This window comes from Oncorhynchus masou, chromosome 33, assembly GCF_036934945.1.
Source record: "Oncorhynchus masou masou isolate Uvic2021 chromosome 33, UVic_Omas_1.1, whole genome shotgun sequence".
Classification (NCBI taxonomy): Eukaryota; Metazoa; Chordata; class Actinopteri; order Salmoniformes; family Salmonidae; genus Oncorhynchus; species Oncorhynchus masou.
The window spans coordinates 35,870,001-35,927,764 of record NC_088244.1 but is presented as its reverse complement, the minus strand read 5'-3'; the positions used below and the strand labels follow the sequence as shown (position 1 = coordinate 35,927,764).

The window sequence follows — 57,764 nt, the reverse complement described above, 5'->3', positions numbered from 1 at the left end:
AGTTCACTGTGGCGCCCAGTGGAGGAAGCTGAGGAATGGGACATACAGAGAGGCCAAGGTAAGCTTAGTGGACATAAGTTACCACAAACATGCAGGTCTATATCAGCCCTTACTCTCTTGCACACGCCTGTAGCTTGATTCCTAGGCTACATGATACAAAGATAGCTGACTAGATGCAATAGTGCCTTGTAACAGGATGCACCCAGAGTATATGGAACTCGTGGATGGATTACCATTCGCTCATATGGTTCATATATAGGCTAATGTAGTAGTGTATAGCTCTGGGAGGACTCACTTGCCACCATGTTCCTGTACATGAACTCCACCAATACATTTATGGTCTCTTGGGCACACTTTCAATTGCCAAATGTAACTCCTTTTCCACACTCTATAATGACTTTGTGAGGACCTATGTAGTTCTTGTTCATTTAAAGTGGGACTTCCAAGTATCTTTATACCCAATGGTGGTGCGCGTTGTCGAGAAGCAACTGATTCAGTGTTGACATTAGGGACGTGAGCAGCAGAGCTATCCATAGGAAAATCTGTGTACTATAAAGGGCATAATCAGGGATCTGGTTCCAGTTCTGACATGGGTTTAGAGGGGTGACTGAAAGAATTTGGGTGGTAGACCCAGACTATCGGGTGAACTAAGTGCCTGCAGTCAGTGACTGTGCTGTAAACCACACAATTCAGAGCATACATTTTGGGGGTAGCGTAACTCTTCGACCGTCCGAGTTAAATCCCTTGTCTACCAGATGTAAATTCCTCCACTGTTACGTGACTCTTATGTAACTCAAGTTATGAATGAGTAAATTAATAAGGCATATGTTTGAGAAGGGAAAACTGACTAAGCCTGTCCAGACGGCCGATTTTGCACTTCCGTTTTTTGCCATTAGAACCCACTTTTTCCAAGTTCATGCAGGATTTTCCATCACTGTAAACCAGCTCATTTAGGGAGCGTTGTCTGGGTTATAGCATTACCCCATTTAGTTTTCCTAGTGCAACATGTGTGTTTCAGTTTTTAAACTAGTGGAGCAGTGGAACTTTGATATGGAAATGGCTGTCACATTATAATCATGTCTCATGGAAAGCTTTCGAAGGAAATTCAGACGGCTAAAGGGATGTGTAGACATTTGACTCCATTTTAGTTTCTCCCTAAGAAATCCATAATGAAATTGTCTCATTAAAGGTAGACTCGCCAATATGACTTTGTCATCGACAAGACTTCTTGCTTACGAACATCAACAACAACAAAATTCCAATCTTCCAAGACTGCCAGCACCCCTTCCCCTCCAATATTGGCAGATTAGAATTGTGTTATTGATTTCTGTAAGCAGCGAGTCGCCCCAAATATGATGATGTCATATTGCTGAGTCTACCTTTAATGTGTTACTTATAGAATTAGGAATTAGAATACTAATAATTACTAGTCATTTAATAATATCTCTATGGTGGTACTGCTGTCTTGTCTTGAGCTTCGTTATTTACATAGTTGTAGTGTGTAGCACATTACAATTTACACTATATAGATGTTGTACGAACCAGTAGAGAAGGCTCTTGGCAAAAATCCACATTCCTAATTCATTTAGATTTCTGTTTGGACTTCCTGTTCCCTGTTACAGCCCGTGTTTAGAACTTCATTCCTTAAACATTCTAAAGTTCTCTAAAAAAAACAAAAAAACATTCCAAGTTATTCATGTTGCTGCTTTGACAGAACACTAGGTAATGGAACTGAATTAAAATGCTTGGATAGTAGAACCGGGCAGTATATTATGTCATGTATAATAAGGAATCCTGTTTCTGTTCTGCCACAGCTTGTCAACTCTGGAAAACATTTCCTTTTTCCAACTCAATGAACTAATACATTCCGTATCAGTATGGAAACTACATGTCCACATCAGATGAAACGATCCACTTGTGTAATAGGAGTTTGATCGATACTCTGTTTGTTTAACACATTTCTCTGCTTTAGTGCACTGGAAAATAAAGTTACATAGCTTTTTCCCCTCCTGAGTACAGGCAGCGTTATGAAATCCCATGAAACAATATCCCCCCAGAAGACACTATTCACTGCCGTAGTACCAAGTTTCCAATCCTAACTCATACTGTAACTCTGACATCCTTCTATCACCCATTCATTAGAAATGCAGAGGGATGACATGTTTCTCTGTTTGTTTCCATGGTAGCCAGGTGTGGAGTTCTTTGGATCAATGGTGAGACTTCTTTATTCAGTGGTACATGATCGAGAATAAGCAGCCAGAAACCAACCATTCAGTCACCTCTGTGCTGTGCCCTGTGCCACTCAGGCCCACGGGAGACACCTGGGACCTGGAACTGTCTATTCACCCAGCACCTTAATAACAATAACCTCCGACCCTTATAGGAACAGCTGCATCTCCTACTTGTAGTACAGTACTACTTCTACCAAAGATGGTGGATAAATGAAGATAGTTCCCTCAGGCTCTTCCATAAACACCAATGCGGTAGCAGTCTGCTAAGTTCATTGACTTCCATTGAAACAGGTGTTATAGAAGATTACAATAGGAGGGAAAATACAACAGCCCATCCTTCGCAGTAGTAGTAGGTGCTTAGACCAATCAAAGCATTCCAGTCCTCCCAGGCTATAAATAGCTGTTGAAAATGGTGTGTGAATGCTCAGCACACTTTCCTATGGTGTGTCATCACCAAAATCCTTTGTTTACACTAGGCGAAATAGAACATGTAGTAGATTGAAGTGCATTGACTGGTTTGTCAGAATCTGCCACTTTGGATTTATCCCCACAGTACAGCAAACAGGGTTTGACATATTACAAATGAGCTTGGTCGTCCTTCTAATAAAAAATGTTTATTTATTAATAAAATTCTTATTATGCAACTAGCTTCACATCATTGTTTACATGCATTGACTTAAGCCAAAGGAGTTCCTTAGCTTAATATAGTAATTAAAAAGACATTGAAATATAATTGACCATAACAAACTGTCTTTCTCTGTAGATGACTCCCTGATACCAGGAGTCATATTGGGGACTCGCCATCTCTCCTCTTTTGATTGAATTGTAGGTTTGGCAATGCTCCAACGCGTGGCGCTGTTGATTGCTTGAAGCTCAGATGAAATAGTTCTAGAGGGCATTGCTATTGATTCTGGGGTGAAATTTCAGTTTTCATGTGGCTGATTAACTTAAATTGTTTATTTTAAATGGTATAACCTACGCATGTGGGCCATGGAACAAGAAAAAGTTGGACGGAGGAGTAGGATTTTATTATGAACATACAGTAGTGTGGGGCTTGAATCCACGTTTTACTGGTTGGACTGAGGCTTGGTTCCAACAAACAATTTATTGAAATCTTGGGAGATTCAATACATTTTAGCTTGTGCATGTTCTAATTTGGTGTGAGATTCAAGTAATATTTTCTAAGACAGATTTTTCGTAAAAAAGAAACTAAAAAATATATTTTATACTTTATCATATTTAATAAATCCCATATAACTCCCTATCATGATACAATCCCCTTTGGACATTAGATGGTCAAAGAGACAGGGCATAGACTCACCCTTCCACACTGAAGGCTACAGGATGTGATTGTCAGAAAGTGTGGCTGACTGTATGAGGAGAGCAGCTTTTATTGAGTGTCAGGGACTCCCTCCTCTGGTGAAAATGAGACGCACGCTGATTTACATAAGGAAGATTTCCTCTACAATAAAGGAAAACAAAGGGAAAGGGGGATACCTAGTCAGTTGTACAGCTGAATGCCTTCAACTGAACTGTGTCATCTGCATTTACCCACAACCCCTCTGAATCAGAGTTACTGGCTCAACGCTCTAACATAGTACAACCTCAGTCCAGTCTGAGTATACTATAGGCCTAGTTTTACTGGAGGAAATGTTGTTCTTCTGTACCAAAACCAAGCACTTAAATGAACTCACACAAAGCTAAACATAATCAGAAAAAATGACTACAAAAAGGATTTTAGAGAAATGACAATGGTTCGGTAACTAGAAAGGAAAACACAAGATTTATTTTATCACCACCAATATTCACAATTCAACACGATCCTCCCTTTTTGTTCTGCTAACTAGAGTGCAATTATACCAACACAAAATGATCAAGGTTAATAAATTAAACAGGTTATTTACAATTATGCAAGACACAATACTTAAAAAAACAAAACAGTCAAATAATGTAGTGTCATTCTACCACAATTGATGGTATGAAACCTCCAAAGTCCACATAAGAAAAGAGTACAGCTGTCAGTTTTAACAAAATTCCTTGCAACAACAAAAAAAAGCATGTCAAATTCAAAGGCTTTGAATAATGTTTGAAACGTCAACTAAAATAAGGAAAGACGAAGAGTAGGTCACAAAATACAAAATGCCTGTAATTCCAACAGAACAAGAAAAACAATGAATGAATTAGTAGTTATGACACCCTGTATGTACTCTGACACAAATTATTCACTAATCCTAACAGTAACCCGTCATGATATTAGTTTACATCTTTATAATACATTAGCCGAAAATAATATAAAATGGGGACATTAGCCTACAACACAATGTAATTATTTACACCTTTTTGTACCAGTCGTCTCTCTTCCCTTTCTCCTCCTCTTCCCGAGGAATAGTATGTGAGGAATTCATTACATATTTTTCTTTAAAATGTGCACTAATACCTATTGAAAATCAACACATTCTACTGGGCCATTCACTCTGTGCAAGGTGAAAATTGTTATCTTCTATTCCAGACATGTCTGTGAGAAGAGAACTGGGAATTGTGGGGGCTCAGCTCTGGGTGAGGGGAGAGGGCAGACGGACAGTGGTCAGAGTATTTTCAGCTATGGCTTGAATTGGCTTCATGTCACAACTAAAGTGAATCATGCAATGATACAGGGTGGCAAGAACTGGCGTCAGGAGTGGGCAGTGACCACGTGACAGGGTAGCCTACAGACTCCCTGGCCTAGCGGACACACAGCTAGTCTGATGGCCAAAGTGGAACATATGGCTTGGCTACAAATAGCATCCAGTTAGTGGCTGAATATTGACCATGCTCTTCAGTTTAGACACAATCTCTTTTACCAAACGTACAAAATGACAAAGACACGGCTTTTGACATCTGAGACAGTGGGTCAGCATGCTATACTAAAAGAACCAAGCCACCTCCACTTGGCTGGGTTATAGTCGTTGGGTGACGCACAAACACATACACAAACAGAATTTGATCAGTGCACTGGTTCATCTCTAAGCCCCAGAACTGTTAACATAAAATTGCAACAAGTCCTTGAGAAACGCTACTTCAATAACAGTGTTCTCCATTAACAGAATGTGCCATAAAAAAAAACATTTGAATTTGTAATACAACTATTATGTTGATGTGTAAAAAAAGAAAGAAAAAAAGTGGATATTAAAATTTTTGATTCCAGTGTATTTCACACTATATTTCCAATATAACTACAATTACTCTTATAATGTACAATTTAAACATAAATTTAAACATAAATACCAATTCAATGCATTTCAGACTGACATGCTTGTGTTGTTCTTTTATGTACTGTATGTTAGTCAAATCCAATCAAGTGTTCCTTGTTAGTTCTCTATAGGTTCGATGTTTAGATACCAAACCTGATCTATATTGTTAATGAGTCCATGATTAAGAAGTACACAGCCCTCTGTTAGTTCATTATGGCACATACTTCCTGATGGTATTCACACATTTTGGACCTGTGACCATGATAAAGCACAGAATTCCAGTTACGGTAACCACCAAGCCAATCAGTCTAGAAACATACCTAGTCATACTTGTCAGTCTTTACATCTAAACAGGGGAAACTTACACAACAACCTTCTCTCTTCTCAAATCAAACTTGTTTTTTTCGTTCCCACACCAGCCCTTCCAATTGCACATGAACATTTAAGAATAAATTAAAGGGGAAGGGAACCCTTGAGGTTCTTATAAAGCGCAGGCTCTGTTAGATGAGAGGTAGGGAGGTGTGCGAGCAGAGATCTCTCTCCTCCCTATGCACAGAAGCAGGGCTCTCTAGGAGGTGAGCTTTGAGTAGTTGGGCGGTGAGAAGCGTCTGCGCAGATACTTGAGGATGTAGAGGGGCAGACAGCTCACCAGGGTGATGACCGTCACCTTCCACAGGAACGACAGTGTGGCGATGAAATATACATCTAGATACATCCAAGGAAACAGAGGGCAGGATGGTGGGTCATTTAAACAAATATGTTTTATATATGAGGAATTGAGTAAGTATGACTTAATGTAATCAGGTTAGTATGACTACTGTTTTTGATTCAGTTGCCACTACTCAGTTCATTTAGTGACTAGGGGGAGACCTAGCATCTAAATATATGGCAGATGAGGGAAATGGCTTGCCATGTAATTGACTTATATTCAAGCTGTTCCATTCAGGGAAACTATGTACCTTTGGTGTCACTTGTGACTTTAAAAAGTTAAAATGGCCTCTCTTTAACGAAAGAGGAAGACGAGAAGGGCACTTTCGACCATGTTCAAGTCATAATGCTCAGTGGTCTGAAACCGACCTTCACACCTCACATAAAGGCTTAAAATAGCGTTTGGTAAAAGCAAATAGATACTGTGGATTAAATGATCATAATCTACACAACTACTGCATTTGTACACAGCCAGCCTAAGAAACCAAATCTGATTTTCTTTCTACAGTTGAATTCGGATGTTTTACATACGCTTGGAGTCATTAAAAATCGTTTTTCAATCACCCCACAAATTTCTTGTTAACAAAATATCGTTTTGGCAAGTCGGTTAGGACATCTACTTTGTGCATGACAAGTAATCTTTCCAATAATTGTTTACAGAAAGATTATTTCACTTATAATTCACTGCATCACAATTCCAATGGGTCAGAACTTTACATACACTAAATTGACTGTGCCTTTAAACAGCTTGGAAAATTCCAGAAAATGATGTCATGGAAGCTTCTGATAGGCTATTTGACATCATTTGAGTCAATTGGAGGTGTACCTGTGGATGCATTTCAAGGCCTACCTTCAAACTTTGCTTGACATCTTGGGAAAATCCAAAGAAAACAGCCAAGACCTCAGAAAAAAAATTATAGACCTCCACAAGTCTTGTTCATCCTTGGGAGCAATTTCCAAACGCCTGAAGGTACCATGTTCATCTGAACAAACAATAGTACGAAGTACAATCACCATGGGACTACGCAGCCATCATATCGCTCAGGAAGTAGACGCGTTCTGTCTCCTAAAGATAAACGTACTTTGGTACGAAAAGTGCAAATCAATCCCAGAACAACAGCAAAGGACCTTGCGAAGATGGAGGAAACAGGTACAAAAGTATCTATATCCACAGTACAAGGAGTCCTTTATCAACATAACCTGAAAGGTCGCTCAGCAAGGAAGAAGCCACTGCTCCAAAACCACCATAAAAAAGCCAGACTACGGTTTGCAACTGCACACGGGGACAAAGATTGTACTTTTTGGAGAAATGTCCTCTGGTCTCATGAAACAAAAATAGAACTGTTTGGCCATAATGATCATTGTTATGTTTGGAGGAAAAAGGGGGAGGCTTGCAAGCCAAAGAACACCATCCCAACCGTGAAGCACAGGGGTGGCAGCATCATGTTGTGGGGGTGCTTTGCTGCAGGAGGGACTGGTGCACTTCACCAAGTAGATGGCATCATGAGGTAGGACAATTAGGAGGATATATTGAAGCAACATCTCAAGACATCAGTCAGAAAGTTTAAGCTTGTTCGCAAATGGGTCTTCCAAATGGACATTGACCCCAGCATACTTCCAAAGTTGTGGCAAAATGGCTTAAGGACAACAAAGTCAAGGTATTGGAGTGGGCATCAAAACCCTGACCTCAATCCTATAGAAAATTTGTGGGCAGAACTGAAAAAGTGTGTTCAAGCAAGGAGGCCTACAAACCTGACTCAGTTACACCTGCTCTGTCACGAGGAATGGGCCAAAACTCACCCAACTTATTGTGGGAAGCTTGTAGAAGGCTACCCGAAACATTTGACCTAAGTTAAACAATTTAAAGGCAATGCTACCAAATACTAACTGAGTGTATGTAAACTTCTGACCCACTGGGTATGTGATGAAAGAATTAAAAGCTGAAATAAATCATTCTCTATACTATTATTCTGACATTTCACATTCTTAAAATAAAGCGGTGACCCTAACTGACCTAAGACAGGGCATTTTTTACTAGGATTAAATGTCAGGAATGGTGAAAAACTGAGTTTAAATGTATTTGGCTAAGATGTATTTAAACATCCGACTTCAACTGTATACACAAATACTTTTTTTCTGACTGTCCACAGTTTTATATGTGACCCATTTAAGATTTGCTCATTCACACAGATGTAGCCTCTGAAGTAGCACACAAATGCAATGCTCATTTCCTGTCACTGTTCCTTTACATTTTGGGGCGGTTGTCATGGTAAAGGTCATGTCCAAAAAAAACAACATTTGAGCAAAAAGATCTTATCTGAGGGTTCCGTCAGAGGTCACATATGGAGGATCGAGTTTGCATCAGGATTCAGATCCACATATGGAGGTGGTGTAAATAGGAAGTTCAAAATATCAGATTCCATGTGGTTTTTCACTGTTCACACATTAGGGAAATTATAAGAAAGGTATCAACTAATAATCATGAATTAAGCTGACTATGTAAACAAAGCCTTATGCTTTTTAAGCGACAAACCAGCTTCTATTAAAAAAAAATGTAAAATGTGATGTTCGACATGTGGTACAGTAGTTTCTGAGATACAGCCTCTGTTTGGTCATAAACACAAAGACCTTGGCCAGTGTGTGTGTGGTAGCTGGAGCAGGAAACTAACATGGAGGCTAGCTGGCTGCACTCCTCTCGTACTATTTGTTACTTTATTCACCTTTAGCAGGACTTCCTACAGACAGTACATTCCAGGTCTCAGCCAGCCCAGGGCTAACTGGACACCAGAGGCTGTATGAATGGAGAAGAGCCTGTCATCGCTGAACACTGATGTACAAATGCAGCGGGGAAAGTCCATTACTATCAAATCTATCACTGTGTACTTGTAAATCAAATTGTAGCTGCATTATTTTTGCTTCTAACAAAACTCCTGACATAGGAATTATTTGGCCATTAAACGTATGTGTGTTTACCCACCTATGAACTTGTGCAGGAAGACGAGCGAGGCAATGACTAGGCTGAGAAATTTGTGTGTGAGGGCGTGTCTGTGTGCGTGTTTGAGTACAGTATGCATGTTTACGCACCTATGAACTCGTGCAGGAAGACGAGCGAGGCGATGTAGCAGGCCAGACTGAGCAGCTCGGCTACGATCATGAGCCAGTGCCATGTCTGGATGGTGAGCGCCACCATCAGCAGCTCTGTGAGGATCAGCGAGGTGAAGGAGATGGCTACGATGTGGACAAACTCGGACTCAAACAGCAGCAACGCCCCATACATAATGATACTGCCTTAGGAGCACAGAGAACAGGCATCACAACGTCAAGAGCACTGCCATTGCATTGGTGTGTAGCTGTGTTTTTTTGTTGTTGTTTATTGTTGGAAAAAAACGTAATTATTCAATTAATCACTAAATGAATTAAACCAACCCGGTAGACACTTTGGTGCCATTAAAAAGCATGATTGAGTGGCTACATACAGTGCCTTCGGAAACTATTCCGAATTTTCCCACATTTTCTTACGTTACAACCTTATTCTAAAATTGATTAAATAAAAGAAATCCTCACCAATCTACAAATACCCCATACTGACAAAGTGAAACAGGATTTTTGAATTTTTTGCAAACAAGCCATGAGGTCGAAGGAATTATCTATAGAGCTCCGAGACAGATCTGAAAAACAGATCTGGGGAAAGGTAAAAAAACAAACATTTCTGCAGCATTGAAGGTCCCCAAGAACACAGTGGACTCCATCATTCTTAAATGTTAGAAATTTTGAACCACCAATCTGGCGTTTATGGTAGTGGCCAGGCGATAGTCACTCCTCTGTAAAAGCCTTGACAGCCCGCTTGAAGTTTGCCAAAAGGCACCTAAAGGACTCAGACCATGAGAAACAAGATTTTCTGGTCTGATGAAACCAATATTGAACTCTTTGGCCTAAATTCCAAGCGTCACATCTGGAGGAAACCTGGCACCATCCCTACTGTGAAGCATGGTGGCGGCATGATGCCGTGGGGATGTTTTTCAGCGACAGGGACTGGGAGATGAGTCAGGATCGAGAGAAAGATGAACAGTGCAAAGTACAGAGAGATCCTTGATGAAAACCTGCTCCAGAGCACTCAGGACCTCAGACTAGGGAGAAGGTTCACCTTCCAACAGGACAATGACCCTAAGCAGGAGTGGCTTCGTGACAAGTCTTTGAATGTCCTTGAGGGGCCCAGCCAGAGCCCAGACTAGAGCCAGATCGAACATCTCTAGAGAGACCTGAAAATAGCTGTGCAGTGACACTCCCCATCCAACCTGACAGAGCTTGAGAAGATCTGCAGAGAAGAATGGGAGAAGATCCCCACATATAGGTGTGCCAAGCTTGTAGCGTCATACCCAAGAAGACTCAAGGCTGTAATCACTGCCAAAGGTGCTTAAACAAAGTACTGAGTAAATGGTCTGAATAGTTATGTATAAGTGATATTACCATTTTTTTTTTTAAATAGATTTTGCTTTGTCATTATGGGATATTGTGTGTAGATTGAGGGGGGGAAACTATTGAATACATTTTAGAATAAGACATTAACGTAACAAAATGTGGAAAGTCAAGGGGTCTGAATACTTCCCGATTGAACTATGTACAGAACCAGTCAAACGTTTGGACACACCTACTCATTCCAGGGTTTTTCTTTATTTTGTACTATTTTCTATGTTGTAGAATAATAGTGAAGACATCAAAACTATGAAAGAACACATATGGAATCATGTAGTAAACAAAAAAAAGTCAAAATATATATTTGAGATTCTCCAAAGTAACCACACTTCGCCTTGACAGCTTTGCACACTCTTGGCATTCTCTTAACCAGCTTCATGAGGTAGTCACTTGGAATGCATTTCAATTAGGTGTGTGCCTTGGTAAAAGTTAATTTCCTTCTTAATGTGTTTGAGCCAATCAGTTGCGTAGGGGTTGTATACAGAAGATAGCCCTATTTGGTAAAAGTCCATATTATGGCAAGAACAGCTCAAATAAGCAAAGAGAAATGACAGTCCATCATTACTTTAAGATATGAAGGTCAGTCATTTCGGAAAATGTCAAGAACTTTGAAAGTTTCTTCAAGTGCAGTCGCAAAAACCATCAAGCGCTATGATGAAACTGGCTCTCAAGAGGACCGCCACAGGAAAGGAAGACCCAGAGTTACCTCTGCTGCAGAGGATACGTTCATTAGATTTAACTGCACCTCAGACTGAAGCCCAAATAAAAGCTTCAGAGTTCAAGTAACAGACATCTCAACATCAACTGTTCAGAGGAGACTGCGTGAATCAGGCCTTCATGGTCGAATTGCTGAAAAGAAACCACTACCAAAGGACACCAATAAGAAGAGACTTGCTTGGGCCAAGAAACACGAGCAATAGACAGCTGTACTTTGCGATTTTTGGTTCCAACTGCCGTGTCTTTGTGAGACGTAGAGTAGGTGAGCGGACGATCGCCGCATGTGTGGTTCCCACAGTGAAGCATGGAGGTGTGATGGTGTGGGGGTACTTTGCTGGTGACACGGTCTGTGATTTATTTAGAATTCAAGGCACACTTTGGGCTCCCGAGTGGCGTAGCGATCTAAGGCACTGTAGTGGGGTGCTAGAGGCGTCACTAGAGACCCTGGTTCGATTCCAGGCTGTATCACAACCGGCAGTGATTGGGAATCCCATAGGGCAGCGTACAATTGGCCCAGCATCGTCTGGGTTAGGCCGGGGTAGGCCGTCATTGTAAATAAGAATTTGTTCTTAACTGACTTGCCTAGTTATATAAAAGGTTAAAAAAATATATATATAAATAAAACAGTATGGCTACCACAGCATTTTGCAGTGATATCCCATCTGGTTTACGCTTAATCGGACTATCATTTGTTTTTCAACAGGACAATGACCCCAAAACACACCTCCAGGCTGTGTAAGGGTTATTTGACCAAGGAGAGTGATGGGTGCTGCATCAGATGACCTGGCCTCCACAATCATTGGACCGTTGGACCGTCGAGTGAAGGAGAAGTATCCAAGTGCCCAGCATATGTGGGAACTCCTTCAAGAAGGTTGGAAAAGCGTGCCTCATGAAGCTGGTTGAGACAATGCCAAGAGTGTGCAAAGCTGTTATCAAGGCAAAGGGTGGCTACTTTGAAGAATATAAAATGTTTATAATTTGTTTAACACTTTTTTGGTTACTACATGATGCCATGTGTGTTATTTCATAGTTTTGATGTCTTCACTATTATTCTACAATGTAGAAAAACGTAAAAATAAAGAAAAACCCTGGAATGAGCAGGTGTGTCCAAACTTTTGACTGGTACTGTAAATCACAAGGGTCATTCCAATTCATGTGGCACAGGGAAACTCTCTGCAAAATTAAGACACAACACCTGTAACTGTAATGCTCAACCTGAACCTTGGCTCTGCTTGTTCTGTTAAACAACACTTTGCTATCATGAAGAGAAATGGACAATTGAAATACAACTAAGAAAGTTTTCAACACAGTACAACCAGATCTATATATTTTGCATTAAAAAAAAGGGAATCGATGTCAAGATTTCTCACAGTTTCCCATGTTAGGAAGAGGAAAAGGAACTTTTTCACTTTTCCATCTTTTTTTAAACGCTTCCATAACCTCTCTGATTGTTAATGTGACCTCTAAAAAGGGACGTAAAAACACACTTCCTGCGATTGAAAATGTAATTAATACCAACAGATCTAACATGGGATGTATCCTAGTTCTGTATCGAATACAACGACATTCTCATCACATTTGAGTAAAAATTGTGGAAGGGTCAGGGTCAGACAGAAGTCATTTTCCTGTTAGACATTCGTATACATTTGACAATAAAGTAACCTTCTTCTTCTTATTATTATTATTATTATTTTTAAAAGCATACAAAACACTGCCTCTGTGGAAAACTGTAACGGAAAATAAATACCAAACAATCCACCAAAGGCTTTAAACACAGAAACCAGGCCCACTCAATAGCAAAGAAGAAGGAAAAAAAGGATCATGGCTAAGGATCTTCCATCAACTGGGATATTCTGCTAAACAAACTATTTGGAGAGGGAAAGGTGGGAGGTAAGGATTGAGCACTGAGCGATAGACAAAAGGTTTAGGGGTGTAGTTTGGATGCTTCTGGCAACGCCTTTGCAACACAAATGGGCCGTGGTAAAACCCCCTTAGGTTATTTAGCATTTACAAAAAAGCACAGACATAAATAAACTCTACTACTAGCAATTAAAAAGAAAGTGTGTGGGCTGGTGGGGAGCATCATGGATCCTACAACCATAGGGCAGGGCAGTTTCTAAAGTAGTACCTGTGTGTGAAAGGCCTTCGGGATTAGTTGTTTTCCAACAACAAAACATAACATTCCTATCTATAGGAATGCATATCAATAGATACTCAAGCTACCGAATGTATCATTGTTTCCACAACCGACTTACCTTGATAAATACTTATTAGGACCCATATCAGAAATGTCTTAAAGGACAGAGGTCGACCCTGAAAAAAAAAGAGGAATATTCAGAACGATTTTAACAATGAATCCACGCACATTAAGTACTAAACATTTAATAGAAACAGATATGTGCAAATATCTGCGTGCAAAGTGTTATCGAGGGCGGAGAGAAGTCTATGCAGTACGTATTGAAACAATGCTTCCCTGTTGATAACACAATGCAAATCATATGGCCCAATAAAGACATGTTAATTACCTTCAGGAGATCCTTATATAACTCGGGATACAGCATGGCTACTTCCGACTTCACATCTTTATCCAACACCAGGGAGAACACAGGGAACATGGTGTAGATGGTGGAGTAGCTAAAACAAAGAACATTCACAAATATAATTAGCAGTTTGCAGACGGTAGTAAGAGAATACTATCATTTTAGTTACAAAAAAAAAAAACCCACGTCATTTCTCAGGCACGTCATTACCAGACATTAACTGCCAGAGAACATGTAGGATGTAAAAAAACGTTACTTTCGGATTGAAGCTTCACGTATGGTTATGTGGCTACTAATATTAATTCTCGCAGATTTCAGTACAGTTCTCTGACCTCCATTCGAAGGCTGGATAGAGGGGGTTTCGATGAGTCAGTCGGGTTCAAGTCATCTCATAGTAGTGTCTTAGCAACACTGCGTCAACACAATCTAAATATCAACAAAACATGGAGCTAACACATAGCTGAAATGCCATTGTGATAAGCCACCGCTATACAGAAAAGATCATCTCACCCAATAATGAGGAATCCTTGGTAGAGGGGGACAGAGGCAAAGTAGAAGACAGAGGAGAACACAGCCTGGGGGAGGAAGAAGAGATCACGGATGAGTCATCATTACCGGATGTAGAACTCGTGTGCTTAACGTTGCATTGACAACTGTAATACACAACGACAAAACACCATTGACACAATTTGCCAAAACTATCTACACGTTACATTCATCTAAAAGTGAGTCAATTGATTGAAGTAATAGCTCTAAGAATAGATAATAAACCTATTATTATCACAATGGCGAGGTACTACTTCACCTACGTAGTTTAGAAAAGTGACTAACACTGACTACTAGTATGATGCTACATGGTTTGAGCAGCAGCCAGACAGAGCTGGGCCAGCTCATGCCCTATACCAAACACTTAACATCTGTGGCTGTGGGCAGCGTTAATTTGAGACACATGGGGGCCTCCCTATCGAATGAGTCTATGGCCTGGTGACTCACATGGCTTTCCCTTTTTCCTTGGTCTGGGAGACTAGCAGGCTGAAGAGCTGGATGCATGGGCTGTGGTACTCACAAGGGCTGAGGCTTGGGGTTGACACTGAAAACTGTGGCCTCCAAGAAGAGCTCCTGGGGTCCCTTGCTCTGACTCACTCCCCACCCTGCTCCAACTCACTATGCCTATCCCTAGGTACCCTCACTACCCATTGGAACTGGGGCTCTGGGGCTGGTTCTGCAGACTCCCAAAGAGGCTTCTGGCACTCCCTTGTCCTGACTCACTCCACACCCCACTCCACCATTTGGTACCCTGGTCCTGCCTACCTGCATGGTGCTGATGCACAGGCTCCGGTGGATGACGAACTGGGAGAGGCCGGCAGACCTTTTGTAGCTGTTCCGCCCGTGGACCATGAGGAGTCGGCCCAAGTGCTTGAACTGAGTCACAGAGAAGTCGGCAGCCAGCGATGCCTGCTTCCCTTCCTGTCAACAAACAAAGTGGTGGTGGAAAATAAGAGAAATTTACAAAAAGGTTAGCAAAGGTCTTCTTTAACCAGAAAAACACTTTTTACGAGTGTATATAAAGAATTAGTAGGTCCAAAAGTTGAGGAAAAGTTGAAACTAAGTGATCAACTGAAAATTGGAAAGGCCAAACTGCCACTGAGTAAATACTGGATAGTTCCCCATTTCTACCAATAATTACCAACTATTGAGTTTATGTGGAGCTCTTGTCCATATTTGCTGAATGGGTCAGAAAGAGCAATCTGTCAATGAGGTAGGAACTCTGCATGGTTGACCCGTCAGCACTACAGTTCAAGCAGTCACAATCAGAACAGAAAGACAATACCACTCTGTCACATTCATTTCCTCTACACCCATGACATGCTTTCACACAGTCAAAAAGGAATCATCTGTGCATGATATGACATAAACAAGTGACAAATGTATGTTTAAAAAAGACGCTCTGGCCAGATGGAAGCCGACTCTCAGGAAACACACAACGCATACCGATGGCAGAGAGTGTGTGTGTTTGTGTGAAAGCAGAGCGTCAAGGCGACAGGGACAGAGAGATTCTTACTTTGCCCTCCACTCCCACGCCACAGTCGGCTTCCTGGATCATGCTGACATCGTTTCCTCCGTCCCCTAAGAGAAAACAAACAGATATCAGTGGAAGTGTCAGGAGAAACACGTCTATTAATGTGACTCACAAGAGAGAGGGCTGTGTGTGCGTTTGTGTGTGCGTGCGGGTGCGCGTGATCTGACCTCTGCAAACTGTTTATCAAGACCACATCATGAAAACAATACCATTCAACATCTTTAACATACAGATCAGTAACCCTGCAGTGAAATGCCATGCCATTGGAGAGTTTAAGTGAGCTGAATTGTTAACACTGTAATGTCCCAATAGAGAATAGCTTGGGGGCTGACACTGGGGAGACTCACCTACAGCACAGGTGAGTTTGCCTGTGCGCTCCTGCAGCAGCCGGACTATCTGGGCCTTCTGGGTTGGAGCGCAGCGGCAACACACCACAGCAGGACACTGACACGCCAGCTCCATAAACTCGTACTCATAGAACTTCAGACACACCTGCAGGAGAAGCAGAGTATGACAGACGAGGCATGAACAACAAGCCAGGGGCCAACGACCGACTGTGGTTTTCGTCTGTATTTCTATCAATGACGTAGACTCCTTCCTCAACGTTTGTTACATTCATCTAGGAAGTTGTCAATTGAGACCCAATACAATGCAGCAGTGTGATAGGATGAAACTCAAAATAAGCTGAGGGTTCTCAAGGTGTCTCAGACTTTTTCCCATGTTAGACTGACTCTTACCAATGCCACAGCCACCACTAAAGGCCTCTTCAGTAACATTGTTTTGGTTCGTCTTACACAGATAAGGTAAAGTGTTCAGCGTGAGGACGGTGCTCAGCTTACCTCCAGTGAGTCCCCTGATATGACCAGGGCACAGTCGTGTTTCCTCCGGAAAGCGTTAAGCTCCAGGTGGGCCTCTCCTCGCGTCGTCACCTAGGACCACAGACAGTATAGGGCTTACCATCATGGTCACAGACATACAGACACACAGATAGCTATCTAACCCACAGGAGTAGCTGCTCTCCTTACTGCAACTGTCATCCACACGCTAGATTAGCATCAGGGTGAACTGATCAACTGTCAACTGAGCTTGCAAACCAGAACCAGAACATGTGATTTGAAATGCCAAAGTAAGTTATAAAACCACAAGGAGGACCAGTATTTTGTAGGTTTCTATAGACTACTATTTATTATCAAATATGGAGGTTGATTGTAAACATCCCATAGTTTCTGCAACTCTATCAAACTCATGTAGACTCAACATTTTTGAAAATGTGGAACTGGAAATGACCGCAAGACATCAATCTGTCAACCAATGTTCTGCACTGGTATGGCTATATTCCTCTCCTATTGCCTGTTCATACGTCAAGTCGTCAACCCAGGTGCCATTTGTGTCGAACCAGGAAGCCCAGGAAGCCCTAGCAGATGCCCTGGCTATTGGTCCAATCAAAAGTCACAGCCCCAGTCCTGCTCTGCTGGGAGAAGCAAGGGGACTGTTTTCATGCTGTGCCAGCCATTGTTATCCTCTTCCAGTAACAACTGTTGTACACAACTCCTAACATTCCTATGGCAGGCAAGCTCTCCCTTTCTGCAACTGGAGATCAGCCAAAAGGGAACTCAAAGGACTATCAAAGCAGTAGTGCAGTTTGAGAGCTAAGCCTGCAAAACAAATTAGGAAGTTAGGTTCTCTGTCACTGTGTTACCCAAGGGAGTGGTTCAGTTGGTCCTTACCAGCCTGTTTCCAGACTTGGGTTCAAAAACTATTTGAAATCTTTCAAATACTTTGAGCGTTTTCTTTAGCCTGCCTGGAGTGTCGGGTTGGCAGGGTTTGTACTTTTGGGACTTATCTATTGGTTATATTGCAACAGTGAAGATCATTCAAACACATCTAAAGTATTTGAAATTATTTCAAATAGTATTTGAAACCAGATTTTGAGAGCTCAGGTCTGTTTTACACTGGCTTGGATGTTCATTCCTGTGTGAGGTATTTATTGTTGGGGTTGCTAGCTATCCAGCGGATCTTGGCTAGGCTGGGGGACTACATAACCATCGCTATGGGCCTTCACCACACAGAGGGTGGATGTCCCAATAAGGTCAGGGCAGACAGGAAACTGTGGATGCCCTGTGAACTAAGAATGACTCCTTATGCTATAAAGCTATTTATTCTAATTCACAATAAATATGATATTGAAATAGCAGTGGTAAAACAGAAAAATACCCTCTACTGCTTCTCCACTCACCGATCTAAAGATGTGGATGTCCTGGTTGCGGGTCACCAGATGGGCGTTCTTAGCTGTGCACGTGGCTGTTTCCAGCTTATCTCCAGTTAACATCCACACCTACACATGTAATAACAGTTTTAAAATGACATTTCTGTGTGATTAACTTAAAAAAAAAAAAAAAAAAAAAAAAAAAAAAAAATTCTTATCCACATTCAAACAATGACATAACAACAGTTACAGAGGGCACAAAGCCCAGGGATAAATAAAGTGTATTGAAGTGAACTGCTAAGTGTTGTTGTCTCCCTCTGCCCCGGTGACCCCTCCCCTGACCTTGATGCCTGCATTGCGTAGGATCTCCAGGGTGGGCCGTACATCAGCCTGAAGCTGGTCTTCTACCCCCGTCAGACACAGCAGCTCCATCTCCATCTCCAGGCTCTCGATCACCGTGGCAACCTTCAGAGACCGATCGTGCACACTCAGCTTGGCCTGAATGTATCGGGCCTGTGGGTGGAGAAAGTAGCAGAGGAGAAAAATAGGAAGAAAAGATTTCGATTGGATGCCTACAATATTGGAATATAGCATGTTGGAGTTGAACTAGATTGATTTATCAACTGTCAGACGTACAAATTCATCAAATGTAACACGTTCTGGATGGTCAAAGGAATAACAACATCGATCAGCAAGTAAACACCCAGTAGTTTCCAGCTCAGAGGGCAATTTTCAGTGTGAGATAAAGCAAAAACTGAGTGACTCACTCAGGAACACAAACTCTGTGAGTGAGTCACTAAGCGAGTGAGTCACCGCCGCCCACCAGCCAGCTCACAAAATTATACACTCCAGCAATGGGGCTGGGGCTGCAGGGGAGACACTGCCTGCCTCGCTCGCCCTGAGAATGGGTGTGTGTGTGATCTGAGCATCAAACAACAGCCTTTGACATTTAAAGAACAATGGTGAAAGTATCTGTGGAAACTATTTAGTTTTTGTATTTGTTGTTGTTGTTGGCAGGTACGAGGTTGATATACAGGACATACCAAAACCTGTACAGTGCGTGCTAATGTTGAGGAATATAAACAAATTAGTTACACATTAAGTGTACAAAACATTAGGAACACCTTCATAATATAGAGTTGCACCCCCTTTTGCCCTCAGAACAGCCTGAATGTGTTGGGGCATGGACTCTTCAAGGTGTTGAAGCGTTTCACAGGGATGCTGGCCCATGTTGACTCCAATGCTTCCCACAGTTGTGTCAAGCTGGCTGGATGTCCTTTGGGTGGTGGACCATTCTTGACACACACATGGGAAACTGTTGAGCATGAAAAACCCAACAGCGTTGCAGTTCTTGACACACTCAAACCAGTGCGCCTGGCACATACTGCCATACCCCGTTCAAAGGCACTTAAATATTTTGTCTTGCCCCTTCACCCTCTGAATGGCAGATATACACAAGGCATGTCTCAACTGTCTCAAGGCTTAAAAATCCTCCCCTTCATCTACACTGATTGAAGTGGATTTTAACAAGTGACATCAATAAGGGGTCATAGTTTCATCTGGATTCACCTGGCCAGTCTAATGTTTCGTATACTCAGTGTATATTGTCATCCTACAACAACAAACAATATTTCACTGAAATCTCCTTGGGATTGTGAGGAGTGGTAACCAACACAATGATTAACTGGGGCACAGCAACACAAGAAGAGGGAGGTGTGTCAACGAGTAAAAATGAACAACTAATGTTGTTGTAACTGCTATAACACACTCGGTATCATCTTTCATTCTCAGACATCAACATGAATTGGCTTTCTCTTTACGACGCCGTCATAACATTTCCTGCGTGGTGTTGGTTTGAACCTACTGAGTCTTTATGACCTGCTATGTGGATGTGCTCGCAGAAGCCAACTCAAACCAAGATGGATACTCTGGGCTTCAGTCGTCTCACTAATGAGTTTGCCAAATGGATATGAAACACTGAAATGTCAAGGTCACCGACGGCGGACTTGGTTGCTCAGGACAGTCAATTCATTCTCCATTAAACAACATCCTCCTCCTGTTGGCTTTGGTTATGGCACAGGCCCGACCGCTAAGTATCAACGTGATGACAGAAACATTTAAGCTCATTCAAAGACAGAGAGGGAATGCTACTAACCTCAAAGTCTTGGTACTGTTCCTCTGTTAGAGACTTCTTGGAAACGACCAAGACCCTCAGACCTTCCCTGGCCATATTCCCACACTGGAAGAAAGAGCAAAAGTAACACTAAAATATTAATATCAGAACAGAATGTTCAAACATTCACAATGACTCTGAACCCCCCCCCCCCCAACGGTTAAATTGACAGCAACCTCTAAAGGTAACCTCAACACGATATATTCAAATCAGGGTGGTCTTCTATTCAAACTAAAATGACTTGTTCTCGACTCGAGGAAGGAAAATCTACCTCTTCTTCCAGCCAGTCGTTATACTGGACGATGCCGGCCATCACCACATCTGCACCCTTCATGTAGAAGCTAATCTCTCCTGTAGACTCATCCTGCAAAACAGACCACTGTCACTACCTAAACTACATGCTGGACAAACAAAATAGAAGAAAAACATTCACATCAATCAATAAGGTATATTCTGGGTTTTCCCCCTGACTCTCAGCAGGGATGCACATAAAGATGCACATGTGTTGGGATGCACATACAAATAAAGAGTTTATTATTGGCAGTTGGTTGCGTAGAAAGGGAAACTTAAGTTTGGTCTCAAACATGCTTCAAAATATTTTCTTGAGGAACCCAAGTTCAACCCCGGGCTTCCTGAAGTAGAGTTATACCAGGTCTACCCAAGCCAACAACAATAGTTAGTCATGCAGACAGCACAGAGACTTAGTCATAGGGTTCATAGCCGGGTAAAGTCTTTTTCAGATCAGTCTCCATCTTGATGGATCACTGGACCAATGCTCCGGTTCAAAAGCCAGAAAATGTATCATTCAAAAGAGCAGTTGGCCCCACTGGTGTCAGCTATAGAATGTATCTTTCAAAAGAGCAGTTACATCCGAACACTAACAGTTGGCGGGCAATCAAGCAAAATACAAATCATCTTCCACAATACATTAGTTCAGCTCCGGAAGGCAAACACCGCTGGCAACTGTAAATGGATGACTGGAATTTGCATTTTCAAACCAGATTCATATCCCAGTCAGCTACACTTACTCGAACTATGATTCCCATCCGCTTGCTTTCATAGGTGAAGGGGAATATCTGCAGGATGGTGAAGTTCAGGATCTGTCCACTAGGAGTCCTCAGCTGCATGGAGTTGTGGTCCCGTCCGACCAGGGTCAGTCCAACACTCTCAGTCCACTGCACCAGCGACACCTAGCAAGGCAAGGCAGAGGAGACAGTTTGGTGAATGGTGGTTATCAAAATAGATCCGTTTGGTGAGGTAAATGGAGAATGGACCATTTTAACATGATGTACCTTTTCACAGGAAATAGCAATAAGCAGGAAATATCAAAGTGAGCAAAGAGCATAGTTCTACTTCAGCTCAAATCAATAATAAAAGCATTTCTGCACTCAAAGAAAATGGATTGACAAATTGATTGAACAAACTAGGAAGATAATCCTTTTAAAAGACGCATGCTGCATGTTTTTTCTGGTTTCTTTTGAATGGCACATGAGGATAAAGCCTGATTTTTATTTTTGATTTAACTAGTCAGTTAAGAACAAATTCTTATTTACAATGACGGCCTACCAAAAGGAAAAAGGCCTCCTGCGGGAACAGGGGCCTGGGATAATTTTTTTGTAAAACAATATAAATATAGGACAAAACACACATCACAACAGGAGAGACACAACACTACATAAAGAGAGACCTATAAGACAACAACATAACAAGGCAGCAACACATGACAACACAGCATGGTAGCAACACAACATGACAACAACATGGGAGCAGCACAAAAACATGGTATAAATTACATTTGGAATCATTGAAGGAATCATTTCTGGGGGGGTCAGAAGTTATTAATTTCTCAAAACTTCCAGCTATTAGCACAAGATCAAAAACACAATTCATCCCTCATGCCAACACTGACCGCTCTCTAATATACACCGAGTGTTCAAAACATGAAGAACACTGCTCCTTCTACTGACATAGACTGACCAGGTGAATGCTATGATCCCTTATTGATGTCACTTGTTAAATCCACTTCCAATCAGTGTAGATGAAGGGGAGGATTTTTTTAAGCATCGAGACAATTGAGACATGGATTGTGTATGTGTGCCGTTCAAAGGGCGAATGGGTAAGACAAAATATTGAAGTGCATTTGAACAGGGTATGGTAGTAGATGCCGGGCACACCGGTTTATGTCAAGAACTGCAATGCTGCTGGGTTTTTCACACTCAACAGTTTCCTGTGTGTATCAAGAATGGTCTACCACCTGGAAGACACCTAGCCTTGTAGGGCTGAAGGAGGGGGGGGGTTCAACTCAATATTAGGAAGGTGTTCCTAATGTTTGGTAGACTCAGTGTAGATCTCAGATGGATAGAATGAGGCATCGGTTGGACCCTAAACACCTAAAGTCCAGTCCTAAACCATGTCTCCTCTCCTCCAGCTAACAAACAATACTTATTCCATGCTAATATTTGGTCTGAGTCTATGCTTGGCTAAGGTTAGCCCTGAGCTGAACTCCATGAAGGTCAACACAGATCTGACTATCTTGTGTGTTGGTCATACAAGTTGGGGAGTATGAGGAACTTGACTTAGTCATGGTAGCATTAGTACGGCTACATTCACTGTGAAGGCATGCAGTGAATCGGCCTCCACCACAACAGCAGCAGCACTTGGTAATGGGAATGTCTCGAGTTTAATTGAGCTGGGTCTGCTACTGGCAAATGGCTGGAGTCAAAACCACAGCTTGGCAGAAGCGAAAGTTCTTATTGGTCCTGCTTGGAAATGGAACCGTCAAGAAATACTTGATACTCTTCCGGCGCTTTGTTAAAGGAACACACTTCTCGAGTAGATACCACAATCAATATTTTAGACATAATATATAAGATACACTAAATAAGCAGATGTAAAAGCATAAGCTGTGGAAAAATTACTCCACACTACAACCAGGACCCTTCATTTAGATTTTATTAACAACAAAAATGAGTTATGTCTGCCAAACAGGTATCACATCCAACAGAACAAAACAAGTTAGATAAATGGCTTGTGAATGGATTCCTACCAAAAACCACACATACAACTGTCACTGGCATTGTAACCACGACAACCGGCAGCCAAAACTATATATATCTATGGACTTCCTGAGAAGCCATTGGAAAGCAAACTGAATCTGAGCCCAGATCATATCAAGCGAATAAAATATACCTATAGTAACAACAGCAAAAAAAACATTCAATCAAGAAAGGAAATATCTACACATTGACTGATTATGTAATCTGTGAGAAATGTTGTTATCCCACAATTAATTTTCTGGAAAACAATGCATGAAGTTCAGCATACACTAAGCCACAACTCCCCACAAAGCAACTTCTGTGGGCCATATCAAAGTATCTACTATGAAGGTAGGAGACTCAAAGGGTGGATAGGCTAAGTCCAATGGACTGGGGAGCACATTAAGGAAATCCGTATTTACACCGCAGGAAAAGGATCAAGCTGAATTCCCCCTCAGCCTTCTTCCTGAAGTTCAAACGATTCACAGTGATCCAGGTCACAGCTAGGTACATGTGGAATGTAATTTGTCTCCTCAAGGTTTCCTTCAAGGGCAGCAGGTAGTCAACTGCAGGGACTGATAAGGGTTCAAGCTGCAAAACCATTTGAAGTGACTCTCTCCATATTTTAATCTGGATTCCATTCTTCTACTGTCACCATACTTACTGTAATTGGCGTAGTGACAATTCCCTTTTAACCTTTGAGGCTGTTGAGTAGACAACACATTTCTCACAGGCTATTTTGGTATATGTTGGTCTATTGTTAACGAAGGAGTATATTATAACTGCGCTGAGGCAAATACTAACATCCTTTATGGACAGCGATGTCTAGTATTGAGGGTGAGCCATTATGTACCTCGTCTGGGCTGGCGGCCTGGTAAACCCTACAGGTGTCCTCATAGTGCTGCTCTGCCTCGGCCTGGTCCGTCACGCCGTTGGCCTCGTACACGGGCGTCACACAGTGCACCAGGGCGATGGCCTTCACCGCCTCATGCACGCGGCTGCTGATGGTCTTACGAACCTTAGTAGCCGCCGGAGCTCTGGATGCTGGGGCGTCGTGAGAGGGCTGTGGGGAGGAAGGTGTACAATAGAAAAGTTAGCCCACTGAGTTGGATTATAAGCATCGGTCTACCTGCAAGGTTGTCAATGATTGGTAGAGCGTTTCTTTACACCTAACTTTTTTCTCAGCTATTCATTGACTGACAAACAATCAGTGGTGGAAAAAGTACCCAATTGAGTAAAAGGTACCTTAAAAGAAAATGACTCATGTAAAAGTGAAAGTCACCCAGTAAAATACAACTTGAGTAAGTCTCAAAGTATTTGGTTCTAAATATACTTAACCTAATTTACACCACTGCAGAGTCATCAGAAAAATACATTATTTGTGGGAAAAACATGGATCTACTTGTACCTGTGAGCCGCCTTATCACTATGTCAAAGTATAAGAAATATGTGTTGTGTAGTGCTAAAGAAATAACACTTCTCTGAACTGACTCAGTTCTAAAATGACTACCACACAAAGCCATTTGACTATTTAACCTTCATTTAACTAGGCAAGTCAGAGGAGGCAGGGTAGCCTAGTGGTTAGAGCGTTGAACTAGTAATCGAAAGGTTGCAAGTTCTAATCCCCGAGCTGACAAGATAAAAATCTGTCGTTCTGCCCCTGATCAAGGCAGTTAGGCCTAGGCCGTCAGCTTTACTATTCCTGGAATCAGGTCAAAGGTCAAATAAGAGTTAAGAACAAATTCTTATTTACAATGACGGCCAAACCCTCCCCTAACCTGGGACGACACTGGCCCTATTGGACTCCCGATCACGGCCGGTTGTGTGGTGACGCCTCTAAAATTGCAATGCAGTGCCTTAGACCGTTGCGCCACTCGGGAGGCCTAACCCTTCCTTACCATCCACAGAGACCCACGGCAAGTAAACACAACCAGATGTTTGAAGAAAGAAAAAAATGAACAATCAGCTTTACTATCTTGCTGCGGTTATTTTTAGGCCAGGCGTTGTATTTCCACAGGGGTCAATGATGGTGCCATTAAACTAGGGCCGGCCAGTGTTCGTGGGCTCTGGGGCTAGTGGCTAATCCGGTTTCCTGCTCCACTAACCTCTGGTGTCAAAGGGACAAAAAGTCATTATGGGTCGGAAAGCCTTAAGCCAAACAATAATCACACAGTTGATATGTTGCTAAAACAATAAGCTACAAAGACAAGGTTTTTGTTACTTGTTTTAACACAGAATTTCAAACATCGGCTGTCTCACCGATTGAACACAGCCCATATGGACTGATGCAGAGCCATAGTTCTACATAGAGAGTTTGGCTATTGCCGTTTCTGTCAATGACGCTCTATGTGCGCCACAGCTATCTCTATATTAGGGCTGACCCCAATTATTCGACTGGTTGATTGTTTGGTCGATAGGCTGTTGGTCGACCAAGATTTATTTAGTCGAGCAGTAGCAAATATAAATATATATACAGTACCAGTCAAATGGTTGGACAAACCTACTCATTCAAGGGTTTTTCTTTACTTTTACTATTTTCTACAATGTAGAATAATAGTGAAGACATCAAAACTGTGAAATAACACATATGGAATCATGTAGTAACCAAAAAAAGAGCTAAACAAAACAAAATATATTTTATATTTGAGATTCTTCAAAATAGCCACCCTTTGCCTTGATGACAGCTTTGCAAACTCTTCGCATTCTCTCAACCAGCTTCACCTGGAATGCTTTTCCAACAGTCTTGAAATAGTTCCCAAAAGTGCTGAGCACTTGTTGGCTGCTTTGTCTTCACTCTGCAGTCCAACTTATCCCAAACCATCTCAATTGGTTTGAGTTTGGGTGATTGTAGAGGCCAGCTCATCTGATGCAGCTAGCCTGTGTTCTTTTCCCCATCTTAATCTTTTATTTTTATCGGCCAGTCTGAGATATGGCTTTTTTTGCAACTCTGCCTAGAAGGCCAGCATCCCAGAGTCGCCTCTTCACTGTTGATGTTGAGACTGGTGTTTTGCTGAAATTTCTTGCATGGAATTGCCTTCATTTCTCAGAACAAGAATAAACTGACGAGTTTCAGAAGAAAGTTCTTTGTTTCTGGTCATTTTGAGCCTGTAATCGAACCCACAAATGCTGATGCTACAGATACTCAATTAGTCTAAAGAAGGCCAATTGTATTGCTTCTTTAAATCAGAACAACAGATTTCCGCTGTGCTAACATAATTGTAAAAGGGTTTTCTAATGATCAATTAGTGTTTTAAAATGATAAACCTGGATTAGCTAGCACAACGTGCCATTGGAACACAGGAGTGATGGTTGCTGATAATGGGCCTCTGTACACCTATGTAGATATTCCATTAAAAAAAGAAAATCTGCCGTTTCCAGCTACAATAGTCAGTCATTTACAACATGAACAATGTCTACACTGTATTTCTGATCAATTTGATGTTATTTTAATGGACAATTTTCTTTCAAAAACAAGAACATTTCTAAGTGACCCCAAACTTTTGAACGGTAGTGTATATATTTGCGCCCATCTCAGTGAATTAATCCATTGGGGAGGCCTAGACTAAAAGCCAATGCTTGATCTGAAAATGTGGTCGGAGGCTCCATATGGATGGTGTGACGCAATTCCGGAGCCTCCGGAGGCATGCAGAGGCCATATCAAGCTCTGTACCAAATCACCATCCGTCTCCAAAATGTTGTAACAATTCGGAGGGCTCTGTAAGGTTCCACATTGACACGATTGGTTGATGGTAGGTGGGGGCGGTACATCCTGTATAAACACATACTCACTTCCTTGACAACTTCCTTCACAACAGCTCTGCACTGCTCCGCAAAGCACAACAAGTATGAATGCCCTGACTTCGGTCACCACTAATGATCTGTGGAGCTTCTCAAAGTAGTGTTTTTTTCCCACCTCAAACAGCAAGCAAATGAAGTCTGTTTTTACATCCATTGAGAATGACAACAGTTCCTCAATGTAAGCTATTTGAAAAATCTTTCCAGCTGTCTGCCTTATCGATAACCACTCAGTATGAAAGGGGAAAATGTCATACTCGGATCTAGTGGAAACATCCTGAAATAGGGCTACCTTATTGCTTCCTATCAGTGCTGGACTTGGACTGAAATAGGTTAACATTCTTTAAAAGAAACAGGTGCCGGTACTCAGCTCCAATGAGCTCCTGCTCAAGTCAAGCACTGCATCTTATCCCTTGCGCAAATAGCCTACAGCTGTGTCCCTTGCTCACTGGCCCAGAATACTTTATACAATGTCGCTAGGGCAAGATTTTGGCTGGACCCAAGTTAATAGTTGATACTGTGTTTCAAGTTTGTTGCAGACAGGCCATGCATAGCAATGTGATTTATATTTGTTTTAAATTAGGATATTTTCCACCTGCATGCTGCAATGTTTTTATTTGTTGGCTTTATTTAGGCTATTTTTACATAGTTGGCAACGGCAATAGAAGTTACTTTTTTAGCTTTGTATCATTTTCATTTAAATTTGAATTGAATTTTTGATTAACCACATGACAATGATTTTCAGATATGAAGAAATTAATTGAAACAGTTCCACGAAAATATATAAAAACCATAACTGGAAATCAGATCTGTAGAAACGCTAAGATAAATTGGCATTATAAATGAGAAAGGTTGTCGACTCCTTGTGTAGCCTATTACTGGCAAGAGTAATGGCAGAATCTGTGAAAGCCAGTCGAAGTAGGATGGTCGGTCAAGTTTTTTTTCTTCCTCTAGATCTCTGGCTCCCTCTTGAGTCATTTGTGTGTTATTTCATCAAACAGTGAGCTTAAAGCATCAGACAAGCTCAATGCATATACTTGATTTTATTAAAACACATAGGCTGTGTCTATATATTGAAAAATACACGTAAAAAGAAATCCAGAAATCAATTGATTGAAAGAACAGATGACTTTCGGTCGCCCAAGTTTTTGTTATTGTCAGGGACAGCCCTACTCTATACGGTTGGTGATGACGGTTATTGTTTTACCTGTGTGTAGGCACTGAACACGTGGCTCTGCACCTCGTCCATGGAGTCCATTCCATAGGCCACCGTTCCAAGATGGAGGCGACGGAACACCATCTCATTCTGGGTGAGAGTTCCTGCATCAAACACACAAGCACAATGTATATTATTTGTATATTATTATATATTACTTGTAACATTTCGACTGAAAGTGGGGACACACGGTAATGTTGGTGTTACAATTATGATCATCATTTAAAAAGTGATTTTTAAACAGTCTACAGAACTCACACTATGATCAAGTAGCTGTTCCTGAAACCATTTCCATGATGTCAGTGTCCTGGTTGTCCTCACACTCACTTCACACTCACTTTAAAAGCCTCTCTCTCTGTATGTAGTATTTCAGGATGACCCGAGAGCCCCCTACAGCACATACATTAGACTGACCTTTGACCCCTATCGACCTTATCACTATGTGGGAAAATCCAGTATACTTTTATTGGCCGTCAGGGTCATAAATTTAAGAGGGGTACAGGCCAGTTCCTGAGGGTGTGTGTGTGCAGAGACAGGAGACTTCAGGCCCGTTTTGATTTAAAGCTCCAATAAGTAGCATGTCTCTGAGAGTCGCACACAGCCCAAAGCCCTAGGGATGGGTCAGCCCTAGCAATGTCATACTGGACACAACCTTAGCACATCTTCAACACTATCATCTCACATCCAGCATGTCAGTCCGTTGTGTCAATTTCCTCTCCTGACCACTAAAGCAAAGATACATGCATTCTTATTATGTAGCCACTCGACTCTTCCTGTGCACTACAACGTTAAGTTGTTTTATGACAACATTAAATACTACAAGTTTTATACCACAGTTACGTCCGATGCGATATTGAGCACAGTTGCATGCACACAACAATGATTAATGTGGATAGTCAGATTAATATGATTAGTTTGTTTAAATTATTTAATAAGCCTGTTTTCATGGACACATCTGAAATTAGGCAACTGATAGGCCTTTTGTTAAATGCAGAAAATTGGCAATCAAAATACATGTTCTACCAGACCAGGGTTGGGTTAAGTTTAGATTCTAAATGTAATTCCTTACAGTTACTAGTTGCCAGTCCAAAATTGTTATCAGTAACATAACATTTGCATTTCCCCTAACTCAGTAATGTAATCGGATTACTTTCAGTTACTTTTAGGTTGGTAGCTGGCACAGACACAAAGTCATAAAATCAGATTTTAAACCTAAACTTAACTACACTGCTAACCCTAATGCGTTAAATTAAGACATTTTTGTTTTCATACATTTTTACAATATAGCGCATTTTGACTTTGAAGCTGGCCCATCTAGAGGAAATCCCTCAGTTCTGCCTCAAGGACCAATAAACATCAATCTTGCTTTGAGTTGAAAAATAAATGCTGCTCTCGGAATGGCATGCTTTGAACACTACCGAAAAGTACTATTTGCATGTGAAAAATGTTTTTCATATGCTGCATTTGTTATAGGCCTACTGTCAAAGTTTTTGTTGTTGACACTTTGATATCTGGATAATTTGCAGCTGTTTAAGTATATCAAAAGTGCATGTGTCCGTTAGGCCTACGGTAAAATTATTATTATCAGAGTTTTATCAGATAAATCCTATTCACTACACCGATTCTGTTGAAAAACATTTCTTAAACGGTAGCAAATGGAACAAAACAGGGAGGGACCTACCAGAATTTGTCAAATAGAAACTCTTGTTTTGCTGTTTGCTTCCATTTGGTTCTTAAACGGTTTCTGTAATGAATACACCTCTGGTCTCAAAAACAATGATTGATAGGCAGCTCAAACATCTTCAATTCAAGCATTATTGGGTTAAAATACACATACACATTTGTGAACAGCCATCCACAACAACTTACAAACCATAAGGCACAAATAGCTAAATGAGAGTGCAGCAGTGTGATTCACACCAATACGCTATGTAGCCTATAATAGGCCTAAGTGATATCCGTGTTGCCGGTAGGCTCCACCACTGCTGTCATCCTTACCTCCAAGTATTTAATCAAGTGTGACGACCCTCCCACTCTGCCTGCCGAATTCTTTCTCTTTGCTCTTGTTTTCCTTAATAGGATGTCGGCGGGAGGAGCCGGGACAGTCGTCAGCTAAATGGGACACACCTGCGGTCGGGTGTGTCCCGGGGATAAATATACCTTTCCCCCATACATCGAGGAGACTCTCTCAACGCAGACACAGTGTTGTTTTTGGTTGTGGCAATTTGGGGCTTCTTTGTGTTCATTTGTTTTGGCACCTCTCAACACCTATCATTATCACCATCTATGACCTCATCCACTCACTTACGCTACTGACTACACACACCATTGTTACATGTATAATAGTTTACTTTATTTAATAAATATGTTTGTTATTTCTTCATCTCCGCGTTGCCTTCCTCTTTGTTATGGGCTTCGAGCTGGTTCGTAACACAAGTTAGATAATCTTTGGATGCCGACAGCAGTCGCACCATTGGACGACATAGGTTGGACCGTAGCATACAAAAGCCTATTCCTGCTCTTTTTCCACGATCCATCAAACACATTTGGTGTGCTTGCATAGTGTTCTCTGACTTGTGGTCAGACTCACTCAGGCACAACAAACTTAAAATTGGGCCTTTTTTTAATGCTTATTTGAATGTCATCGAGAAAAAAGTTACAGGTTTATGTCATCCGTTACTCCCCAACCCTGGCGAAGACTATTTAATTCTGAGTTTGAACATATAAAGTTTGTTTGTGAAAACTATTTCTAAGATGCATACTTTCGGTTTTTCCAAACTCACTTCACTCACGCACAAGTGGCAAGCTTGCGCCCTCAGCGGTGGCATACGCATAGATCAAATACACCGCTGGAAAGCCGATTAAGCACTTTACACGTCCTAATCATTTGAAACATTTCTCAGAAAAACAGTTGTTTTAACCTGAATATTCTTACTTTGATTATGATCTTATTAAGATAAGCAGGGTAAGATGTTTACATGACTAATGCCATAGTCCCCCTTCTGCCATAATCAGTTTAATATCAAACTATTAGTGTGCGTGTAATCGTACACATTGACGAAGCGGATGGAAGCACTCTCGCTTCAGATCAATACAGAGTCCACAGCCACATAGCCGTGATAGTCCGGCAGCCCGCAATGACACATTTATGTCTATAAACCACAAAAGTAGCAGACTCACCTGTTTTGTCAGTGAGCAGATAGGAGATGCGTCCCAGTTGTTCAGGTATAGTGCTGGCCCGGACCACTGTACCTGGGATCTTAGAGTCTCTTCTGATCATCCAGCTGAACACCATCTTGCCCATGTCCAGGTTCACACGCAAGCTGGACACAAAGGTTCACATTTTATTCATTTAAAAACAAGACTCCCAGATACACATTTTGGATATCTATGGTTTTTAGGTTTTCCATCAAACATGTTCTTAAGCATATGTAGAAACAAATAAGCAAGGATAGATGTTGATGTACATGAAGCTCCAATTGAAAATAACACCTTTTGGTAACACTTACTTTGCTCTCAAACCTGTGTAATAACCCAGTTATTACAAGTGTAACTACATTGTTACAGATTTCTTTTGAATGCTTTAAAATTATCTCATTGAAATGGAGACAGAAAGTGTGTTAAAATGTCTACCTGATGGGGACGATGTTGGAGAAAAGCAGTAGGAAGCGGAAGATCTGCAGATACCAACGGCCGGCAAAGTGTTGGAGGGCCACCATGACCAGAGACACCACCACCAGAGCCCCAAACAGAATCTTGGTCAAACAGTTCACTTCCAGGTCAAAGAGGCCAACCTAGAAGAACCACAAGGAGAATATCATCAGGCAGTACAAATATTTTTGAAACACTCTCAGAACAGTCTCAATACAATATTACAGAAAATAAAATTGGCAAAAATTATACTAATACTAGTAGCACTTTATTTTATGGTACAGCGTTTACTAGGGTATTTTCTAAGAATTGACATGATAAAATGATAACCGAATAAACCTACAGATAATATACGTCTGTCTACTAAAGGAAAGCGTCATGTACAGGGTGTTTTACTGTGACTAACATGAATATACCTTGTGCCTTGGGTTTGAGGTGTTCATCACACTCCGGAGCTCCTTGCCTGTGTAGATAACAACTCCCACCACAGTGCCTACAGAGAAAGAACAGTATAGTAATTGGCTGAGACTTTAAGTGTCTGGAATCATGAACCATAACATGTAATAAAGCATATAGCAGCAATTTCAGCGACTTCCCTGGTTGTGAAAGGGTGTTTTGAAATGCATAACGACAGTAGGAATACGTGAGACAGACTGCCAATTTGCCAAATGACTACCCTATGTAGGGTTTTTTCCCTTATAGGAAAATGTTGTCTCATAGTTAACTACCCCTGAACTGTTTCTAAGTGACCAAATGTCTGATTGCGCCGGTGTGTGTGTGTGTGTGTGTGTAGGAGGACAAATCATCAGCACATCAATCGTGGAGGAAGTAACGCCTCATCACAGCTCTAGAGATGGAGGGAGAGAGATGGGGGGCGGGCGGGCTGGAGGAGTTGGTATTTACCAGAGGCGATGACAGTGCTGGCCCACAGGGTATTCTCAATACTGAGACTCTCGTTGACTGGAGGGTCTCCATCCTCCTAAAGCACAGCACATAGGACACAAAACAGAGAGTGAGGGGCATTACCCTACGAAAACAGCCTTGTTTGACTAGATATGTTGACTAGATATGGTGGCAATTATCTTGATGTGAGTCTTTAGCAGGTCTTATTCAAGAAAAGTCAAACAGATTTGTCCAGGTAAAACACTCACCCTGGTGAAAGTGCCAATAAAGTTGTGGATGTCAATGTTTGGTTCCTCCGCATACACATAGGATCTGATCTGGAGAAGGTCCTGGAGGAGCAATCACAACATGGTCACTTGATAACCGACAACACTTCTAAGAACATCCCCAAAAAACATGAGATGTGGCATTACTTTACTGAAGATGTCTGCAGCCAGTGAAGTGCCAACATTGCACTCTACTATAGACATAGCGGAGCAGCCATTTGGTGTGGTGACTCACAGCAGCAGTGGGCAGTCTCTGAGTACAGGCCACTGGGAGGCGTAGTTTCCAGTCCGTCTCTCCATCCAGCTGGTCAGTACGCAAGAAGCAGGAGCCTGGGATAAGGGAGGAGAACTGATTATTTAGAATGGAGTAACAAACACCTCTAGGGGGCTCTACGGTATAAGGGTTTAGGGTCTCTGTGGTACCAATAACTTATTTCCGTATATCAAAAAAAAAAAACTAAAATATGTCTTACCCTATCAGTTTTGTCACTTGCTTCAACTTCTGGCGTTATTTTATTTGGTGCATCCTTTGTTCCCTCTATCTTTCAACATAAACATATCTTACTGAATGACAAAGGTCATCTTATTACAAAATAGTGTTAAAATATGAATGGTGCCCAACTGCACATTAATCTGGGGATCAACAAGTGGAGAGGCATCCATGCCAACCCAGCCCTCATCCCCCCACAGCCCCCAGTAACCCAGCCCCCAAACCCTAGCCGGCATCATCCTGCCTGCCTGTAGCAGAAAACACGGAGCATAGTTAGGCTCTTCATTATTGAGTTAATGGCCTCCATGTGTTATAGAGATAACCAACCAAACACTCTTTCCAGTAAAAGAAACATGTGTTTTTTTTCATCCACCTATAGAAAAGCACAACCGCAACCAAGCATGCATCATATAGTTTGTGTTACCCCAAATCAAGATGACAAAAGTGTAAGGTTATGGTGTTTTATTGCACATTTTCAATGGATCCCAACCGTTGCAAGTTAGCGAACGGGCAGTGGTGTTTTTGTTGTGTACGAGACAATAAGCCTGTCGGAGACAGCATCGTTTTGCATGTGAGTAATTCATTGTGTTTCTGTCATCACTCTTCCAAATCTCATCCAATTCCACATTTGTTTATTCAGATTAGGCTCCATCTTTGTACCTTGGTTCCCCCATCTTCTCTTTGCATTTGATATGTTCTTTCTATTCTACACTTTGCATATCTTGGTGATTTTCCTTAGGATGGAACTTGTAATTTGAAAGACAAAAATGGTCAATCGAGATCTTAGGGAAAATAAATGGCCCATGCTTCTTCTATCACAAACCATCATCAACATTCAACTTAAATGGACCTCATTACAATTTTAGACATTGTTACACTTCCTGTCCTGGATCTAGAGTAATCCCTTCACCTCACCACCCTTTTAAAACATGCCATTTCCCCAACTATCTTGTTTTGGAGATTTGGATGAATGACCAGCAGATGTTTACCGTTTCTTTCAGAGGTCCTTAAGAAGATCATGTCAGCAGGAACTCGCTGGTTCTACAAAGACAGAGAAGAAAAACATGACTTCAACTTGCATCCTGTTACAACCCCCCTCCTCTGACTGTAGACATTCAGACTTTTGCCTTTAATGTACATTACCTTCATTCAGCTAGTCATAATAATAAGCCCTGCAGCAAATCATCCAGCCTTACTTACCCTAACTGGGAGCCTGACCGGGCTTTACACTCTGTTTGACCCAGACTTCACTGTGACTGAGTCCTGGTCAGAGTTATTGGAAGATTAATTCTCAACGCTATTTAAGTTGACAGACTTCAAAACATTGAGCTGGGCATGGTCTATTTTAAGTGGTCGATGGTTTAAATTAAGATTTACTGTGGCACTTCAGATCCATGTGGCAGTACAAATTTGGAATGTTGTATATTTAGAAATTTTTACAAATTTCATATCTGAAGATCGTAACAATTCAGAGTTCGATTTACTTTGAATGTCTCTCAGTCATGGATAAAATAGATCAAATTTATAGAGAGCAACATGTGTGACCTATCCTTCGGCAGTGTTTAACTGAACCTTTCTGAAAGAAGTGGCCATTTGGTAACTGAGGACTCCCTTCTCATATTTCATGTACCAAGACTCCCAGAACCTACTCTTTCTACAATTTCCAGCAAAAAAAGTTGACAAGAGGCAACTGGCCAAACAGATTGGAAAATCTGTTAGAATTACTTAAGATGCTTTTAACAGCGACGGCATGCTACCAGTGTTGTGACATTCAAATTAGCCTCACAAATGGCAACAGTAGTAACCCCAATTGATTGCCTTGTTTTAACTTTCCTACATGGACATGACAAATTAACTTAAAGTATTTTTAAGTGCAACTATCTGGTAAAACTATATCCTACAAGTTTAGCCTACAATTTTTTGGTGCAGTTGAGGCGAAATCTATGAAGTGATACAAACCTTTTCCACGATTATAAGGTCTCCAACTTGAATGCCACTACTTTTCACCTTCACAGTGCCTGAAATAAAAATAAACGTAAAATGAATATTCAATAAGCATTTTTAGATAGCAGAACGTTGAGTTGAGGTGACCAAATTATTTTGGATAATCATAATTGTATTGTGGTCAGACCAAACAAAGGATGAACAGATATGAGCGTATGTTGTTTTATGGACATTCCATTCCTCTTCGGAGGGGAAGACTAGAGAAAAATGACCCAAACAAGTAAAAATCTAAAACGACCATGTAAACGTTCACATAGCTAAACAGGATTTATGGTAGTGAGACATCCTGGTGTCATTAACGTCATTCAAAGACACAGTTAAAACCCTGCTCTTCATACTTCTCTTCCCATGGCCCTATACAGAAACACTTTTACAGAAACATATACAGAAACACTTAAATATGACTGTTTATGTCCAACTGTCTCCTCCCGGTTGCCTAGCAAATGTGGACAACTGGTGTTATAGATTTCCTTTCACGTAATTTGGGGAAAGTAATTTTCCATGTAGGCCTAGACCTGAAAGAATGCTAGAAGGACGGGGGAAGTTGAGCCTTTTCTTCCATTCCATTTGGAATGAACAGGCAAAAATTGTTAGAGGGGGTCACTGACCCATGACCTTTGCTGTGACCTCAGGCTTTTGCATATGTAAGACATTAAAGGACATTAATATTGCTATGCATGTAGGTTTATGGGAGTCGAAAAACTGTTATGTTTCACAAAGATAATTCAAATGTGGTCGAGCTTGCTTTTTACAATATCTAATGGGAGGGCAGCTTATCCATAAACAAAAACCTCCTAATACATTTCAGTAATAATCCATCTGAAATCAAATTCATTCAAGGAAATAAACATAAATTAAGAATGGTCTACTTTAAAATGATGAATCCTGCAAGTATACAGGATTAGACAAAAATCCTGGGTAAACAACTGTTTGTTTTTGCCTTTGACAAAGTACTTGCTCAGTTAGAGTAGAACAACAATCTACAGGGATCTCATGCAATTGGCTCTCATACCCCAGACCCCATGCAGCAAGTCACTGGAGGCACTATCATGGAAGCAACCATTCATTTTGTTTATGAGTAAAACAAGCTGCCAGATCAAAGGGGAAAAGTGATGGAAACCACATGAGGTCTCTAGGATTGTATTGCTGGTAGCATTTTATTCCAAGCCCTCTTATGTGTACACTTTTACATCTCTGCTTTGAATTAAGGCATCACTCCCCTCCCAGTTTAAACAGGACACGACCAACCTTCATACAGTTAACTGGAGACACCCACTATTCAAATTCAACTAGGCATTTATATTCATCTCAATGGTTGCGTCAGGAAATTTGGTGGATTTTGATTTGTATGAGTGGTTACGTTTTGTTGATGGTATTTATATTATTGTACAGTCGGCAGATTGTGTGCAATGACTGAAAATAAATCCTTACCTCTTGTTGAGAGCTTGCTGTAGATCTGTGAATTCACTTCTTTGTCTCGACAATAACATCGGATCTCCTCAACTGCTTCTCTCACGATGGTTATGATCAAAACAAATCCCTGAAAATCAAAAATAAGACAAACCCAGTTAAACATTATTGTATTATTAGCAAGTGAGTAGTGGATCACATATACACTTAATGCTACATTACTTGAAAAAAAAATGCTGCTTACCAAAGGAACCCAGTAGGTGTACAGAGCACCTAGCCTGAGCTCATTGACAAACTGAGAGCACGCCAGGAGCAGAAAGTACAAGTTGAAGAAGTACTTGAACTGATTAAACAGCACCTGAAAACACACAACAGAACAATATGATTTCACATGAACACAAGAACCAATCATCGATGTGTCTTTACACTATAGGAGTACAGTAATATATGCCTGTGATGTTAATCAGGGTCATGTTCAGTAGGCACAAAAACAGAAAACATCTTGAAACCGAAGACAAAAATAAGCTGTTATTGTTATTTTGTTGCTTGCCATGTTTCAGACATCCACACACAAATACATTCTATATGATACACTACATGACCACAAGTATGTGGACACATGCTTGTCGAACATCTCATTCCAAAATAATGGGCATTAATATGGAGTTGGTCCCCCCCTTTGCTGCTATAACAGCCTCCACTCTTCTGTGAAGGCTTTCCACTAGATGTTTGAACATTGCTGTGGGGACTTGCTTCCATTCAGCCACAAGAGCATTAGTGAGGTCAGGTACTGATGTTGGGTGATTAGGCCTGGCTCGCAGTTCAAATTCATCCCAATGGTGTTTGATGGGGATGAGGTCAGGGCTCTGTGCAGGCCAGTCAAGTTCTTCCATACTGATCTCGACAAACCATTTCTGTATGGACCTCGCTTTGCGCACGGGGCATTGTCATACTCACACAGGGAAGTGCCTTCCACAAACTGTTGCCACAATGTTGGAAGCACAGAATTGTCTAGAATGTCATTATATGCTGTAGCGTTAAGATTTCCCTTCACTGGAACTAAGGAGCCTAGCCGAACCATAAAAAACAGCCCTAGACCATTATTCCTTCTCCACCAAACTTTACATTAAGGCAGGTAGCGTTTTCCTGGCACCGCCAAACTCTGATTGGTCCGTCAGACTGCCAGATGGTGAAGCGTGATTCAGCACTCCAGAGAATACGTTTCCACTGATTGGGCCAATGGTGGCGAGCTTTACACCACTCCAGACAACATTTGGCATTGAGCATGGTGATCTTAGGCTTGTGGTGCGGCTGCTTGGCCATGGAAATCCATTTCATGAAGCTCCCGACAAACAGTTACTGTGCTGACGTTGCTTCCAGAGACAGTTTGGAATTCAGTAGTGACTGTTGCAACCGAGGACAGACGATTTTACTGCGCTTCACGCTTCAGCACTCGGTGGTCCCATTCTGTGAGCTTGTGTGGCCCAGCACTTCGTGGCTGAGCCGTTGTTGCTCCTAGATGTTTCCACTTCACAATAACAGCCCTTACAGTTGACCGGGGAAGCTCTAGCAGGGCAGAAATTTGACAAAATGACTTGTTGGAAAGGTGGCCTATGACGGTGCCACATTGAAAGTCACTGAGCTCTTCAGTACGGGGCATTCTACTACCAATGGTTGTCTATGGAGATTGCATGGCGGTGTGCTCGATTATATACACCTGTCAGCAACGGGTGTGGCTGAAATAGCCAAATTCACTCATTTGAAGGGTTGTCCACGTACTTTTGTATATACAGTGTATGTCTCAACAACAGTGTAAGTCTCATTCCAGTGCCACCCACAGTCAAGTATAGTTTTAACAGTCACACTACACCTTGGCTGAATTTTATTACCACCAATGTGCAAGATTAGTACAAAGGGAAATCTTGTGTTCTCTCATTGCTACTGTGACAGCATACAACAACAATAATGTGTTTTGAGACTTTGACCCGAAAATAATTCCTTGACATTATCTAAAGTAAATAAAATTCATCATAATTTGCAATGCAAAAAAGGACTGGTCTTTGCTTTTGTTTTTCCAAACAAATCTGGGCTACTTTTAATGTCCGACCTCATATCCAAAAAAAGGCTATGTTTTAAGACTAGCAAATGTCTGAAAACCTAATTCATAGTAAAATTAGGCTTGAAAAATCTGAAAGGGAAACAAAAACACTCCTTAGTATTTTTGCCGTGGTTTCGCTTCACTTGTAATGACAAAACAATAAAAAGACTAAGCAACTAGAGCAGTGGAGGCTGCTGAGGGGAGGACGGCTCATAATAATGGCTGGAACTATGTGAATGGAAAGGCATCAAACACATAGAAACCAAGTGCTCGATACCATTACATTTATTCCGCTCCAGCCATTACCACAAGCCCGTCCTCCCCAATTAAGGTACCACCAACCTCCTGTGAACTAGAGGCACATAGGCTAAACAACACAGGCTAAACAACACAGGCTAACAAGACTGCTCATTTGATTAGAATATTTGTTATATCTGAATCTACGGGGTCAGCCCTACTACTCACTAAATACTTACTCCACTTTGCCACTAAACACTTTCAGGCTTGTTGTGTTGTGAATGAGGAGCAAATTACAGTTGCTTGGTTGACCCTGAGTCCCTGACACTCACCCCTGGGAGGAAGGTGAAGAAGTTGTACTTCTGGTTGTTAATGACATTCCGGGGGTACCTCTGCTCCCTCTTCTCTGGGTGGCCCAGCCACACTGTCCGCGGCCGGAAGTCCCCCATGCCGCAGCACCTCGACCACGGGCAGCACCTGAGGAACACCAGTGTAGTACATCATTAGGGATGGTTTCCTTGACCCAGGTTAAATGGATACATCAGGATTTTGCCAATAAAGCCCTTTATCTACTTCCCCAGAGTCAGAGAGTCTGCATGCAGTTAGAAAGAAGTTAACTAGCGTTAGCTGAATTGCTAACTGGCGTTAGCACAATGATTGGAAGTCTTTGGTAACTCTTAACATGCTGGTAGATACCATAGACTTCCGCTAATTGCACTACCGATAGTTAGCATCGGCTCACAAAAGTACCTCTAACTTCCTTCATACAGGATGCAGAGATATACAAATTGTTTCCATGAGTTCATCTGACTCTTGCGAAGCAGATAAAGGGCTTCATTGTCAAAATCCGGAAGTTTCCCTTTAAAGATACACTTTGCAGAAATCGCTCCACCATTTCCCGGTTGCTCAAATTCTAATAGTCCCCTAATTTCTGTTTATTTGACAAAACAAGCAAGTATAGTGTAGAGAATCATTGTACAATCTAAACCGCTGTGAAACACATTTTACATAACCAGATTTTTTTCTCCAGATGGTGTACAAAACCGAAAGTAAAAAATGCAAAAACGAAAAGTATGAATGGAAAGCATAGAAATAGTGCACATAGAACACATCTACCGCTTCTTAGACTGGCTTTCAATGAGAATGACAAATCTATAACTGACATTTCTATGTGAATTTGGTCAGGTTGCCCAAAAAGTTAAATGCACATGCACTTTTTTGGGGCCGTAATTGGGATATTGTCTTTCAACATGAACATTTAAATAGCTGGTGTGTCTAATGGCACCCTATTCCAGCCCCCTACATCAGCTTTAAGCCTGCTCCAGGACCTCTATTCACAAAAAGTCTCAGAACAGCGCTGATAATTATATGGACTTGGGAGGGATCTGATCCTGAATCAACATCCTACTCATAGACGCTTTTGAACACATACCCTGGACTAAAAAGCATGCTCAATGAAGAAATGCCATAAAAGTATTGTTTTAGTCCAGAACTAGGCCTAATCTGTGTCTGGGAAACTGGCCCTTTTAGAGTTTCCCTCTCATTGAAATGCCACTACAAAAACATGCAAATAATATGTTTCTTTCCTATGGTGGTGAGCAAGGCTTCAGTCAGTCAATAGGACCACAGAGGTGGGCCCCAACTCAGTAAATATTGGCTTCATGTGTTAGGCAGCAAGGTCTTAGTTTCATACACCTTTCTCAAACAAAGCATTCCACTTCATCTAGGCAAGCAGTGCAGCACGTGACCTAATCTTATGGCTGCCATGTGTCATAATGTTCTATGATTTTTACAGATCACATATTCTACACATATCTAGGGACTGAATACCTGGATAATGAATCCTTGACTGTGGACATAGCTGCGGGAAGTAGTTTGGGTAATGCTGATTCTTTTTGTTTTTAACCGCGCTACGGATGGCTATATCGGTCCACTAATAAAGGACAAAGAAATGGTTAATTGTCCACAAAATCTAATTTTGCAATGGCCATCTCAATCTCCGGACTTGAATCAAGTTGAAAAAATTTGGTTTGAATTGAAGAGGCCAGTCTATAAGCTCAGACGAAGGATATCAAGCATTTGTACGGAGGAACGGTCTAAGATCCCTCCCAATGTGTTCTCCAATCTCATAAAACATTTCAGAAAAAGGCTCAGTGCCGTTATCCTCACAAGGTGAGGTATTGAATGGTTTTGAAAACAGGGGCACCAATCATTTTGACCCCTATCTTGAAGAAAAAAAATGTTTAACAAAATATCTTTCTCTTAGCAATTCAATTAGTATAAAATATAATTTTCCAATCTTTTGGAACATACAATATAGCTCAGTATTTGAATTATTTTAGACAGTATTTTTTGCTCATCTTTAAGGGTGCCAATAATTTGGGACCTGACTGTATATATTTTGTTGTACATCTTAAACCTACTAATTTGTAATTTATTTCATATCTAAAATTGAAATGCTCTGACAAGCGCCATCTCTGAGATTGCCCTTTCCTGTCTGATCGGATGATGGGGACATGAGGTGCAAAGGGGATGCCCGGACAGGTGTGCAGGCTAGTCTTGTGTGGCCTGTATTTTGTCAGATGTCCACCAGATGAATACGCGTTTTGTTTTGCCGGGTGTCTACCCCGCATTTTCAGTACTTGCATCACATGTTCTTCGCTTTTCAAGTAGCTAGAAGCAACCTAGTTGGATTCTGTGTGTACTTCCGTTTGTACCATCGCACGGTAAAACAACGCACGAGTTGAACGCACATTGAACGCATGCGGTACACAGAACGCACCAAAGCCTAGTGCGGTACCCCAACGTAGCATTGCAGACTGCTCCATTGACAATGAATAACTTCCGCGGGAACACAAAGAGTTTGATGCAACTGGTGGACATGAGACGTTAGGCTTTACTTTACAATTGGTGCAACTCTATGACGCAATATTATCATTGCATATATCAGGAAATATCATAAACTTCATAGAAGTCGCATCATCATCCGTATTGTGTCCATAGTCAATCATGGTGGTTTGCTGCGCCCAGTGCTGAAATATGTGCAGGTACACAGTTTATATTTAGGTGGAGCTCCACAATACTTAACTAATATTCCGAGGTGCCAGTAATCCACTCCGGTGAGCTCCTGCCCAAATCAATCCCTGGCTGTCTCCCAATTCTCATAAGGCCTGCCCTGTCTGGGGCTGGTTCAACGCAATGACACAAAGAATGCCTAGCCAGCCACGCTACTTTACCCCACCTTGTGTTTTAGGCATAATGATAGTGTTGTTTTTCCGTTCTATAGGCCTATCTAGTAAAGATAAACAAACAATAGACGATTAATAGTGTAGGCCCACTCGCACCGACAGGGCATTCAGCAACCGGAACAAGGTTGTGTCATCCCTTTCGCTACAATGAAATATTCATTTCGATTACACATTTCCCCAACCAAGGGAAATCCCGTCATTATGTTATTTTTATGAAAAATAACATTTATCTTTAACGTTTACAGTGTAGCGAATATATTCGTCCGCGGTTTTGTAAACAATTCATTGTTATTAGCCAACGAGCTAAATAACAGCCTAACATCCTCCTAATATCGATGTTCTCATTTCTACTTAGTGTAAATTTATTTTTTTTGTTCTTACCCATTCCTGTTTTTATTGTCGTGTCTTTTTTTGTGTCTTACTGGTTGTAAAGGAATATTGTCCGTCATTCCTGCAGCCCCAGTTGACGGTGACGCCAGGCAAACTCCACTTAGCAGTCTCTGCGGGTTGTGACTAGATGGAGTACAGCTATGGACGGAAGTGACTGTCATTCCAAGGTCCAAAAATATTGGCCTAGGCTTGTCGAGAGACTGCACTGAATCAGATAACTTGAACCCAGTAGCCAATGCTTGAGTTTTGACCATTTCAAGATAGTATATCTTAACCCTGCACATGTCAAGAGATTCAAATTGGAGTAGGTCTACACCTACAGATGGCCATGGGGATTTTATCTTTAAAAAAAAATATATATACACATATTTTTTTAAATGGTTGGGTAAACTAATTAGGCTACTTATCCATTTTGAAGACCGCTCTAAGCCTTGATCAGAGGTCACAAAACTGATAGTTAGCTTTGATTGTGGGTAGAAAATGAGAACAGACAACATACGGCTAGTTGGAGATGCAAATTAATTTAGTTGATGCAAAATCTGGGACCAAACATTTATTTCTGGGACACATGTGAGATCAACAACCAAACCAACAACTCCAAGAAAGTCATCTGAAGGAGACCAGATGGAAATCAGGGATGTGCACAATGCAAATTAAAGAAAAGTAGCAAGAACAAACCCATGAGGTAATTAATCCAAAATCCATGCTCTGAGGAGACAGAGCAGAGTTACTCCTGTAACTGAAACGCTAACTCTTCCATAGACTGAACTAAATAATTCAAATCCATACAGACAATTAAATAAAACACACGATTTTTAGAGTAATTCGTGGCATGCTGGGAACTGACAAAGGAATGCAAACCAAAGTTGGAAAGGTCACCCTGATTTCTATTTTCAGAAAGACCAGAAAGTAACATTTTAGGTGATAAGGAAAAGGACATTTACATTGTAAACAAGCCAACACAGGTTCAATTTCTTGAATTGTATAGACAACCTCAAAGCAGTTATGATGCATGGTTTTACTTTTAAAACAAGGCACAATTTGGTAAATGCATTTCAATGGGGGATGTACAGCAGGATTATAGAGTTAATCTGTGCATTCCGAGTTGTGCAAAGAGTCCAGTGATACATTCATTACTTACACAACTCAGTAGGTTGTGCGAAGAATGAAAGCATATCATTGCTTACTCAAAATGTATCAGAGAGTGAATGTACCCATTGTGTTAACTTTGAGGGTAGGTGGAGGACAAACTAATATCTAAATGAGGTAGAGTGTAGCCCCCAAAGCTCTGGCATCGTACACAATATAAATAACAAAACAAAAAGTTTAAGATTCCACAATGGATAAAATAATGTAGAGTCCCAGTCAATGGAGAGAATTATTGAAGTATGTCAAACTTAATAGGGCTGGGAATTGAGTTAAATAGAGTAAAATTCTGAAGTCAATGTTTCCAAGTCCTCAAACTAAGAAAAGATGACAATCGCTGATGTGCACTCTTATATGAAGATCAAGGTAAATGTAAATGAGGGTTTTGACATGTAACCATTAAAATGACAAGCTTACCAAAAGTTTGAAGAAATATAAAGTGCAGGCATGATTGAGAGCATTCAGCATTTTATGGGTTGTGTCCCAAATGGTATTCCTATTCCCTGTACGCTGCACTACCTTTGACCAGGGCCTGTGTATGTAGAGAATATGGTACCATTTGGGACGCAAACCATAGCCTTCAGAACACAACCCACCAAAAGACGCAGAAGCTCTACAAAAAGGAATATTGGGAGCAAAAATATGGAAAAAGTAATCTTGTAAATTAGTGAAAAGAAAACACTTCCGGGAACAATGCAATATGGAAAAATATAGTACCAGTCAAAACACACAGACAAATATAACCGTCATTACAATCTTGTGGTGCTTTAAAAAAAAGAAAAAAAAGACAATATAGCAACAATTCAAATTCAAGCTAGGCACTTGGCATGAGGTTTTTCAGTTTTAGAGAGAAAGGCAAAGAAACTATTGTCTCAGCATCTGTAAACTACCTGGAAAACATAATCAACATCCAAAACAGATGACTGAGCAAATCAGTCTGTCTGGATCAAACAAAAGTATATGACACCTGACGGATAACTCAGCAGACCACCTCCGAGCATCTGCAGACAACTTGAAATATCAAACACTTTCCTATGAAATATCGTTGCAAGACGGTTGGCCATTTTGAAACTACACACATTTCATAAAATGTGTGGCACACAATAGGTCGAGAGCCAAGTAATTATGTACTGTAGAGGAATCAGGACAACCACTTGTTAATCTGCACTAAAACAATGGTGTCCACAAGCGGTCATACACTGAAGCTTTCATAATGCTAGACAAAATCCTACAGGTTCTTCCGTCATGGAGAGAGACATTCTGAATCAAAGCGGTTTCAAGTAAGCCATACATTCAACTTCAGGATACAAGACTAAAAAAAGTGTCACAGAAATACCCGCATATATTATGGAGAAAAAATATAACCCTAAATACAACTACAGTAGTTTTAGCAAATTCAACTAAAAATAACACTTAAGGGGTGAATTGTTCAAATGAAAAAGGGAAGAGCTGCATCATAAGTTACTGAGAGTTCCAACTAGGCTTTGCAAAAAAACAGCAATATGTTCAGCAAGGGTTATGGACTATCTCTTGAAAGTGTTGGAATAGCACGTGTTGATTGTACCAGTCAAGGACCAAGTGGCAATGTTAGCTACCATTGCTACTATGAATATTCAAAATCCACACACAATCGACAAAGAAACTATCAGCAAAACAAAAACAGATAAAACTGTTTTGTTCTTCCATTTCACAACTAGTTCACTGCAATTTTCCCCTCCTCCATGAAATGTTGGAACTGAGATCTAGCCACACACTCGGAGCCATTCCTTTCCATCTCTGCCATGGTGGCAGGCAGGCCAGAGTGGGACCCATCCATTTCCATCAGGCCTCCAGTAGAGCAGACCGTAGGACCACCGGCTAGGCTACCAGGCATTCCGCCATTTTGGATCACAGAGATCTCGTTAGTCTTCATGGACAGGCCATTGGTGAAAGCAGCAGTGTACTGGTTCCACAGAGACTGGTCGAAGTTCATCGGCGGAGGAGGACCCAGTTCCCTGGGAGATGGCATCATCTCTGGCATCATGTTGCCAGACTCTGAGCTCATCGCCATCAGGGCCATGGGGTTGTCCAGAGAGAGGCGCTGGCCGCGCCTCGCAGAGCTGTTCCACATGTGAGTTCCAACGTGCACCTAAAACAAGCATGGAATAGATATTACTACAGAAAATGAGGTCACACTTATTTGTATAGTTCCATATAGGTGGTCATACTATTAAACCACCTGTTGATAAGAAAATGCTTGCTACAGTTAGGGTAATCTTTTAGGTTAGGGCCAGGATTGAGGTAAGGGCTAAGGTTAGGGTTAGGATAAGAGTTAAGGTTAGGGCTAGTTAATCAAAATTTTGACAATTACTTAACATCCACTTTGGACAATCCAGCCACGTAGGCACGTGTGGGCCCAGACCCAGCCACTGGCGAGCCAGGCCAACCCAATCAGATAAAGCAACAACAAAAATGATGCTTTCTACTCATGTTCCAAATAGGACATTTGTCTATTTACCTAAACATGCAAACACTATCAGATAGAATTCATACCAAGCAGCGCACTGGAATGACATTCACTCTGATGGGATGGTGGACAAAAATAACTGAAAGCCACACCCCCAATAACCCATGAATATGACTGCATTGAGGCATACGTCACTGTGCTTCTATGGCTATATGCACCATGCCAACGCCTACTTAATTTGTTCATTTAGCAAAGACAGCTCATCAGGCCTCCAGCTCATAATCCAGTGCATTTATTACAGTCAACACAGCAAAACATTCTCAGACTTATGTCAAAATAGCATGAGATTAGCCATATAAAAAAACTGCACATGTTTAGAATTGCAGGAAGTTAGCGGTTTCATACCAGGCCAGAGTCCATGAAAGACAAAGGCTTTAATAGCATTTAATTTCTATAAAAAAAGCCTTACCTTGAGGTTGCCTTTAGTGGTGAAGGCCCTGCCACAAATGGTGCAGCCAAAGGGCTTCTCGCCAGTGTGGGTCCTTTCATGGATCTGCAGGGCGCTGGCAGAGGAGAAGTTTTTGCCACAGGAGTTACACAGATGCTGCTTGCTGGATCTACGGTGAGCACTGGAGCCATCCCGTGGCTGCCCTCCCACTCCCTGAGGCATCTGGGAGACAAATAGAGGGCCCATGCCCATGGAGCTCTCTGGGGGAATCTGCCTCTCCAGTTTGACCAGACTGGGAGGCACCCGCATAAAAGGAGGCAAATGGCTGGGAGCTGTTAAGAGAAGAAAAATAAATCCAGTTAATAAACAATAATCAAGATTACTCGCAGTCAACCTATTTTTAAAACCCTACAGGGAATGTGATTGATTTACAATAAAGCACATTCTAATCAAAGGGGCTTATACACTTACCATACTCTCTATTAGTGAAGGGTAGGCCAGGCTCTTCTTTGATATTTTTTGGGGTAAAGCTGGGTGCCGTTAGGTCCAGAGCTCCATTGGCATCCTGAGAGCTGCTGTCAGAGTCCGTTCTAGGCTCATTCCGGGTGTAATCCTCAGGGATGGCTGACTCGGGGGACTTAGCCATGTAGGCAGCAGCCAGTCCGTTGACTGGTGATGAGGAGTGGAAAGAGACAGAGTCTGAGATGTCAGGGCTGCGGCCATTCCGGTACTCATGCTCCCGGATGCACTCGGCGGCTGATGGGGACTCTTTGGGGGGCACTCCATCACACTCCGAGGCAGTGCCGCTTTGGCGTTGCAAGTTGAGAGCCAAGGTGAGGTTCTTCATGTGGTTCTCCTGACCAGCTATGCTGGAGAACATAGAGGATGGAGGGTCCTGATTAGGTTGGTGTGGTTCCTCAGAGAAAGATGGTGCGAGAGAATCTGAGGTGTCGCTTGGCTTTTCTTGAGAGTCAAGCTCTGCATCTTGGTCTACCATGCACTCAAAGCCGTTGGTGTCCATGGACTTCTCGTCAGGCAGAGAGGAGTCAATTTCTTCCAAGGCCTCGAGCTGGGTCTCTGGCATGGGGGTGTTAGGGATCTGGCCTCCCATGTGCATGCGGATGTGCTGCTGAAGAACCACCGCATTGGTGAACTTCTTCTGGCAGATGGGGCAAGAGTGCTGCATCTTGAGGGGCGTGTTGGCCCGATGAACACCGTAATGAGCTTTGAGGTTGCCATTGGTGGAGAAGGCACGTCCACAGATCTTACACTTGTAGGGCCGCTCGCCCGTATGTGTACGGTAATGCATCTTCAAGGAGCTCTGGCAACTGAGCACCCGGTGGCAGATGTAGCACTCGTTTGGGTCATTGGTCCTCTTTTCCAGTCCATCCACCATTTGCTGTAGTTTGGCAGTTTCAGAGCTGTTGTGGTCACCAGGAAGGCCTTTGCCATTCATGTGATGCAGCGCTCCCATTAGCTCTTTAGATACCTGGTGGTCCTGATCAGAGCCCATTTCGTGATTGAACATGTTTGAGGAAATTGACACGCAGTCACCTCCCGATGACGCTCTTTGGGAGAACGGGTCACTCCTAAAACAATCAAATGAAGGCTTGAACCCCTGCAGTGCTGATGGGTGGAAACCTGGAGATGGGAGGCCGAGCATTGGCTTCATATCCACCATGTTGGATTCTTCAATGGGCATTGACATGCCGTAGGGGATGCCGCTGCTGGTGGGAATGTTGTCGAGGTGTTCCGGCACAGGATGTGGGTTCATCCTGATGTAAGGGTACTTCTCCTTGTGTCTTTGGAAATGCACTTTGAGGTTTCCTTTGGTTGTGAAACGGTTTCCACATATGTTACATTTAAATGGTCTTTCTCCAGTGTGCGAGCGCAAATGGATCTGGAGTGCGCTGTCATTCCCAAACGTTTTCCCACAGTACTTACACTTGTGCTTGTACATGCTGTCACCACCAGACCCATTTTTAGACTCAGGCATATTTGGGATCTTGCTCTTTACTTTCTTAGAGGGATCCATCCCTGATGAGAGGCTAGTGAGGGGACTTTGGTAGACCATGGAGCCTGGTGAATGAGGCAGTATCGCTGGTAGGTGGTTGGCCATGTCTGGGAGCCCCTTCAACATATCGGCTTTGAAGGGCATCGGCCCCATGCCTCGAGCCAGTGAGGTGGAAATGCCATTGGACAGAGGTAGTTTAGCCTGTTTGAGGGACTCTAGCGAGAGGCTCTGGTTGCCAGTCCTCTTGCCGATCAGGGCTGCTGCAGCAGAGAGCTGCTGGGAGAGATGAACTCCTAAGGCTTTGAGGGGGTCGACTGCTGCCCCTAGGGCCGAGTGGAGGCTCTGTGGAGCCATCATTGACACTTGGATACGGATCTGCTCAGTCAGTTGGATCTGCTGGAGCTGCTGCTGCTGGAGGGCCACTAGCTGTTCCAGGATCACAGGGATGGCTTGCAAGGCCTCCTGGGAGGCCTGTGGAGACTTGCAGTTGTTCAAACCACTGTTCGATGAGTGCTGAGTGACAGCCACTTTAGTGCCAGGCATTGACTCCAAGGTGACATTTGAATCTTGGGGTTTGGATGAGGCTTGGTGCTGATGGCAACTCATCTCAGGCCTGGGACTGTCAGACATCTCCACCTGGTCTTGTTTGGATGGTTGTTCCTCACTGTTCGACTTTAGTTCTTCCTCCATCCTTTCCATAGACACTGCATTGGACTTTGACAGAGTATTACTGCTGGACTGGCAGTCACTGTGGTCTTTCTGAAAGTCACTCTGTGAGAAGTCATCTGGTACTTCTCTCCCCTCTCCATCTTTCATGATGACCATCTCATGACTTTTAGTGCAATTATTCTGATGTTTTAAAAACTCAGCCTCATCGATGAATTCAGCACAACATTTGTTGCAGACCTTCATCTCGTCCATTCTAAACCTCTTCACCTCATTCCTATTCTCTTCAGTTTGACCGTCTTGTAGAACGCCTGTAATGATAATAGTAGGGAAATGTCAAGTTAAAAATAATAAACCAATGAGTATAAATTAATTACAGCCTGGATATAATTACAATAGGCAGTATAAGTACATCTCTGTTGAATTTAAATTCTATAATTTAGAGTTATTTTTCAAGATAGTGGTAGTGTATGTGTGTATAAAAAAAATTTACACACAGTGTGGAACATCTACAAGGGTTTTTCTTTATTTTACTATTTTCTACATTGTAGAATAATATTGAAGACATCAAAACTATGAAATAACACATATTGAATCATGTAGTAACCAAAAAAAAGTGTTAAAAGGATTGTTCACCCCCCCCCAATTTACACCTAAAATGACATAGCCAAATCTAACTGCCTATAGCTCAGGACCTGAAGCAAGTATATGCATATTCTTGATACCATTTGAAAGGAAACACTGAAGTTTGTGGAAATGTAAAATGAATTTGGGAGAACATTTAAAAAAATGCTTTTTTTGTACCATCATCTTTGAAATATAAGAGAAAGGCCATAACATATTATTCCAGCCCAGGCACAATTTAGATTTTGGCCACTAAATGGCAGCAGTGTATGTGCAAAGTTTTGGACTGATCCAATGCGTATCATTGCGTATCTGTTCAAAATGTTGTATTAAGACTGCACAAATGTGCCTAATAGGTTTAATACTTTCAAGTTCACAATTGTGCACACTCAAATAATAGCATGGTATTCTTTCATTGTAAATTGGACTGTGCAGTTAGATTAACAATAATTTAAGCTTTCTGCCCATATAAAACATGTCTATGTCCTGGGAAATTCTCTTGTTACTTACAACCTCATGCTAATCACATTAGCCTACATTAAACGTCCCGTGGGGGAAACGATCCCGTAGAAGTTAAATAAAACCAAATATATTTTATATATGAGATTCTCCAAATTCTCCACCCTTTGCCTTGACAGCTTTGTACACTCTTGGCATTCTCTCAACCAGCTTCACCTGGAATGCTTCTCCAACAGTCTTGAAGCAGTTCCCATTTATGCTGAGTACTTGTTGGCTGCTTTTCCTTCACTTTGCGGTCCAACTCATCCCAAACCATCTAAATTGGGTTGCGGTAAGTTGATTGTGAAGGCCAGGTCATCTGATGCAGCACTCCGTCACTCTCCTTCTTGGTCAAATAGCCCTTACACAGCCTGGATGCGTGTTGGGTCATTGTCCTGTTGAAAAACAAATGATATTGGGACTAAGCGCAAACCAGATGGGATGGCGTATCACTGCAGAATGCTGGTTAAGTGAGCCTTGAATTCTAAATAAAATCACTGACAGTGTCACCAGCAAAGCACCCCCACACCTCCATGCTTCACGGTGGGAACCACATGCAGAGATCATCCAGTCACGTACTTTGCGTCTCACAAATACACGGTAGTTAGAACAAAATATCTCAAATTTAGACTCAGATCAAAGGACAGATTTCCACCAGTCTAATGCCCATTGCTCGTGGTTCTTGGCCTAAGCAGGTCTTCTTATTGGTGTCCTTTAGTAGTGGTTTATTTACAGCAATTCAACCATGAATGCCTGATTCACACAGTCTCCTCTGAACAGTTGATGTTGAGATGTGTGTTACTTGAATTCTGTGAAGCATTTATTTGGGCTGCAATTTCTGAGGCTGGTAACTCATGAACTTATCCTCTGCAGCAGAGGTAACTCTGTCTTCCTTTCCTGCGGCGGTCCTCATGAGAGCCAGTTTCATCTTAGTGTTTGATGGGTTTTGCAACTGCACTTGAAGAACCTTTCAAAGTTCTTAATTTTTCAGATTGACTGACCTTCATGTCTTCAAGTAATAATGGACTGTCTTTTCTCTTTGCTTACTTGAGCTGTTCTTGCCACAATATGGACATGTTCTTTTACCAAATAGGGCTATTTTGTGTATACCACCGCTATCTTGTCATAACACAACTGATTGGCTCAAATGCATTAAGGAAATAAATGCCACAAATTAACATTTAACAAGGCACACCTTTTGAAATGCATTCCAGGTGACTACCTCATGAAGCTGGTTGAGAGAAGGCAAAGTGTGGCTTCTTTGAAGAATCTAAAATAAACACTTTTGGTTACCACATGAATCCATGTGTCCTTTCATAGTTTTGATGTCTTCAATATTATTTGACAATGTCGAAAAACACTGGATTGAGGTGGTGTGTCCAAACTTTTGACTGCTACTATACACACACACACACACACACACACACACACAGGTATTCAAATACTTCAATAAATAATGAGGTTAATATATATTAATATTGCTTGGTGGGCAAAACTTGAATCAGTCATTTACATTCATGAAAAACCTCTCAATCACATTTCCAGTCAATGCATTGATTTCGTGCAATTTGGGCTCAGTGCACTACTGCCAGCAGAGGGCAACATCTGACAAAAACACCAGGGGCAAGCAACCAATGTCTTTCTATTTATTTTAGTAATTTAACCTTTACTTAAAAAGGCAAGTCAGTTAAGAACAAATTCTTATGTACAATTACGCCCTGGGAACAGTGGGTTAACTGCCTTGCTCAGGGGCAGAACGACCTATTTTTACATTGTCGGCTCGGGGATTCGATCTACCAACTTCTGTTACTAGCCCAACGCGCTAATCACTTGGCTACCTGCCGCCCCTGTCTCATGTAGGATTAAAAAAAATAAGACCAGCCTGTCTTTCCTGACACTCATTTCATTTTAGAAACTTAAATGACTCCCGATAACAAGCACACTTTGTTATAAGGACATGTAAACCAATATTCATTGTGTGGGCCTGTAATATGCCTGAATATGCCACAATAATTCAAGTCTGCGAATTATGGTGTGAACTATAAACAAAGATCTTATACGACCTGTACTTGAATTTAACTTAACACCCATGTCAATATAAAACAAAAAGACTGTGTACCTATGCTCACAATAATCAGTCAGAACAGTGGCTTCATATAGAAGACATCCATCGATTTGCCTTTAAAACCCAGATATGATCCGGGGCAATCGTCTCGCACATCAACTTCTCATTTACATGAAAAGTAAATTCTAGCAAAATGGGACTGGAATAAATAAGTGATTATTTTTTAGTTGTCTGCCGACCGAATCCATTTCACAACCAGTCGCATTGTCAAAAGCTAATGTACTCTCTGTGGGGTAGACCATCTGTCTGCATCCTTCCAACGAAACTGTTGGTGCCCTTGTTAATCGCTCACCGGGCAACTGGAATCGGGTGGAAAAAAATGGCAAATGGCATTGTATTCCGAATCCGTTCATTGTCAAACAAATTTGCAATGCTGTTGCAGTGCATAACGCAGTAGGCAGAGGGAGGAGAACGTTACCTTTAAGATTTACTATGCAAAAAAAGTGGGCGATTTTCAGAGACGAAACTAATCAAGAACCCGCAAAATTAAGGGAAAGCAAGTAGAAAATAAATAAATCATTTCTAAATAACAAGACTGACTTTCCCACTTGTGTCAAGTAAAATAAAAATCACATGACCACTTGGTGGCGCATAAATTGTATCAGATCACCTAAAATTCAATATGGCACGAGGTGAAACTACACAAGGATGCCACTTAATGAGAGTACATTGATAACCTGTATTAAATGGAACGTAACTATTCTCAGATCAAAGAAACACCGACAAGAAGTTATCGAACATATGTACACTCCCAATCAAGCAGCGTAGCCTACATGTAAGTAGAATCAATAGAATCATTCATCAAGTTAATTACTATGGCATGCCTACATGGCAACACAAGCCGCACCGCCAACCCTTGCTTGCCTACAAACCTACCACTGCCCCCCCCCCCCCTTTAAATCAGCATACTTCTGAGTCACATTTCATACCACAGTTTGGAACCTTTTAGAAAATTGATCCCAAAATACACTGCATCAAACACTGACAAAAGTACAACGTTATGCCATGTATTTGAGCACAAATAAAAATTTCTACAGTCCAAAGCAGGAGAAACACCACATGCAATCAAATTCTGATGCGGAACATGGATAGTTCTTCAATTAGGCCTATGTGAAAATATCAAAAGACGTGCAACTGATTTTTCTACAATTACCTTTTTAATAATCGAAAAGACAGCCAAACATTAACATTCTAAATAGCCTACAGCAATAACGTTAGTAGTCACCCAGCTATTCCAGTTTCGTATTCCATTGCTAACATTTTCGAGAAACTTAATTCAAAGTTAAGGCATCATGTCGTTTACAGTGGGCTTTGACTCTATTCAACAAAACGCAATCGATTGATCAATTGATGTTCAAACAGATTAAACCGTATTTTATTCATACGAATAATCACGAATAAACGCAAAAGGTTTTCAAACAAGAAACCCGCTTACACAATTTCAAAAAGTCAACTGTATATTGGCAAAAATGGTAACTTCAAACTCGCAGGCTTATAAAAAAAAATATGCATGGTCAGTTCCAAGGGTCATGATCCAGCCAGGTCAAAGTGCGAGGAGAAACAATGAATAACTTTCCAAATCAAAAATGTTGCTACCTTGCAACATTGGATAAATGTAACCCTGCACGACTCTTTCCAAAAGTAGTTTAGCAGTCCAAAAACTCACCATTTTCTGACGAACCGGGCTCATCTGAATTGATTTGCTGTGGCTTAGCTTGCTTGCGCCTCGACATGGTGCAACCATCGGGAGCAAATAGTAACGCAATTTTCGTCCCTTCTTTACAAATTCTTCGGGTTGTAAAATTAGCCCCTGAAGTAGAAATGCGCATGTCAAAGGAATTATTATTATCAATAATGCATTGCGATGTATCATGGTCCTCTGACAGCTGATTGGCTCCACTCCAAGTGCTTACACTTTATTCAAATAGGGCCCATTGATGAGAATAGCAGAATGCCAAGGGGGCGGGAGATGCGATACTAGTGGATGGGCAACGATGGGAGGGAGGTGAAGGAGTTACAGAACTACAAAATCTGCTATACTGTATATATGGAAATATTGTAACTTCGATAATCATTTAATTCAAAATAGTTTTTTAGGGTACACATTAAAGTGTATTTCATCATGTAGAATATTTTGAAAAACCTTTTTGAGAAATTAATAATCCCTTGCAGAGATTTTAGTTCATATTAATCTGTCATTTTCTTCCAATGTCCAGTCAAATATGTTGTTTATGATCCATAAACCCTGCACTCTATCCTTTGCATTGTGATCTAGGTGAGCTGAATGAAAAAGTATTGTGAAATTGTAAAAGTAAAAAAAAATCATTAGGATCATTCATAAAATTATTTACAGTGCCTTCAGAAAGTATTCACACCCATTGACTTTTTCCACATTTTGTTGTGTTACAGCCTGCATTTAAAATGTATTAAATTGAGTCACTGGCCTACACAAAATACCACATCACGTGGAAGTATGTTTTTAGACATTTTTACAAATGAATTAAAAATTAAAAGCTGAAATGTCTCGAGTCAATAAGTATTCAACCCCTTTGTTATGGCAAGCCTGTGTGCAATAATAGTGCTTAACATGATTTTTGAATGACTACCGTCTCTGTACCCCACACATACAATTATCTGTAAAATCCCTCAGTCGAGCAGTGAATTTCAAACACAGATTCAACCACAAAGACCAGGGAGGATTTTCAATGCCTCGCAAAGAAGGGCACCAATAGATGTGTTAGATGACAATGTCACAAAAAAATTGTGATTCTGGATGGCCAGATAGCTAAAGACAATGACAAAAACTGCCATATGGGGAATCGTATGTGACTCGCTTCGGCTAATTTAATCTTGTTCTTGATACCATGTCTTGCTTTGAGGTGTTTTGACTGATTTCATGCCAATGCTAATATGGCAAAAAAATAAATATTTGAGCGACGTGTTCATTGTGCAAATGTATTTATGTTTTCTATAATCATTGGAGACTAAATAGTTAACATGTTGTCAACAATTTAAGGCAACCCTGTCTGTTTTAGTTGCTAAACAACCAACCTGTCTATTGGTATATGAGTAAAAAGTAGAAGTTGAATATCCCTTTGAGTATGGTGACATTATTATTTACACTTTGGAGGCTGCATCAATACACCCAGTCACTACAAAGATACAGGTGTCCTTCTTAACTCCTAAGTTGCCGGAGAGGAAGGAAAACGCTCAGTGATTTCACCATGAGACCAATGCTAACTTTAAAACAGTAAGTTTAATGGCTGTGATGAGGATACAACTGAGGATGGATCAACAACATTGTAGTTACTTCACAATACTAACATATTGACAGAGATAAAAGGAAGCCTGTACAGTAATACTGCTTTTCAAGCATAGTGGTGGCTGCATCATGTTATGGTTATGCTTGTAATCCTTAAGGACTGGGGAGCTTTTCAGGATAAAAAAGAAAAGAATGCAGCTAATCACAGGCAAAATCCTAGAAGAAAACCTGTTTCAATCTCCTTTCAAACAGACACGGGGAAACAAATTCACCTTTCCTCAGGACAATAACCTAAAACACAAGGCCAAATATACACTGGAATTTCTTACCAAAACGACATCGAATGTTGCTTAGTCACAGTTTTGACTTAAATTGGCTTGAACATCTATGGCAAAACTTGAAAATAGCTATCTAGCAACAACCAACTTGACAGAGCATGAAGAATTAAAAGAATAATGGGCAAATATTGTACAATCCAGGTGTGCAAAGCTCTTACAGACTTACCCAGACAGACTCACAGCTGTAATCGCTACCAAAGGTGACTCTAACATGTATTGACTTACGGTTGTGAATACTTTTGTAAATTAGATATGTTTCCACTTTGTCATTGTATTGTGTGTAGATTTTATTTATTTTTTACTTAATGCATTTGAATCCAGGCTGTAACACAACAAAATGTGGAATAGGTCAAGGGGTATGAATACTTTCTGAAGGCACTGTACATGATCAGTTTTGTCATTGATTTAGTTACCAATAACTTCTGTGAAGGTGTTTCTGTTAACTGAAAATATAATTATTCTTATTAAAATTGTTTTTTTTTTAAATTACATATCACATGTATATTTCAAGGTTGGTTTAAATCACATGCAAGAGAAGTACAGACAGACAAGACACTTCCTCAAGAGAGAAAACTTTGGCCTAGACCTCCAATCACTCCAATCAAGAGCCCTACTGGCCCAAAACTGTAGAAACTTTGTGGTGAACCATACTGTAATAATCATTTAAATGCTATAATATACTGTATTTGTGGGGGGTGTCTTTAAGCTGTATATACTTTATGTGTAACATACAGATCCGCTATACAATGAGAGGACATCCAGATTGTTAAAAAAAGGCATTCAAAGCAAAAATGGAAAACTAAGTAAGGACATGGCTAACTCCAGATTACAGACCACCCCATTGTCCTCTCTGTTGTTGTGTGCATGTGGTGGAAGGTGTTCAAGTTTTCCATGCAGTGAGGATGTGGAATTCATTCCATTCTGTATAGAGATGACAATCATATCAAGCAGCTAAAAGGCGACACACATTTTAGCCAAGGTACACTTCAGCCACAGGAGAATGAAAAAGGTTAATTTCCCATTCAAAGCTGCATTTCCCCTTGAAACATAGTCATGTTTAATTACAGTAAATAAAGTGTAAATCAGATGGAATTTG

General features: G+C 41.3%; 2 protein-coding genes across 2 annotated transcripts; both read right to left on the bottom strand.

The window, feature by feature from the left end:
• Positions 1-3,995: 3,995 nt before the first annotated feature.
• On the bottom strand, positions 3,996-43,234 carry LOC135528393 (probable phospholipid-transporting ATPase IIA). The gene is made up of 28 exons (XM_064957442.1): positions 43,093-43,234; positions 39,796-39,940; positions 37,373-37,486; positions 37,150-37,258; positions 35,674-35,732; positions 34,704-34,755; positions 33,460-33,554; positions 33,207-33,287; positions 32,959-33,034; positions 32,472-32,548; positions 32,038-32,198; positions 31,585-31,727; positions 28,396-28,508; positions 24,247-24,456; positions 21,387-21,548; positions 20,630-20,722; positions 20,341-20,424; positions 18,528-18,698; positions 18,216-18,314; positions 16,819-16,908; positions 16,327-16,471; positions 15,962-16,026; positions 15,211-15,366; positions 14,410-14,474; positions 13,885-13,993; positions 13,615-13,672; positions 9,254-9,457; positions 3,996-6,166 (listed from the first exon to the last, which is right to left on the bottom strand). The coding sequence occupies exons 1-28, from the start codon at positions 43,158-43,160 to the stop codon at positions 6,030-6,032; spliced, it is 3,141 nt and encodes a 1,046-aa protein (XP_064813514.1). The 5' UTR covers positions 43,161-43,234; the 3' UTR covers positions 3,996-6,029.
• Positions 43,235-45,867: 2,633 nt separating this feature from the next.
• Positions 45,868-54,801, bottom strand: LOC135527590 (sal-like protein 4). The gene is made up of 4 exons (XM_064956080.1): positions 54,735-54,801; positions 47,613-50,132; positions 47,163-47,473; positions 45,868-46,375 (listed from the first exon to the last, which is right to left on the bottom strand). Exons 1-4 carry the CDS (start codon positions 54,799-54,801, stop codon positions 45,941-45,943), a joined length of 3,333 nt encoding a protein of 1,110 aa, XP_064812152.1. The 3' UTR covers positions 45,868-45,940.
• Between the last annotated feature and the right edge of the window lie 2,963 nt (positions 54,802-57,764).

Coding starts and splice junctions, on each gene's coding strand:
- LOC135527590 (XM_064956080.1), bottom strand. CDS start 54,801: ATGTCGAGGCGCAAGCAAGCTAAGCCACAGCAAATCAATTCAGATGAG. Junction 50,133..54,734: donor GCCCGGTTCGTCAGAAAATG/GTGAGTTTTTGG, acceptor TTATCATTACAG/GCGTTCTACAAGACGGTCAA. Junction 46,376..47,162: donor CCACTAAAGGCAACCTCAAG/GTAAGGCTTTTT, acceptor TGCTTGTTTTAG/GTGCACGTTGGAACTCACAT.
- LOC135528393 (XM_064957442.1), bottom strand. CDS start 43,160: ATGACGGACAATATTCCTTTACAACCAGTAAGACACAAAAAAAGACAC. Junction 37,487..39,795: donor TCTTCACCTTCCTCCCAGGG/GTGAGTGTCAGG, acceptor GTGTGTTTTCAG/GTGCTGTTTAATCAGTTCAA. Junction 33,035..33,206: donor TTATTGGCACTTTCACCAGG/GTGAGTGTTTTA, acceptor GCTGTGCTTTAG/GAGGATGGAGACCCTCCAGT.